Genomic DNA, 72,089 nt, shown 5'->3' with positions numbered 1-72,089 from the left:
TTTATGTCTTAGTCTTTTGATGCTAAGTTTGATTCCACTCAGCTTGATACTTTAGGCTTCTATGCTGACCTTCATTCCACTTAGCTTGTTTTGTTCATCTCATGCTGACTTCGTCCTGTCTTACTTTTTATATTTATCTTTATTTATATTTATACTCAACATTGAACAAACGGATTAGTACAATTAAATTAAAGGACTTAAATTTAATTGTCTCTTAATCATGGATGATTTTGTCAAATCAAAATCTTGTGGAAAGGTGTTTCAACAAACTCCCCCATTTTGATGTTGGCAAAATACATGATTATGGAACTCAGTTTTGAAATTCCCCATGATTGATTTATTTTTCATATTTCTGAAATTGCTCCCCCGTAAGGGTTGCATCTATTAACTTAACTCTAAATTATCCAAGAAAGGATTAGGTCAGTTGTTTCAGAAATGATCATTTTTAGAAACATTTTATTACTTCAGTTTACTTATGTGTGAGGATGTATACTGAGTATGTTTCATTATGATTTGTTTGTTCAATTTGGACAGATCAGTATATCTACTAAGCATGGTATGTAAAACAGGTTGGATAAAGTGATGCTTGCCATAAATTTACCATAAATGTACTTGATATGAGACACAAATATTTAAGCACAAATCTTAAACTAGACTAAGCACAAGTTTTAAACTAGACTACTTCTTCTTCTTCAGACTGGCTTCAGCATACTTGCCTTTCCCTTTGTCTTTACTTCCTGATGCACCACCGGCGTGTTGAGTTCCATCTTGGCTTTTCTCCCCCATTTTGCCATCATCGGAGGGAGGAATGAACGTATCATTTCTAGCAGCTCTAGACAGAGCGTTGGAATAACGCTTTAACCTTCTTGTACTCTCACTTAGGCCATCAATAACGGGAACACAGTCATCCTGAACATTTCGAGGAATTCGTAAGGAGCTGCTCATCATACTGATGAGGCATTCATGAGATTTGCTGATCCAAGAGATGGACGCAGTGAGCTGAGCAAAGGATTGATGGTACATCTTGAGCAGAGCTGAGTCGTAGAATTGTCGTTGAGCATTTGTGTAGCGTATTGAGCGAAGTATGGTTTGTGAGAAGCTCAGAAGGGTTTCATGAGTGATGGGGTCAACATCCATCTGTGCTTTGTTTACGTTGAGTAGACTTACCGCTTCACTCAGTTGGTCAATTGTACACTGAGAAGAAGAAGAAACTAACTCACGTGTACAAGTAAGATCAGCAGTCAGCTTGGCAAAGCATTCTTGTAACTCAGCAGATGTGGCAGATTCAGGATTTCCCATAGACCATAGATGGGTCAGCTCTGCAGTCAGCTTAGCAAAGTGTTGGGCTAACTCAGTTGAAGTGACATATCCTGGATTGACCACAGAGAGAGTGTTGATTTTTCCTTCAAGCGAATCCATGTGATTGACCATGCGAAGTAGCAGCTCGGTCAGCTTCGCAATTTGGTCTTACTTGGGTTGCTGTGTTTGAACTGATGTCATAACACTTATAAGGTCCTTGAGCCCCTTGATTTCATTAAGAAGTTGAGCGATGGATGAGATGTTAGATGACTCAGGATGAGCAGACCCAGCAACATCAGAAGTGTTGAACTCCTGGAGAAGGGATTGAGCAGTTTCTACGATGCGACGGCTAGATTGAGTTGCACTAAGATAGGCAAATTGACCAGTTGGATTTGTCTCTGAAGCAGGTATGGAAGTTGAGCTGGATGGTGGTGGAGTTGGCTGCTTATCAGCTTGAGTTGAGTGATCAACAGTGGTTCTTTGAGGTAATTCAGTACCAGGAGCTGAGTGTTGAGCAGGTGGATTTATGGTTTGGTCTCCTGTTTGAGTAGCTGTGACTTCGAGTTCTTGCTCGGCAGATTTTGGATCCTCTGGAGTCTTAGCTTGTTCCTCAATATGAGTAACAGAGGCTTGATTGTTGGCCGGTTCTTTAGGAGGAGACTCAATGGTGTGTGAGAAGTATTCAAACTGAATATCAGACATATCGGTGATTGGGTCCAGAGGCGGAGAATCTATGAGTAGATCAATAACTGGTCCCTTGAAGGCCTTCTTCTTGAGCCTTTTGAATGACTTAGCTTTGGGAGGAGATGGGTCAGCTTGAATGTCATCTGGACTTTCATGTTGTGTGAGCATATCCTCTTGTTGATCATCTCCTTCTTGTTCAGCATCTTTTGCTTGATGTTGCTCAACATTATCTGACTCAGTATGAGCTTCTTCCTCAACATCAGGCTGATTGGCATCCTGTTGTTGTTCTTCCTCTTCTTCTGTTTGCTCAACTGGAGTTTTCTCCAGGTCAATTCCAAGACTTTGAGAGTAGTGTGATTTTGGCGTTACAACCCACTCAATGGGGTCAGCTTTTAAATGCTCAAGCCAGAATTTCGACCCTTCTTCTTCAGAGGTTGTTCTGGGGTTTCTTCACTTTCTTCTTCGGGCTCAACTTGCCCTTTTCTTTTCTCAGCTGACTTAGGTGTACCCTGAGGTTGGTCAGCTTCAATGTTCGTCCCCTTAGACATAGCTCGTTTCTTCTTTGGAACAGCCGAAATGTCCTTGGAGCACGTTTCAAGTGCTTTTCTCTTCTTTACTGCTTTAGGTGACTCAGCAGGGACTTCCTTTGCTTGTTGAGGCTCCTCTTCTTGGTTAGCATCATGTTCTTCCTCATCATCTTCAACCTCTTCAAATCCTTTCAACGACTGATTGTATAATAACCCAACCAACAGAGTCGCGGTAATCTCAGTTCCCATGCTTTGGGTCTCATTTATTGTTTCTATCTGCTGATCCTCGAGGATTTTAGTGATTAAAGAGCCCAATCGAAGTTTCTTACCTCCTCGCTGAAGCGCACCAACTAGAAATACCGGAAGGTTGAGAGGGGTGTAGGTCAGCATGTGCCATATGAAGCACTGCTCAAAGTTGGAGGCCGATGAGGCTGAGCTGAGTTTGGGGAAGATGAAGTTGGTCAATATGTAGTGCGCCATCTTCTGGTTTTGCCCCATACAAGTGCTGGGTATTTCTCCTTTGTGATTTTTGGGTTTGCAGAATCCCTTCATCTGGTCAAGCTGTTCCTTTGATACCTTTTCCTTTGTTGTTCTAAACTCTATCCCTTCTGCTGGTAGGGTGAGTAAAGTTGAGAGGTAGGATGGGTGATTATTATCTTGTGGCCTTTGACATGAGTTTCCAGGTAGTCAGCATCGTCTTCATCAACATTCAGATTTGAGTAAAATTCCCTTACTAACCTAGGGTAGGTTTTCCCAGAGAGAGAGAAGAATCCTGCCCACTGGTTCTTTTCAATCCATTCACATAATGGTTTCTCAGCGGTGATGAAGCTGGGAGAGAACCATCTGCATTTGAGAACTTCAAGGTTGTTGACTTTCTTGTGAACCTTTACCATGATTCTAGCCTTGGGTGGTTATTGTTTCGAGGAGCTTGCTGGGTCAGCTTGTGGGTTTTTGTTAAGAACAGGGGATTTGGGATTTTCATCGGTGTGATGTTTGCCGGAATCACCACCGGAGATGTTCTGAGGGTTCGACATTCTCAGAGATTTTAGGGATTTTGAAGTTTCGAGAGAGAGAAATTTGAATGTCAAAGGATTCACACGTGAAGAGGATTAGGTGGGAAATCTTCCACTATTTATAGAGATCTAAGTCGGCCCTATTCATTTAACTAGCCGTTTTACCTAGGGACGCTCAATCGACAGAGATTCTGTCATTTATGACATCTTCGGCGCATGGGTTTTGCCATTATTGCGTACGTTTTCAAGGTGCTAGTTATTACACGTGTGGGAATTTAATGGTGCAAGTAGGCTTTAACTCAGTTCATTCTATAATGTGAAGCGTTTGTTATACTGAGTACCTAATTTTATGTAGAGGAATTTCCTATCTCTTAGTAACTCAGCATAGGGTAGTCACTCAACATGTATATCTACTCAGCACAGCATATGCATCTATTTGGGATAATCACTCAGTATGTATATTAAGTCAGCATAGAGTGATTGTCTGCATTTTAAGCTTAGTATGTAGTAGTTACTAATTTTGAATTCACTCCGCATGGCAATCACACAACATTCAATTTTTCATAGAGAATTATTGAAGGGGATTAGACATACCGATAGCTTCTCTTAGTATGTTGAATTGTTCACGTGCCAATGGCTTGGTGAAGATATCTGCAAGCTGTTCATTTGTTGGCACATAGGTCAGCTTGATCTCATCTTTTAGTACGTGATCTTTGATGAAGTGATGCCTTATGCTGACATGCTTCATCCTGCTATGTTGGATTGGATTTTTGGACAGATCAATGGCACTTTTGTTGTCACATTTGATCTCTATTGTTTCAGTCTTCACTCCATAATCCTCAAGCTGTTGCTTTATCCATAGAACTTGAGCAACACATCTTCCAGCAACCACGTACTCAGCTTCAGTTGTAGACAGGGCTACAGATGATTGCTTCTTGCTGAACCAAGATACTAGACAGCTTCCAAGGAAATGACATCCTCTCGAAGTGCTCTTACGTTCTAGCTTATCTCGTCCATAGTCAGCATCAGTATATCCAATTAGTGTGAAGTCATTTAAAGTTGGATACCATAGACCTGCATCAATTGAGCTCTGCAAATATCTAAAAATTCTTTTTACAGCCGTTAGATGAGATTCTCTGGGGTCAGCTTTGTTGAAACACCTTTCCACAAGATTTTGATTTGACAAAATCATCCATGATTAAGAGGCAATTAAATTTAAATGCTTTGATTTAATTGTACTAATGTGTTTGTTCAATATTGAGTGCAAAAATATATATAAAGTTAAACAGGACAAAAGTCAGCATAAGCCAAGCTGAGTGGAATGGAACTCAGCATGAAAGAATAGAAGCTGAGTGGAGTAGAACTCAGTCTCAGAAGTCTTCTTCAGAGTTGCCAGAACGAAGCTGACTAAATTAGAAGACTCCTTCAGGATTGAATAAACAGAACGGAGCTGACTAAGAAGGAACTCAGCATGGAAGTTGAACATTCGAAGAATAACGAATGAAGCTGAGTGACAGTCAGGACAACATGAAGGATCCGTTCACTAATGGACAAAGTCTGCCAATCTTCTGCACCAATAATTGAAGCCTAGAAAATACACAGAAGACTAATTCCAAGAAACATGGGTCAATGGATTATTGGTAAAAGACAACTGGCACAAAAAGACAAGTCTGATGCAAGAAGACAAAACCTGACGCCTGAAGAAAACAGAGGAAGGGAATGGCAGAACAGTCTGAAGCTGACCAGAAGATGTTCCCTAAAAGAGCCGTTTTAGTGTTAACGGCTAAAACAATTCAAATGATCCATCTACAGATTTCCATCTATAAAAGGACAATCAAGAACCTTGGATCATTGCCGAAGTATCAAAAGAAAAATACAAGAGAGAAAATCTTCAAAGCACTCAAATACAAAAAGATCTTACACCGAATTTTCTATTCCTTGTGTAAATGCTGGATTGATTGTTTTGTAATCATCTAAGGTGTTCTTTAGTTGAAAAAGAACAAGTTTGTGATCAATAGAAATATTGAGAGTGTTGAGCTGAGTACTTGGTTGTAAGTATTAAGTGGTAGAAAAATCTAAGTGCTGGGTTGTAGTACTTAGTAGGAGCTGAGTAGACGAATAGAGGACGTACTCTTGCATACTCACTGCCTTGTAAAGGGTTTGTGCTCTACCTTGAAAGAACTCAGTATTGGATTGAAAATCCCAGGAGGAACTGGGGACTGGACGTAGGCAGAGAGGCCGAACCAGGATAAGTCGTGCTGAGTAACTTCTAAACTCTCTCTCTCAATATATATATATATATATATATATATATATATATATATATGTGCATGTGTTGCTTGTTATATTTACTCAGCTTATAAATTGTTAAAACTGAAACTGAGTAAATCTGAGTGTTGAGTTGGAAGCTGACCTCTCAAGTGTCAATTCCCAACTCTCAAGTCAAGCAGTCTTAGTCAGCATAGAACTAAAATTGTCTGACTAATCAATCGGTCGTGCTGACCAACACGCTGAGTTAATAAACTCTTAAAATAACATTAAGTCAGCATAATTAAAAGCGAAAAAGTTACATTAGTTCCTATCCCCCCCTTTGGAACTAATTACTAGGGACCAACAAGTTTGATATCTTGCACAATAACATACTGAGTACTGTATATCAGGTCTACTAGCTGTGAGATAAAGTAATGAACCCATCATACCTCGATAGAGTTTAGTGTCTATTGACTTACTTTTCTCATCTTTGCATAAGACAGTATCAGTACTCATAGGGGTTGATATGGGTTTGCAGTCCATCATATCGAATTTCTTTAACATTTCTTTGGTGTACTTGGACTGACTTATAAAGATGCCATTCTTACCTTGCTTGATTTGGAGTCCAAGGAAGAAGTTGAGTTCCCCCATCATGGACATCTCGAACTCAGTTTGCATCTGTTTGCTAAATTCTTTGCACAAAGATTCGTCAGTAGCACCAAATATTATATCATCTACATATATTTGTGCAAGTAGGGTATGTTTCCCCTTTTTCTTAATGAACAAGGTTGTGTCAGCTTTTCCCCTGACATAGTTCCTGGTTAGCAACAAGTTGGTCAACCTCTCATACCAAGCTCTTGGAGCTTGTTTCAGGCCGTACATTTATAAACGTGGTTTGGAAATTTTGGATCTTCAAACCCAGGAGGTTGATTAACATATACCTCTTCGTTTATGAAACCATTAAGTAATGCACTTTTAACATCCATTTGGTATAACTTAAAGTTCATGAAACTGGCATATGCACACAATATACGTATTACTTCTAACCTAGCAACAGGTGCAAATGTTTCCCCATAGTCAATACCCTCTTGCTGACTATAGCCTTGGGCTACAAGTCGAGCTTTGTTTCTTATTACATTTCCATGCTCATCTAGTTTGTTTCTAAAGACCCACTTAGTTCCTATGGGCTTTTGATTTCTAGGCCTAGGTACTAAATCCCATACCTCATTTCTGGTGAATTGGTCAAGTTCTTCTTGCATGGCATTTATCCAGTATTCATCGTGCTCAGCATCGGTAAAGTTCTTTGGTTCATGTATTGACACAAAAGCAACGTTGCTGAGGAACTTCCTAAGCTGATCTCTTGTCATTAGTTTGTTATCAGCAGCATCAAGAATTGACTTTTCTGAGTGTCCTCTTGGAATCTTTATTTCCTTGGGCAATGTTGTGTCGTTTGGAAGAGGTGTTTCTACAATCTCTACAGAAGTAGATTGGTCAGCAAATGATATTTCAGTTTCTTGCTTACCTTTGGTCAGCCTTTGTATACATGACACAGAGGCTCCTGGTTGGTCAGCGGAAGCTGAGCTTGGTTCATCTTCTTCGAGCTGAGCTGACTTTCCTGTAGGGTCAGTTTCATCGAACTCAACATGTACAGACTCTTCTACAACCTGAGTTCTTTTATTATATACTCTATATGCTTTACTGTTTGTTGAGTACCCTAAAAAGATCGCTTCATCAGCTTTAGCATCAAATTTAGCAAGGTTATCTTTTGTATTGAGTATAAAGCATTTACATCCAAAGGCGCAAAAGTAGCCAATGTTGGGCTTTCGTCCTTTCCAAAGTTCATATGGGGTTTTCTTAAGTATAGGTCTAGCTAGAGCCCTATTCAGTATGTAACATGCTGTGTGAACAGCTTCACCCCAGAAGTACTTTGGAAGCCTATTTTCACTCAACATTGTCCTAGCTATTTCGACAATATTTCTATTCTTCCTTTCAACAACCCCATTTTGTTGAGGAGTTCTAGGAGCAGAGAAATTATGGTCAATACCACTGGTTTCACAAAATTCATCAAATTGTTGGTTTTTTAATTCTCCACCATTGTCGCTTCTAATATGAGCTACTCTTAGGTCTTTGTCATTTTCAAGTTTCTTAATCAATGTGGTAAACATCTCAAAAGTTTCATCCTTGCTACTCAGCAAGATGATCAAAGTGTACCGAGAGAAATCGTCTACAATGACTAAGGAAAATTTCTTACCTCCCAAGCTGAGTGGCTGGATAGGTCCGAAAAGATCCAAGTGTAGTAATTCCAATGGTCTCTTGGTTGAGACAATATTTTTACTATGAAATGACTTTTTGGTTTGTTTGCCTTGCTGACAAGCTTTACACAGTTGATCTTTTTCAAATTTTAATTTGGGTAATCCCTCAACTAATTGCTTTCTAGCTAATTTGGCGAGAAGGTCCATGCTGACATGCCCAAGTCTTCTATGCCATAGCCAGGAGTTATCCTCTTTAGACACTAAGCATATGTTTTTAGAAAACTGTTTTTCTAAATTTAGCATGTATACATTATCTACACGAGGGGCAGTTAAAATCAATTCATTTGTGTTTCCCTCGAGTATTTGACACTTAGTATCATCGAATACAACCTTTCTGCCGCTCTTGCAAAGCTGAGCTACACTTAGCAGATTGTATTTGAGACCTTTAACTAGGGAGACTGACTCAATAGTTGGGTTACTACCGATAGTACCTCAGCCGACTATCTTACCCTTCTTATTGTCTCCAAAGCTTACACTTCCACCTCGTTTAAGCTCTAGTGTGATGAACTGTGTTTCATCACATGTCATGTGCCTTGAGCATGCGCTGTCTATGTACCAAAGTTTTGACTTCTCTACACATGTCAAGCTAACCTGCATTTTAAACTATTCATCTTTAGGTACCCAATTCTTTTTGGGTCCTTTCTTGTTAGTGTAAACAGGTGCAAAATCATATTTTAGTTTGTGACGACATACTTTTATAGTGTGGCCATTTTTACCACAGAAGTCACAATAAACTACCCTTTGAGGGTGATGCTGAGTGTGGTCAGCATTGTTATGTTGAGCATGCCAACATACCTTAGTGGTATGTCCTTTTCTTCCGCAGAAGTCACATTGGACAATCCGCTTGTTGAACCAACACACATCTTTTGTGTGTCCCCTTTTCCCGCAACAGTCACACTGGGTGAACTGTTTATGCTGACTGGTACTTGAGTACTCAGCATGGGATTTATGTTTATTTGAGCCTTTTACTTGACTCTGTAGGGTTGTAACGTCCTTTCTAAGTTTCTTTGACTCAGATTGAACCTCTGTGACAAACTTATGCATTATTTGAATGTTGCTATGTAAATCTGCATTGTCTTGGAGGAGATATATGAGGTCACTCAGCTTGACCTCTTCAATCTCGTCACACCGCCTGCTGAGTGATTTGATTTTCTTGTTACACCTTTTAGTTAGTGTATATAAATCACTCAAGGCATTTACCATTTCGTTTCTGAGCAAAAGTAGGGATGTTACCTCATTGTTGTGTTCCTCCTGGTCAGTTTCATCGGAGCGGTCAGCTTGCTCAGATTGAGAGTGATCAGCATCATCGGCCATGAAGCATATGTTTGTCTTTTCATTTGCATCAGCTTCGGATGATGTTGACTCATCACTGTCACTCCATGTTGCTACCATTGCCTTCTTGTTTTCCTTCTTATCTCTTTTTAGGTTTGGGCAGCTTGACTTGATGTGCCCAGTCTGATGGCACTCAAAACATGTGACGGACTTGGAGCTGTCCTTCTTATATTTGTCACTGGACTCAGCTTTGTACCTATCACCTCTCTTGTATGGCCGTTTGCTGTTTCTCTCATTTCTTCTGAACAGCTTCTTCATCTTTCTAGTAAACATAGCCATTTCCTCATCATCAGTTGACTCAGCTTCTGTGGAGTCAGCTTTCATCACTAGTGATTTCTGTTTCTTATCTTCGGACTTTTCTTTAGCTTCAAAGTTTTTCATAAAGATCTCATGGGTCAGCAAGGATCCGATCAGCTCATCATATTTGTAGGTAGTCAAGTCCTGAGCTTCTTCTACAGCCGTTTTCTTTGCTTGCCAACTCTTAGGCAAACTTCTCAAGATCTTCTTCACTTGTTCTTCTTCAGTGAAGTTCTTTCCAAGCCTTTTAATCTCATTTATAATATTTGTGAATCTTGAGTTCATTTCAGAGATGTCTTCGTTCTCATTCATCTCGAACAGCTCGTAGAGTCTCATATGTTGATTGACTTTGGACTCCTTAACTTTACTAGTGCCTTCATAGGTCACTTCAAGCTTTTTCCAAATCTCCTGTGCTGACTCACAACCTGAAATCTTATTGTATTCTGCAGCATCTAAAGCACAGTGAAGCATATTTATAGCCGAAGCGTTATTTTGTAATTTTTTAAGATCATCCTCTGTCCACTCAGCTTCACTCTTAACAACTTTCTCATTGTTAACAGTTTTGTATGGCACATGTGGACCTTGAACAATTGCAAGCCATGCACTCATGTTTGTGGCTTGAATAAAATTCTTCATTTTATTCTTCCAGAATGTATAATTAAACCCAAAGAATAGAGGAGGTCTAGTGATTGATAATCCCTCAGGGAGTATCTATGTTGTTTGGTTTCCTGGAAGGAACCGAGTGCTATTCTCACCCATTTTTCGGGATCAGCTCAAGATTGTTAGATCTTTGAGTAGTGAGCTTAAGCTCTGATACCACTTGTTGGTCCCTTGTGATTAGTTCCAAGGGGGGGTTAGGAACTGATTTAACTTTTTCGTTAATTATTTATGCCGACTTATCAGTTTTGGATGAGTTGGTCAACTCAGCTTTTGGTCAGCTTGGGCGAGCTTGGTGCGAAACAGCTTTAATCAGATGTTGACTAAGGCTGTTAATCTTGTGAGTTAATAATTGATACTTTAAGGAGTCAACTTCTAACTCAGCACCTTAGTTTACTCAGAGTCAGCTTAGGCAATTTATGTGCTGAGTAATTATGTCAAACAACACATGCAATATATATATATATTTTTTGAGAGAAAGTTTAGAGATTACTCAGTATCACTTATCCTGGTTCGGCCTCTCTACCTACGTCCAGTCCCCAGAGTCCTCTGGGCTTTTTGAATCCAATACTGAGCTCTTTAACGGTAGAGCACAAACCGATTACAAGGCAGTTGAATATGCAAGAGTACCTTCCTCTATTCGTCTACTCAACTCCTACTAAGTGCTACAAGCCAGCACCTAGATTTCTCTACCACTGAGTACTCAACACCAAGTACTCAGCATACACTCTCAATGTTACAATTGATAAAACTTGTTCCCTTTCAAGCAAAGAACACTTTAGATGATTACAAACAATCAATCTAGCTTTTACACAAAAAGAATGGAAGTTTGGTGTAAGATCTTTTTCTTGTTTTTGAGTGCTTTGAATTTGTATCTTTCTTTCTTATGATTTTCTCTCTTGTAAAATCGGCAATGATCCAAGGATTTTGATTATCCTTATATAGGGAAAAATCTGTGTTGGATCATTTCGAAATGGTTTTGCCGTTGACGTTAAAACGGCTCTTTTAGGGGACAGCTTCTGGTCAGCTTCAGACTGTTCCGGCCATTCCCTTCCTCTGTTTACCTTCAGACGTCAGGCTTGTCTTCTTGCGTCAGACTTGTCTTTTTGTGCCAGTTGTGTTTTACCAATAATCCATTAACCCATACATCTCGGAATGTGTCTTTTGTGTAATTCCAAGGTTTCAATTATTGGTGTAGAGGGTTGGCAATCTTTGTCTTGTAGCAAACGACTCTTTCATGCTATCTTGAGGAATCACTCAGCTTCTACTGCGTAAGTCATTGTCTTCGGCAATTTCCAAGCTGAGTATATCTTTAGTCAGCTTAGCTTCGTAAGACCATTATTATTGCGGCTTCTTATGCTGAGCTTTATTTCGCTTCTCTTTGTTGGGCTTTTATGTCTTAGTCTTTTGATGCTAAGTTTGATTCCACTCAGCTTGATACTTTAGGCTTCTATGCTGACCTTCATTCCACTTAGCTTGTTTTGTTCATCTCATGCTGACTTCGTCCTGTCTTACTTTTTATATTTATCTTTATTTATATTTATACTCAACATTGAACAAACAGATTAGTACAATTAAATTAAAGCACTTAAATTTAATTGTCTCTTAATCATGGATGATTTTGTCAAATCAAAATCTTATGGAAAGGTGTTTCAACAGTAGGAGAAGGAGGTAAAGTGTTATGGTGGAGAAGGGGAGAAAAAGTTGTCATGGGGAGTTGAATTTCACAACTCCCCAAGGGTATGTGGGGCGTAGTATAGGGACACGCCCCGCGTGACCTATTATTTTCGTATTTATGTAGGGGGAACCTATAGGTCTAAGAGTACGCGGGGCATAGAAGGAGGGTACGCCCCGTGTAGCATGCTTGGTGGCACCAAAAAGGGCCAGAAACTCACCTACGCGGGGCTTACCTGGGGACACGCCCGCGTAGCTGTTTTAGATTTAGAGTGGGATTTGTTTTTGCTTTTTTCTGTTTTAATGGAAAGGAGGAAAAATAAGGTAAAACGGAAATGGAAATAACGCAAAAACTTGAAAATAATTTCAAAAACGTATATGATACATATAGACAAAGGTTTGGAGAGTGCAAACCGTTGCTACGTTTATAGTCGAAGTAGCTCGACTTTCTCGGAAGGTGTGTCTATTGTAAGATATCCGAACCAGAGCCTGATGGATCCGAACTGTTACCATTAAGAAGAGTTATTGCTTGCCCGGATTCTCTATTCTTAGCTCGCAGGTTTTGCTCAGTATTGGTTGGGAGAGTTCCTAGTTGTCTCTCCTATTGATGTCGGTTTAAATGGGCCACTTAGTGACTCAAATCCCTGCAAAACACTTCATTATCGGCAAGGCGGGTTAGAATGTCCTTTAACAAGGAAGTTACCAATTGGCCTTGTACGTTGTTGGGAGGTTGGGCATTTCGCCCGCCAGAGGCGTTTTGTGATTGCCCTAGCCCGTGCTCCCTATATTCTTGGTGGAAATCGGGTGGGGGCCTTAATACGTTATTGTTATTGCCGTACGATAAATTAGGGTGTTGGTATCGAGGTCTCCAGCCGTTATCATTATTATTGTGGTGGTGTGAATAGGAGTTTGAGTTAGAGTTATACCTTTAGTTACCTCCTATGTAACTTACATTCTCTGTGTCGCCGATAAAAGGGGTGTCGGTGTGGCAATTTTGCCCGTCGTGATCACCACCACAATGGTTGCACATCAGGACCTATGCATCTTTGAGGCTCAATTGTGCTATTAAAGCGTCAAGTTTCTTGTTCATTTCAACCATAGAACTTTTCGGAGCCTCATTTTCCATGGCGAACGCTTGATGTCTCGGGGGTCCGACAAGTCGATCTTCTTGCCATTGAACGCTTTTTCTTGCGAGCTTATTGATGAGCTCATATACTTCACTTGACGATTTCCTAAACAGGTCCCCACCTGCTGCGGAATCCATGGTAGCACGATTAGTAGGCGTTAAACCATGATAAAAAGTACTTACAAGATCGTGCTTGGGGATGTCGTGGTGTTGGCAACTTTGAAGCAATTTTCGGAACCTCACCCAAGCCACGTGAAGGGCTTCGTACTCGAGTTGCCGAAAGGAAGTGATATCATTGCGCAACTTCACCGTCTTGGAAGGTGGGAAGTAATAAGATAGGAACTCCTTTTCGAGCTCGTCCCATGACGTGATAGTTTCGGCTTCCAACAAGTGCAACTACTCCAACGCTTGGCCTGTCAAAGAAAAAGGAAAAAGTTTTAGACGGACAGCCTCAACCGGGACACCATTTTGCCGAGAAGTATCGGCACACATAAGAAATTTATCAAGATGCTCGTTAGGGTTCTCATGAAGTTCTCCTCCGAATTGACCAAGTTGTTGGATCAATTGGATCATGCTAGTCTTTATTTCATATGTGTTGGCCGGAATGGTGGGGGCGATGATTCTGTTGCGATTTTATGGTCGATGCGGAGCTAGGATCTCCATCATTGTTCGGGTATCGTTGCCTCCTCCGTTCTGGATGTTGTTCACCGGTGGGTTGGCGGGGTTGGCTTTATTGTTGATGTTGGTCATCTTTTCTCTCCGAATCCTACAAAGAGTACGTTCAATTTCGAGATCAATAGGAACGAGAGTATCACTCCGAGATCGGGTGAGCATAAACAGTCAAAAGGGAATAAAAGAAAATATGAACAAGAAAAAGAATGGTTGTTAGTATATAAACAGAGTATAAACAATTTATGCAAAAAGAATGCCTAGACTAACAATAAAACATTTTTTTCTAATATTGCAAGAAAGTATAAATCCCCGGCAACGGTGACAAAAACTTGGTGATAGAATCTAGTAGAGCGGTGAAATATATTATGTTGTTATGATGAGTGTGCTATGGTTATGGATATGATCTTTCTAAGTGCTCTAACTCTACTAGACGCTACTACTTAGGAGCAAGTGTACCCCGTCGTATCAAGTAATAATCCGGTTAAGACCGGGTATCTAATCCACGGGATTTATATCTACAAGTATTAAACTACTCGGGTTTACACGTTATCTAAGCAGTGAATACTTTAGTTTAGTTTGGGTGACAACTACAAACTACTCCTAGATTATAGTAAAACAGATTTATATAACTCAAACTCTAAAGAAGTGATACGGGTGACGATAAGTTATAATATATAAGAAACAATAATTCCGAACATATACGAATGATAATTTACTCTTGCAAAGACAACTATGTGTAGACTGACCGACCCATGAAGTACTTAGACTACGTGGTTCCTCCTAAAGGCGTGTCTAATACGAGGGATCAAAAACTAGGGCCAGTAAGTTCCGTGGCTTGTCAATTCCTACGGTTTCCGAGTTGTCAATTCCGGTAAGGCAACTCCTATATGGCTCCCAAAAGGTATCGGGAATCGCATCCCCCTACACAATAATCAATTACGAATATCAAAACAAGTAATAAATATCACCACTATAGAGAAACGGAAATTGCAAATCATATATTATAAATGTGGAACGTGTAAATGCGAAATACAACTAAGCCTAGTACATAGGAAGAGTGCAAGCTAATTAGCAAGTAGAAAGGGAAGAATAATCGGCCCTTGAAACTAGCTAACCGAACTCAAGGCCGTCTCGTAGGACTTGGAGGTGGAACTCTCGAGCTTGGTGGAAGAGGATGGAACGGAACTTCGACGGAGTGACGGAATAAACGTACAAGCTCTCAAGGTGGTAGAGTTTTTATTACATAAATTCTGAATGATGAAATGAGTGCTAATCACTCTTATTTATACACATCAAGCTCGTGGGTAGAATCGTAGTTACACAAGTTACAAATAAGATTTCACACTATTTTTGTAGGTTTCACAAGGTATGCCCCGCGTAGAAGGTAGTACGCCTCGCGTATCTGCAAGATTAGCCCATCCCGTTAATAATTTCTTCCGCGTGGACCAGATTTAGACTAGTTGACTCAACCACGCCCCGCGTAAACTGGGGTACACCCCGCATGGTTGAGTTTTTGGAACTCAATTGCTTGAATTATGCCTTGGATGCCCCGCGTAGACTGGTTTACGCCCCGCGTAGTTGGGTTCCTGGAACTTTTGTCTTCAATTCACACTGGAGACGCCCCGCGTACTATGGCTTACACCCCGCGTGGTAGGTATTGACCAGGTGGGAATGCGCAATTGACTGCCATGTGTTGAAGGGCATTGTGATACGCCCCGCGTGCTATGTTCTGCGCCCCGCGTGACCGTGAATTAGTGCTTGATTGTTTTCTTCTTTGTACCTGAAAAATACGATCTTTGAGAACTGAGTTAGCTTGACGTTTATTTTTCTGAATTTAATCAAAAACTAAGGAAATCAACTGAAAACATAAAATTTATTTTTATTTTGTAATTTATTCGAAAACATATTATTTTTGTGATTAAACTTACTTATTAAGCTCGAAATTATACCGTAAATCACGCTAAAAGATAAGGACAAAATGCCCCTATCAGTATAACTACTAAACTTTAAAATGTAACATAAAAGCTAGTGAATTTTACACTAAATTAAACCATGGCAACTATTGTCATTGACCCATTTTTTAGGGCAAATAACAAATCTAGCCCAACTAAAGGGATCCATTTGCATATCTAACCCACTTTGCTTCCATCTCACCAAATTAGATATTTTTATCCATTTTGGACAAAATTATCCTTAGTTCTATTCGATCGATCCATCTGCTCATGCTCTCGCTTCTTCTTCTTCCGCTTGTCCGCTTCTTCTTCTTCTTCTTCTGTTCATCTTCATCAATTTCTAATACCAATCGTTAGTGATTTTTGAGATTATTGAAGTATTATGTTCTATTTCCCGTAGAAATTGTATGTTTTTAGCTTATACGCATGCTTTTCTCTCTGGTCTTGCCTCTTTCTTCATCTGTAACGGTATCATTTTAATTTCCTCTACTTTCCTCCATTGTTGTTGCATTTGTGATGAAATTTACCGCATTTCATCACAAATGCGACAACAGTTGTCGCATCACAAATGCGACAACTTTTGTCGCATTTGTGACGAATTCGTCACAAATGCGACATTGCAATAGTTCAATTGTTAGATTTTTTTCTTTCTCATTTTGTGAGCTTTCCATCCTAATTCTCTTCTGCCGACACTAATTCTTCAAAGGTTGAATGAAACATAATCTCTTCTCTCTATAAACCGCCGTCTTTTCCTCAGTTTGGGATGGCGAAGAAGATGTTGAGAGTTTGAGGAAAAAGGTGAATTGAAATAAGGGTATTCTTGTCCAAAGTGGATGAAAGTGTCTAATTTGGTGAGATGGAAGCAAAGTAGGTCAAATATGTTAATGGACCCCTTCAAATGGGCTAGATTAGTAATTAGCCTTTTTTTTTATCTTTACTCCCTCTTTAACATGTTGACTTCTCTCTTTCTATATTGTATCCCTCCCTTTATTTCTCTCTTCATTTCTTTCAATATTGTATCCCTCCCTTTAAATCATTATCCATTTTCATACACCATAGTGTTACTACGAACTGCTATTAAACCATTTGTATCAAGTTATTGACCAAACAACACACCAAGATTCGCACAACAAAATGAAAATGAAGAGAAAATTGTATCATTTAAAATCTCAATTCTTTTTGCAAGAACACATAAGTAGGAGAGCAATCCAATCTTTTTGAAAGAGAGAAACAGATAAAAGTGACCAATCAAATCAAAAAGTGTCTAAGGCCTTATACCCTGGATTAGAAGAATAAGGCGTGTCTTTCGTATGATTCCAGATACAGAAGAATGTATTAAAATTGAGGCATATACAACACATTTGTTAGTTGAATAAATGTAGACAAATAAACTGAACATGTAAGTGTAACTATTTATGTAGATCCATGTATAATTTTACGTAACTTTTGTAAGTTTGTAAAACTATGAAGAGCGCTACACATACGAGCAAATGCTCATGTGACAATGATCCAATTACATTTTGAAATAACAAGTGGAGAAACAAAGGACTTACCAACTAATGTTCAGTTAAAAAAGTTGTGAAATATACTGATAAAGACTCCTATTTTTTGCTATTGTTACAAGCAAACGTTGGCTTATACACTAGATAATTATCAATAATGTATATCTTCATGGGCATATTATGAGGAGTTTGGGTAAATTTTTTACATGGTGTACAAGGTTTGTCCAATTTCATACTTTTTTAGTGTACAATCTTCATTTTGTCTCACTAATATGTACGAACTTATAGGTGACCTCCCACTTTGGTGTACAATAGGTAAAAATGACCGGCTAACGCTTGATCAACGCGTCGTCTCATTATTTTTCATTCTACTACCCATTTAAACAAGGGGGGCCTACTCCTTATGTAATTATTAAAATACCATTATATGCAATTACTAAAATACCCTTATCTCATTCCTTCTAATGCCTCTCTTTATCTTTCTCTTTCTCTCTCTAACTCATCTCTCTTTAAAAAGCTTGCAATCTCTTCCTTCCAAAAACAATAATGAATTTCTAATTTCTTAAAGGGATGAGGAAACAATAAAGGATTTCCCCACATTTCCCCAACAACCAAACGATATCATTATCTAAACACCGATGATGAATAGGAAAATCCACAAACTGAACATACCACCTCTGACATTCAAATTCCTTCAAAACAAAATGAGCCCAAAGAACCACTTCTGAGCTAAACACGGAAAATCAAGCCTCTAATCTTACTCTTGAAGATCATGTCTCTTACCAAATTGGACAGGCCTATGCTACACCTCAGCAAGCCTAAAAGATAATCTTCATCCAATATTCATCTATAAATTAGTGTAACCACATGTTTCTCTTTAAAATTTAACACATAAATTTATAGGCATTGATTGTTCTCTAATATATGTGTGCTCAAGTATACTGCATTTTCATTTTGCTTAGTTTATTTCTTTCAAAATAACCAACAAAATCATAATTGGGTTTCCTTTTTGGGATTGAGAGAATGTTCTCTAATAATACTTGAAATTGTAACTCATTCAGGAGCCTATAAGAGTTGAAGCAGACTTCGAACGGCTAGACGTTAAGACAGTTATAAAAAACATCTACATCCTCTTCTATAGGATCAAGCCCCCAACAATAAGAGATGATGATCAAGAAATAATGGAATTGGTTGATCCTTCTACTCCCTTGCCACCATGATTCTCCGAGGAAGATCTTGCAGTTTATGTGTCTCTATATGAGAAATCAGGATTCTGCTTCACCTTGCAACTCCCATACAGGTAAACAAGACTTGTTTTCCACACATAGGGATAACATACAATCAGACTCCTTTCATTTTCTTTAAAGAGTAGTGGCTGTAAAATGGTGTCCATTGCTACAATATATTTCGACACACCCTAGGGGCCACAGAGGGTTCACTAACCTCAATCTAAGGAGAAAATAACAAAAATTAATATGCTGACGAAAATTTCCGTTCCTAAATATAAACATTCGTCGTTGTTTCCATAATTTACGATAAAATTTGTAGTCTCTTAATAATATTTTAAAGGCCTGAAATGAGATGATAAACTTGGACCCTTTCATATATACCTTCTATTTTTTTTTATATAAGTTTGAGGCTATATGATTTTATTATTATTATTACAAGGGATAAGGTACAAATTTAACCATATGATTATTAGGGGAGAGAGATTAGCATCCACGCACAAAATAGTGCAATCTCAAACCTAACATTTATTAGTTGGTATGGTTTCAAGCTTAATTGACGAAAATGAGAGGTTTTTTATGTATAATTTCATGTTTTGTACTTGCTCCAACCTTCGTCATTCTGGTTACTCAATATGGTTTTAAATTGCACATTTTATGTCAATGAAAAAAAACTCATTTTTCATCAACTAGGCTTGAAATTGTACCAACTCGTAAACGTTATGTTTAAGAATGGAATGTTTTTTTTTTACATAGAAGCTAAAATCATTCTCCTCCAAAAATCATAATGTTAAAATATTCTTGATATTTTTACATGACTATATTAAAAATATAAAATATTTATAAATATATACCATTAAAAATGAAAAATCCAGTCTAAAATTTGAATGTTTCTATAATTATAAAATTTACTAATTGATTTTAACACTATCAAAGTAAAGCAGAAAAACAAGAAAACATAAAATAAAAAAGCATACGAAAAAATCTGAAAAAAGAAAAAAAATAGTGTATCCATATATATATATATATATATATATATATATATATATATATATATATATATATATATATATATATGAGAAAAGTGTAAAAATAATGCTTGTGGTTTGTCCTATTTGCAAACATAGGCATACAGTTTAAAAGTTTGCAAATAGAGGTTTGTGGTATGATTTAATTTACAAAATAAGGTATTTCATATTACACTGTTATGTTCTGATTACAATCAATGTCATTTATATTTTGAAAAAAAATTATTCTTACATATTGACAAACACACGACCCTTCCTCCAAAACGCAGCTCCCAAAATCGAAACCATAAATCATATGGTGGAAATTTTACGTTTTTTACTAATTTCACGGTTTATGAACTAAAATTGATATTGAAGTTCATTTTACACAACTTTAGTTTAATTTTTGGGTATTTATTTTGTCAACATGTAAATGTAATTTAAAAAATAAAATAAAAATCACTACACCATAGATGGTCTATTGCAACACTAAGTACACGTGTTGCTTCAAACGTGTTGCAATTTTTATGATTTAATTTGATCAATTGCAACACTATATATAAAATGTTGCAATTGATATATTAGACTAACTTAACTCTTATATTTTGCAACACTATGTATGACATGTTGCAATCGATGCGCAAAAATGGAAGCATTTTTATGTAATACATTTATTTTAGATGCAAAATGACGTTGTCTTGCATCTCTAAGAATTAAGAAAAAATAATAGAAAATGATAAATATTTGGATAAATTATTCATTAGTCCATACATTATTACTTTTTTATGTTCAATAATATACTACAAAGTTCTTAACTTTAGTTATATTCAACAATTTAGCCCTTAAATCAATTTAAATGCTTGATTTTCCCTTTACCTATTAAAAGTAAATTATATTTTGGATATCTAAATTTTAGCATGTTTATATTTTTATACCTAAAATTTAATTTTACACTTAAAAACTATTATTTTAAATATTAAAAATAGAATTTTATATTTGAATTTTTTATAAATTATAAAATTATTGACATGTATTTGTCTCTTCTCTCCTTCTCCTATCTAATTTTAATAAAAGAAAATAACTTTAATATTTTAATATATAAAAATAAAAATATTAAGAGACTATTATTTTAAAAATATTATTTTTGATATTACTTTGTGTCTAAATTTTATTTTACAATTAATAATTGATATTATTTTAAATGTTAATATATACTTTTATATATTTAATATTTTGTTAAAACAAATATTTTTATTTTTATATTTACTGAAAAAATATATTTTTTATATGCTAAGATATTTAAATTATATTTTTTATTAAAATTAAATAGGAAATAGAAAAAAATTCTAACACCTAGTCAAAAATTTGAGTTTCCCACTTTTTTTTTTTTTGAAAATTTCCCATTATTCTTAAGTGCCAAATTTTGGAGGGAACAATTTTTTTCCCCCTTTTAATGCTTATCCCAAATTTTTGAGTAATGGGAGATTTCGATCTCACTCGTTACTTTTTCTAATTTCTCTTCCCTATCTGTTTTTGTTGAGACCCTATTTCCCTCAATTTACTTCTCTCTCAATTTTATTTGAGCAGAGGTATTTGAGGTCTCTAAATATTTTTCCCTTCTCTTTGTTATTTAGGTCTTGAACTCGCCCAAATTCTTTGAGCCATGGAGTGGAAGTGGCTGACGAGCTTTTTCCGCAGACTGCTAGTGGTGGTATCGTCTAAGTGGGTTCTCTTCCCCAATCTGTTATTTTCTATAGACTCTGTTTGTTGAACACAGTTGCTAATGTTTTCTTGATTTGCTTAAATCGTCTTTTCTCTCTATGATATAGAAGCTGCGCAACCAACACCATTTGATCTCCTATCAAAAAAAAAACACCATTTGATCAGGTTGTGGAATAATTTCAAATATCTTTCATTCACTTGAGGAATGCTTTTGAAGATAGGATTTATATTAATAATTATAAATGACACCTTAGGATTTGATTGTGTTTTTAACATTTTCTTGTGGCTTGTGTTAGGTAAATTGTCTATATTTTAAGGCATCTAATCCCACTTTAATGATGAAGAATTCTTGACAGATGCTTGTTGGGTCCAATTTGACAATGAAGAATAATGGAAAATATTGTACATGTGATGATTCTCAGACTCAGGTATATCTAATAACTCCATATGCACATTGGATAAGCTTTTAGACAATGATTCACTCACTTAATTACATTTCCCATAGACATCAACAAGAGCACTGCCCAATATCACATTCCTATTAAAGCCATAATTTACAATTTTAATTAATTCAGGTTTTCTAATTTGGTGTGGTTTTCGATTTTCCATATTTAGTTTTGTTTAGTTTTTTTAATCTTTACTTAGAGATATAGTTTAAGTGATTATAAATGGCACTTATTACACCATGAGAATATTAAACTCCGATCGTAGTCAGCTGGAGATGTGTGGTAATAGGGTGCGGTGCTTTGGTAGATTCATTGCTGAACTGGAAACTTTACATGATAAGCATAGTTTTACAATTCATTCCGGTGTCAGTTTAGTTGTTCCTGAAATCCAAGAGGATGGAAATGTGAAGGTTGATATGGGTGAGTCAATATGAAAGCATGTGATGTACCTAAAATTATCTGTAAACAAATATCATGTTGTTATTAAATCAGAACTAAATGTAGATGGAGTAACCTGGAACGTGACATGTTAGTATGGCAAATCCCCATTGTGTAACATTTGGGAGCAAAGAAAACAAGGTATAAACTGTAGCCAATTGATTGATCAACTTGTGATTCAATGCTAATGCTCATGTTCTCCATCTGATATATCTCGTTTAGAGCATTTATTCTTCCTTCCTTTCTTTATTTACCTTTTTTTGGCTTATGTGGCATCTTGCAAACTTAATGCAATATGTAATTAAACTAGTGTATTTTTTTTCTTAACTATTTATTGAGAGTAAGCATCCAATGTATCTACCTGTTAGACAATTCTCTACGGCATGTATATTTTATCTCTTGTTTTGCCAAAAGAAAAGGAAATAACAAGTGATGAAAAAGCACCAAAATAACTGGTGGCTATGCTCCACTACATAGAGGTTCTCTCTTCCTCTGCACAATGCAAGAAATACATTTAATGGTTTTTTAAAACTCTCTTTTAAGCCATTGATCTCATATTTATAAGCAGGGAGATCTATGTTCCCTATTAAGCCAACATGTGTCCATTTCTGTCAACCCTGATGCAATCTTTAGCCTGGTTATTACAATGAATTGAGTTTCAGTCAATTTCTTGACACATTATGAGAAATCAGTTAATTATTTCTCTCAGAGAGAGAGAGAGAGGTGATGATGATAGCTGTTGAGTTGGATATGTAGTGTTTAGCATGTCAAATAGTGAAAGCCTTAAGCATAGACACATCACCTTGGACATTTTGGGTTCTTTCGTGCTGTGTTTTGAACAAGACTCTGCATTATTCTATTTGTCAAACATTTTTGTTCTCATAATTTTTCTCTCTTTTTTGTAACTGGTATACAGAATTTGTGTAAGTTCATTCACATTTTCACATCTAAAATTGCATGGTTGGGAGCGAGGTGCATGTAAGTTCTCATGCTACAAAATCATGGCTCATTCACATAGGTTTTGCAACTATTGATCCTCTTGGATTCTTTGAATGAAATGCACCCTCTTGTGATTATAGGGGCAACACTAGCCTGTGGAACTGGAGCCTGTGCAACAGTTGTTGCTGCTTTTCTTGAAGGTCGAGCTAGGAGGGTAAGTATCAGATGCTGCTATTAAGAGTCCATTAAAAAAAATGTGGAACTGAGACGTGTTGGGCAATATCTAGTTTGACAGGTGATTGAATATAGGTTGTGGCATTTACAGAAAAGGATACAAAAATGGAAATAGAGAAAACAACAAATGAAATGGTAACATTCTTAAGCATATTGCAGGTGCATGCTGAACATTAATTGTTAAGTTGAACCTAGATTTAGCCCAATTAGATATTCAATGGCCTGAGTTACACATGTTTAATGCTCCTTCCAATCAACTATGGCTCATTTCGCTTATATATAGGTCTAGTTTTATTAAACAAAATTTCTCCCTCTGTTTCTAGGTTCAAAAAATTAATTTAGAGTTAAATTTACAGTTTCACAAACACTTTGCCGTTGTTATTATATGAAATTTGATAGCAAGTCCCGTTCATTGAATATGCAAAAATCTGAAGGACGTCAATTAATCAAAATGTGCATTGAAAATTCCTATTAATTTTATATAGTGTGAACCATTACTGACTGCCTAACTATGATGTGATTTGCTGTCTCTCAACTTTAATTATGACTTTTCTACTATCCAAATTGGCCTATTAATATAGACGACTTGTTATATTAAAACTAGGAAATTTCTATAACAATCTTAAAACTACATCCTCAGGATCACTTCAAGCTTATCTGTGGCTTATTTACAATTTCTGATTACAGTTTTATGTCATAATGATCTAAGCAAGGCTACTAGAAGCTTGCAGGCAGGCGCTTCTGCAGTATGTGGCTTCCCAGTTCATCTTCTGCCCTGCCCTGCCTCTGATTTCCTCATCTGAGAAAAAAATTAGCACCAAAGGCACCAAGGTGCGCCTTTGATTTGTGTATTAAAGTTCTAACAAGAAATTTGATGAATCTTTAACATTATCTTGTTCATAGGCTACTTATATGATGCACTTAAAATTCATATATGTTATTATATTCATCCATTATGTTCAGTGTTCAATGCATTAAGTTCTGCTTATTGATTGTTTGGGTAAGCTATCATTCTCTCTAAAGCATTGAGTTCTAATATGTTTGTGGTCAAATACAAATTCAATACCAATGTATGGCTTGATGTTTTCTTATAAACTCCACGTGCTTGTTGCTTACTCTAACCGCATTACTTTCTTACCTAATGGTCTCTTGGCTATAATTTTTCCATATAGGAAAATTCGTTTAGTATGTAATCATTGATATTAGCTAGTTTGACATAGAGTTGTGTTTGTTTTTTATAAACCAATGACAATAACATAATTTTAAGCCAATGTGGTATATACAGAGGTTACATATCCTAGACAGCAGCCACATTGTCATAAGTTTTAAAGTCAATATCTAATCTAAATTAAGGACGCATATTAGATAAGTTTCAGTTTGAGATTTTATTTTGAAGTCTAGCTTTGATATTCTTAGTTCAAGATTAACTTATTTTAGAGAATCCCAGATAAGAGTTTATTTTTGAGTTTGGGGTTGTATTGACTGCCTATTTAAGCTCATGTAGCTTGAATTGAAATTTTGTTTTTACATTATAGTCTTTGACACCGTGTGGTTCTCTCTAATAAGCTCCAAACTTGTAGCCAAACAAAATAGGTCATAAAAGTAACGAAATGCAATGAGGTAGAGATCCATATGTATGGAGAATCGATACGGAAACATAATATCCATTTAGATACACTCGAGGAAATTTTCCGAAATAACCCTGTTCCAACAACCAGATTTTGCACTTCAAGGTCCCCTAATAGAAGTTAACTTTATATTGTTAATCCGATATAAGTAAGCTTGACCTTTTTTGGACTTTTATTAGAAGCCAACTTTATATTATTAATCTAACATAATGTTTGATTCCTATTTTGTTTTGCATATGGTGGACTACAACCTAATGCATAAGATGCCTACAAAAAAAATGTTGTGGATGATGAATAGATTGGGAGAAGCTATTTCCAATCTCAAAGTTGATATGAAAGAAATTTGTGGCGGCAATCAAGTGAAAATAACAATGTTGTAGTCTCTTCTAAAGATGGTGCTCTATATAAAGAGATGAAAGTACAAGCTATATTATGTTTCTATGACATTATAGTACTTTTAGTTTGTTTCTTTTTTTTGGATCGTATGACAATGTTAAATTCTATTGTTCACATATTGACATTGTGGTTGTACTTGCAATTAAGAATATTATTATGCTATTATTTAAATTAAAAATAACTTTCAATTTTTTTTTTGTGGTATAAGTTAAAGAATATGTTGCATATATTAAGGTATTATATTAAAAAGTTACGTGCACGAATTTCATATGCTACATAAAAGTGTTGCAATTTGATATAAAAGAGTTGCTACTAACAAAAAAATGTTAAATAAAAAGTGTTGCAATTGTAAATAAAGGTGTTGCATTGAAAAACTATATTACAAATATAAAGTGTTGCAATAGTGTATGAAAGAGTTGCTTCAAAAAAATGTATTCGCATAAAACAGTGTTGCATTTATATATGAAAGTGTTGCTTATTTTTTTCGACAAAAGTGTTGCATTCTCTATGGTAATAGCAACACCTATAATAGAATGCCTTCGGGTATGAAAGGTGTTGCTATAGATAGAAATGGTAACACTTATGTTGGTGTTGCTATTTAGACGGCAAAGTGTTGCTATAGATGCCAATAGCAACATGCAAAATTGCAACACTTTATTTTGGTCTAAAATGTTGCCTATTGTCAAAGGCAACACTTTTACAGCCTAAGCCAGCACTTCATGCATGTTGCAATTGACCATCTATGGTGTAGTGAATGTTGTTGATTGCATTAGAACATAACAATGTAATCTGAAATGCCTTATTTTGTAAATTAAATCATACCACAAACCTCTATTTATAAACTTTTAAACCACGTACCTCTGTTTGCAAATAAGGTAAACCACACGCATTATTTTTATACTTTGCCCTATAATATATATATATATATATATATAATAATAATAATAATTTTTTTTTATCTCCTTATTAACATGTGCCCTAAGCAGACTCTCCTCAAAACATGGCTCAAAGTTGGCCCTTGACCTTATCATTTTATTTCATTTGATTACTTATGTATAGTAAAAAATATTGTTATTTTTAGGGTATAGATTTATTATTCATTGAATGGAAACTATTGTTGATTATTCTTCAAATAAGAGTCAAAATATAATTTTTACAAGCGGTTAAGAAAACATATTTCAACTAGTGGAATGTTCACGCGTTGCGCGGGTATATTTAGGATTTATATTTATTTTAAATTTAAATAAAAATGAACTTACAATAACCTAAAAACAAGTTGGTTTTGTTAATGTTTTTAATTATCTGAATATAAATTAATTTAAATAAAGATTAAATTTAACAAAGATGATTAATTTGTACACCTTTAAAAATAAAAAAATTGATTAAAAAAATTCATATAGAATGAAAAATATGCATACATGTTTTGTCATCTTTTTCTATATAAATAATTAATATTCCTATAAATAATATTTTAATATATGTATATAATTCTATCTAAAAGAGCAACTCTTTTCCTCCATTGGTGCCAAGCCTTGTTATGGTATTATAATTATTAAAAATAAATCACTTGCAGAAACTAAAAAAAAAAGAAATATTATCAAATGAATTGTTGCCAAATGAATTTTTATGACACAACACAATTATTATAATTAATGAAAAGATTATTGGATCCCTAAAATAGAATTAGAACATAAAAATAGAAATTTAATTGAATTAGAAAAGCATAATATAAATTTGATTTGTAAAAAATAATCAAGTGGATGAGAGAATGTCAAGTATGTAGAGCAGAAATGCAAAGTATCATAGTATTTCACTAATTCCACTAGGAGTTATTATTAAAATGAAATATATATAGAGAGGACAGGAGAGGACAATTATTGTTGGCGGGAAGATAAAAAGAAAAAGAAACTGTTTGACATTTAAGTAAAATTAATATCTCATTTATTCTGTAATTCACTCATGTGACGGAGAAGATAGTTTTTTTTTTTGGCATTTCACACATCTATACAATATATACTAGCGGAAGTAGAGAGAAATTACAAAAAAGTGTTTTAGAGGCTTTTCGACTTAGTTAACATCGCATGAACAAAAAGAATAAATGAGTTAATGAGTTTTAATTATCTCTTTATCATTAATACTATATTAACACGTTATTTATTGTCAAGGAATTACAAAAAGTGTTTTAGAGGCTTTTCGACTTAGTTAGCATCGTATCTATACTATATATACTAGCGAAAGCAGAGAGAAATCACAAAAAGTGTTTTAGAGGCTTTTCGACTTAGTTAGCATTGTATGAACAAAAAGAATAAATGAGTTAATGAGTTTTAATTATCTCTATATCATTAATACTATATTAACACATTATTTATTGTCAAGAAATTACAAAAAGTGTTTTAGAGGCTTTTCAACTTAGTTAGCATCGTATGAACAAAAAGAATAAATGAGTTAATCAGTTTTAATTATCTCTAAATCATTAACAATATATTAACACATTATTTATTGTCAATTACTAGCTTATTGATTAAAGTAATAAAAGAAAGTAAGAATTACAAGAAGATGAAAAAACACAAAGTGAATGAAATCCAAAAGTCACAAATAAACCTATATATAAAGCATGATATATAGTATTCTATCATTATATTCATTGGCCATCGAAAATTTAAGGCCTCCTCGGACTTTAATTTTGATTATGTATTAGTTTTGTTCTTAATATTATAATTTTATTCTTACTTCAAATAATATAGTCTTATAATTTTGTATTTAATTAAGAAAATCATATTTATTTAGGAGCGGTTTGCATTGATAAACTGTATTACCAACATTTTTTTCAAGAATTGACAGAATTTAGACTTTGATATTTCCAATTGAAGAAATCTAATGGAAATAGAAGAGGCATAGCCAACTGAAATCAGGAAAATCAAATGTGTCAAAAATTACAAGAAATCGTTATGTTTCAGAAGGTAATTATTCGTTTTTTTTTCAAATGTAGTAGTTATTTTATTCTCAATTTTGTTGTTCCCCATCTCTCGCTGTCTTATCTATGTTTTCTTTTTTAGTTGTCTTTTATTCAAAATGACCAAATAAAGATTTTGTATATTTTCATTCTTTTTTAGTATAAGTTATTAGGTGTAATCGTTTCGATTGTTAACTCTAACTAAAATTTAGATTTTCTGCTTTATATGAACTCAATTGTTAGGTTAAATTGGAGTTAGATTAATTTTCTAAATTTAGAACCTGATGAAGTCCATTGATTTTTTTTTTAATTTGGGTTTATCTAACTCATATGGATTGAATTGTTTATTTTTATGTATTTTTTGTACGAATAGATTAAAAATTTCACACAATAGTTCTTATTGAAGTAAGAGACATATTGGAGAAAATAATTAAATATGTATTGAAACATTATACTTGCAATGGATTTATTTCAATTATAAATTATGGTTTGTCATGATTACCATTCTAAATTTCTTTTTCATTTTTAGTGATGGATTCTATGTCTATATTTATACTATCTATATAAATGAGGAGAGTTTTAGATGTTTTTTTTTATGAGTGTTATGATATAATAAAGGAAAATTAAAAATATTATATTATATCTAATCTAATTTATATTTAATAGATAGAATAAAATATCTTACAAAATATCAAAAAAAAAAAAAAAGTAAGGACTCATTCAAATTTCATTTATTTATTTTTTTGAACCCAAAGAAAGCATTTCATAAATGAATGAGATTTACATCCTCAAAAATAGCGTTTGATAGCCAATCCGGCACAACAGAAGACAAAAAATCGTTAGCATTGGAATAGACATGCCTAACTACCAAGTGTGCAGTCCTATTCGCTAAACGACTAACATATGATACTCAAAAAGTAGGATTAGACCCAAAGATAACTCGACAATCATTAATGAGCATTTCGAATTCCGAGATATCCTTTTTGTTGGAGAGAATTGCATCAATAACAAGCTTGGCATCTGATTCAAATTCAACATGTGTATAGCGCATAGAAGCAAGCCAAATCATACTCGTACGTAAAGCTAATGCCTCGACCACCTTAGTTTCTCTGATACTAGCAATGCAACTGCTACTATAGAACATAAATGTACCTGTATCATCTCTGATTACTGCTCCCATCCTGCAGCTTCCAACTTCCTTAAAAATGGCACCGTCGACATTACACTTCACTGACCTCCTTTCTGGTGGCTTCCACATCTTCAATTCCCGAGCCTCACTGAGGCGATTTTGCGGGTCTTGGTTGAGATCAGATGCCCGTTATACAGATGTCACGGCTGACGATGAGGCTGTAACGGCTACAACGGATGGACCATGCGACGCGGCTGACGACACAGTTAGTGACGCGACAATAGCAGACGGGCCCTGCGACATGGCTATAGCAGACGAAGTAGGTGGCTCACGAACTCCCTGATGTGGACGTTGTTTGCTGCCCGGTAGAGTTAAGGAATTCACAAATGGCCTAGCCTTCGAGCTTTGCTGGTATGCCTTCCAATCACGCAATTCATCAATTCTGTGGCGCCAACTAGTATCTGCCGGCTACCATTGCAAATGCCATAGGACTCTGTTCTGGTGGTCCCAAATCGTCTTTAAAACACAACAAAGCCTATCAATGAACTCCAGATTCGGACCCCCGATTGCCTACAAAAGCTAATATGCAAAATTCATCCCGTTAGTTTGTGGTATTGGGAGTCCAGCTATTCACCAAAGGCCACCTGCAAAGCAACATTCAACAAATAAATGGTTATCCGTTTCGTCTTGATCTACGCACACGGGCCATTCAATTGTGATCGGAACTCGTCGTTGGACTAGTCTTGCCCGAGTGGGTAGGCTGGACGAGCAAATACGCCATATAAATAGCTTCACTTTAGGGGGCATATTCAACTTCCAGATCCTCCTCTTACCCTCATTCACCAACCTTTCCTCCTTCACCTCCATCCCAACCATATAGCCCGAGTGCACATTATAAAAGCCATCTTTTGACCAGTTCCAGACTTTCTATCCTCACTGCCATGAAAGATAAAATAATGTCACAAATGACATTCACTTCAGCTTCACTAAAGCACCCATTCACCTTATCCACATCACAACCCCTACCATTAAAACTTTAATAAATAGCATTAAAACCAATATTACTGAAAAAAATTATATTTATATTTAATAGATATAATAAAATAACTTATAAAATATCCCACGAAAAAATTTATACAACGGCAAAAATATCTAAGGATCCATTTAAATTCCATTTATTTAATTTTAATAAATAATATTAAAACTAATATAACTGGAAAAAAAATATAATACATTAACAAAAAAAATATGTAAGGATTAATCCAAATTCCATTCATTTAACTTTAAAATATCATTAAAACCAATATAACTGAATTTTTTTTATATTTATATTGAATAGATATAATAAAATAACTTGCAAAATATCCCAACGAACAAAAATTATAAAACGCTAAAATATATGTAAGGATCCATTCAAATTCTATTCATTTAACTTTAATAAATAGCATTAAAACCACACATTTAATTTTTTTATTATAATAATTAACACAATATTTAAACCTCCAAATTACTATATAAACCAAATAAAATTTAAAAAGAAAGACATGTTTATTTCAAATTCATACGAAAAAATAGATTTATCAAAGCTTTTAGAAAGCAAGAGAAAAAGAATTTTGAGGAGAGCTAAAATTCGATTGAAAAAACATCGCCACAAAATATAGTAAATATTTTAAAATTACAAGATTATATAGAAAAAATATTATACAAAAACGGAAAGAAAGGACCTTTGCAAACATGTCAACATTGACAATAGATTATGACTTCAACAACTTCCGAATATTATTATCAAACAATTATAAAAGTATGTTTGTTAATTTATTTACAATTTGTAAATTTAAATTATTTTAAAACAAAATAGTAATATCACTTTATGTAAATGATATAAAATTTTAAAACCCTTTCAAGTTCAATCTTCTTCAAAAAAAAAAAAAAGATATAAAATTTTAAAAATGTTAAACTTTTAAATTTTTGTACAAAATTTTTTTATCTATCCGCGCAACGCGCTGGCACAATACTAGTTATTATTTGGGAGATTTACAGAGAAATTCAAATTTTAAAACTTATATACAGGTTTGTCAACCACCAATTTCAAGTATATCATGTTAAAGAATACTGACAATTAAAGGAAGTATAACTTCCGCTACCTATTCACCAGTTAACTTTTTTAAAATATTAATCTGACATTTAGAGAATAAAAATGAACAATATTGATATATTAATAATTAAATTATTTACTTCAAAAAAAAAAAAATTAAATTATCAAAATTAATAAAATAATAATATTACTTTTATTTATGATTTTCATGTAAATGACCCTTATTATTTAGGCTGATGAGATTTCTTTGCTTCCACATCATCAAAAATCCCTCTCTAACCTATTGTAGCTTGTTTCATGTTCTTTTACTTATTTTTAAAGGATATGTAAATCTTAATTTTAAAAACGCTTAAAGCATTATTTGGCCCATGACCTATCCAAAATTGTGTCATTTGGCCGCTGATCTATTATTTGGTCACATTTAGCCATTGACCTATCCAATTTGGTGAAATTTCACCAAATTTGTATTAATACTTAAAGGAATCGTTATTTCATTGATAAATAACGATATTTTGACACTTAAACTTGAAACGCGATATTTCTTAAAGTTTTTTCCCACATTATGTGGAAATAATTAATTAGATTAAAAAAACAAAAAATAAATCCTAAACTAAAATCTATTAAGTTCAATTATCAAAATATCGTTATTTATCAATGAGATAATGATTTAGTTAAGTTTGTATCCAAATTTGATGAAAGTTCCCCAATTTGAGATGCCAAATGATAAAATTTTGGATAGATAATACTTTAAGTCTTTTAAAAATTAATGTGAAAAAGAAAAACAGCCCATTTTATTCAATATCATAAAATTTAGGGTTTACCCAAACCCCAAAAACCTCTCTTCCATTTCTAACTCTCTTCCTTTTATCGCCGCCGCTCTAACTCTTTCCCTCCCACCCCCTGTCTTTCGTCTTCAATCCCAACCGCATCGCTCATTCTGCTCAACTCTCCGCGCCTCTTCTTCCACGGCCGATTCTTCTCTTTCTCTTGAGAAACAGTTCAAGGAGTTCCGCACGCATCTAGAAGAGTCCGGGGCCTTGCGGCAGAGGATTCAAGCTGTCGTTGCAGAGATCGAATCCTCCACCAGGATAATGCATGCCAGTCTTCTTCTTGTTCACCAGTCTCGCCCCCTTTCAGGTATTCAAATTTGTATTAGCGATTTGATATGCCTTTTTTTTTTCTCACTAAACGTTTCTGATTTGGGCGTAGAGGATTTAGAGGAACCCTTATAAGAGTCAATTGAAGTGCTAAACGTTTCTGATTTGGGCGTAGAGGTTTTAGAGGAACTCTTATAAGAGTCAATTGAAGTGCTAAAGGGACACTATAGCCGACTTGCAGAAATTATGCGCGATTGCTCGGGCCAATATTATAGGTAAGGGTTTCTTAGACATCTTCACTTTGAAATTTGATTTGCGTTTTTGGATTTAGTAAATTTTTTGTTCTGTTTGGATTTATCAAGGTATCATGGAGATTGGAAGAGTGAAATTCGGTCTGTGGTTTCTTTGCTTGTATTTAGCACTGGTTAGAAACGGGAAATCTGCTTATGCATTCTGAAGCTGAAGAAAAACTTGGATCTCTACTGTCTCCTGCGCCCTTCCTGCGGTCCACCTGCTAACTGTCTGTTTAGTGCCATTTCAACAGTCAGCTGAACCACCTTTGCCCGACCGAGACCATTCTGCTGTATCCCGGACCTGTCGGCCTGCTTCTGCTTATTACTGCTCCCCAGCTGCCGTCCTCTCGGTGCTTCCGTCTCCATCTGCCGCTGACCAGCCATGCTTACAGCTCCCTGATTCATGCATCTGCTATCAGACCCATCAATATTTCTTCACACCCTAACTGAATTGCGGAAGACTAAATGAGGTTCTTGCCTCACACGAAAGGTTTTCGCGGATAGGAGGATGAGATTTCGTTGTACCAATATGGAAAAGGCAACCTCTTCCATATTGGAACAACGAAATCTCATCTTCCCATCCCCGAACACCTTTCGTATGGGGCAAATGACTTTCTGTTGAAGTGTTTGCAGAAGGATGCTATGCATGCAGCAGCTCTCAAGAGCTCATTCTGCAAACACTTCAACAGAAAGTCTTTGCCTCATACGAAAGGTGTTCGGGATAGGAGAATGTGATTTCGTTGTACCAATATGGAAAAGCCAACCTCTTCCATATTGGAACAACGAAATCTCATCCTCCCATCCCGAACACCTTTTGTATGAGGCAAATGACTTTATGTTGAAGTGTTTGCAGAAGGAGGCAGACTTGAGGGCTGCTACATTGACTCGCTCCAGCATGCATGGAGAGCACGACTCTCATTTAGTCTTCCGCAATTCAGTTAGGGAATCTGTTAATCTATTGGCCAATTCTGGGTGAATATTAAGAATTCGATGAACATTGAGATTAGAAATTCAACCTGTTGTGAAATGGGCAGTTTGAGATGCTCAACTGTATATCCTGAAAATATATTTCGACCACCACCGTCCTATGGGAATGGCGCTGATGATGGTTCTGAGGAAAATTTTCATGGAACCGATTGAACTAAAAGCCCAAGCTTATAGGTAAGGCTAATCATAGATCTTATATTAATATCTTGACACACCCCCACACGCAAATGCCCCTTATGTGTTTTTAATCCCACCGATTAATGAGGTTGCCAAACCCTCAACCATTTGGTCCAAGATGCTTTCATACCATGTCATGGAACCAATTGAACTATAAGCGCAAGCTTATAGTTAAGGCCCAATCATGCTTATGATATCTCTGTGCAATTTAATTGATTGAAAGCATAATGCCTGTTTAGTCCGTTAATTCTCTTCTTGTTTGGAAACAGACACCGAAAAAACATATTTGTAAAACTTGTAGGAAATGGAAGCATGGGTAAAGGTGTAAATGATAAAAATACAGTGGTAAATCTGTAACTTTTTAAAATTATAAGGATGCATGTGTAAGGTTTTCTTTTTTTTTTTTCAAATATATATACGCATTAAAAAAAGAATTACATACAACTTGCATAACAAAGCGAGAAAATAGGTTTTTTCATTTTGTAAGGGTGTAGAAAATGATCTAGAAAATGTTGGGGATTCCATGTTTGTTGACATTGATCTGCTTCTTAAAACACATTAGGATAATGAGTTCCAAATGTTAAGAAATGAACTTTCAGTTTTCTTAAATTATGGAAACATGTTTCATGCTTATACATATCTTTGCTTTACCTCCATTTTATATGGTCATATATTTACCTAGTTACTAATTATTGTTGTAATTTAATAAGCAGGAGATATAACACGTCGACTATGTACAGCTGCTGAAATCATATTCTATTTCACCAGTGTCTTTTGGAAGGAGCCAACAGATGTCAATTTCTTGAAACCCAATAGGAACTGCAATTTGAGCTATTCGCCTTCTGGATGTGAACCACGGTGGGGTTGTAGTACTCCCCCAAATGAGGAAGTTGTTTTTGGTGATTCTAAACATATGCCTACTAGAACAGTAGACTGTCAACCTTGTTGTGAGGGCTTCTTCTGTCCACAGGGTCTCACTTGCATGATACGTGAGTACTTATTTATAAACATAATGACTCAAAATGTTTAAGAGTTTATTATATTTTTCTTTATTTTACCTGCAACTCTTACATGGTTGCTTACCTTTTTCTTCAGCCTCTCACTGAATTGCTTGCCATTTTGATATTCTATTCATTTGAATGATCATAGGTGTATCCTTTTTATGCTATATGTTAAATACATGAGAGAAAGACCTGCTCCATTTTTCTCATATGATGATATATATTGTCTGAATTGGTCACAACACACAGCTGCGTGATCATTTATGATTGCAATTTAAGCGTGTTAATGAAATTGATTTTAGTGAGTAGTGAAATACCAATATAAAAATATGCATAGTTTAGATAACTGCACCTTGATAGACTCTAGCAATGACTTAATGAAAAGTTAAAGACTAAATCGTCTGAGTCGAGCACTAGATTTAGGTTGAGGTAGAGAATGAAAATCGGCTAACATGTAAAAGAGGGCAACGGACTGATGTGAAAAGCGCATAGGTGGTTAGGTTGCTTCATTTTTATTTACATCTCGAGATGTCTGCGAAGTTGAATAGGATATGTTTGTGGATTCATATCACTTATTTTTCAGCATTGAGATGGCTTGATTCCTCTCCCAACATATAGTTTTTATGGCTATAATGGGTTTGATTTTAGATTCATATTCACCAAAGATCAACAACAATGCAAATGTATCACTTTTTTGTTTTATTCTGTGAAATATGTATTTTCTGCATTTTTCTGGAGATTGAGGATACTGTGCTGGATGCTATTTTTTTTTATCCTTAGAATATCCATAGTTTTGGGCCATTTCAAGTTTTTTGTGTGATGTCTTTCTTGAAACTTTTGAGTAAAAAATTTTTAGGTTCCAACAGTTTTAGTGAAATTCTGTCTTTGCAAGTGGATGAAGCCTCAGACATGTATTTGCTTTCGCGTATGTGCGAAAGCACAATTTATTTTTGTATTATCCCTTCATAATTTCATATTCTTTTCCTTTAATGCACCTTCTGTCATTCAGGCGCAAGGACACAAGGCTCCAGGACCCCTTGCGCCTTTAGCCTTTAGTAACTATGTTGAAATCATGACAATTATTTTGCTCAATGTCATGAACTTGTTTCCCAATAATTTGTTACAAATACCAATAGCTTATCTGTGAAAATCATCGTAAAATATGAAATACAGAAATAATCAGGGTGTAACAATTAGCTCTTTCTTCCCCCTGATCCAGCTATGAGCTATTCAAGATGTTTGATGTGTTAACACAACTATGTGATTTTATTAATAGCTGGAGCCTGCTTAGGAACTCTTTCGAATGTGGATGATGAAACATTTGGGTCCAAAGGCTATACTTTTACTGTCATAGCAATTTGTAAGTTAAACGAAAGTCATTTGATATTTATTTGACTTCAATTTCTCATGAAAAATTAGGTTTATTGACACATTTCTGGTAAATTCCCAAACAATTTATTTATAGTTGATTTCAAACTATTTTTTAGTGTAGATTTTGGCTTGTCCCGCCAATCGGGAAGGCGGACTAATGAAAAAGTTTTCAAATTTTGAAATCAATGGAGACACATTTGTAGTTCCACAATACATATAACCTCAAAAAATCAATCGTGTTTTACCAGTTAGTTGGTATCCAATCAAACACATCCCAAGAATTATACATGCCTTAACGCAGACTTTATAGAACAAAAAAAGAAATCCTCTGCTTTTGAAGAAAACTAACCCCTTTTATATTTGTGTCCAATTCTAATTTTATATTGGTCCACCTGTCACACAAGCGGGTTGATATTGGTCCGCCTTGACAGGAAAATCCTACACCCCCCTTCTCTGCCTTCTTGACTAGCGAGGCTAGTCAAAATCACAACAAACACCGAAATAGTTTGAAATCCACCATAAATAGAGAAATTGTTTGGGAATTGACCAACTTGAAAAGTTAGGCATGGTATCAGAGCATTTTAGTTCAATTGGTTCCATGACATGGTATCAGAGCCTTTTAATTCAATTGTTCACGCTTCATGCCCAATTGGCATTCGCGTGCGGGGTGTGTCAGATATTAATATGAATTGGGTCTTGAACTATTAGCTTTAGCTTTTGAACTTCAATTAGTTCCCTGACATAAGTCAACCTGCTTATAGTTGATTTTTCTTATATTGGCTAAATAAACTTGAGCCATAAAAATCAGTTGGCTTCTTGAACTTCGAAAATATCTCATTAGCCCCCTGAATTGACTGAAAGTAAGCTATTGACCCCTGAACTTGCTTAAATTGCTTAAAATGCTTAAAATGACCTATTGCCCCCCTACTTGCTTAAAGTGACCCATTGTCCCCCAAACTTGGTTAAAACTGTATGTGCTTCAACTTGCCCAAGTCTCCTCAAAGCTGCCGTGTAGCAATAAGGGGTTAATCATGTCAGATTAAGCAAGTTTCAGAGACTAATGGGTCATCCTTAAATTCAGGAGGTCAATTGGTTTTTTGGACCAAGTTCAGGGGGCCCTGATGTGTTCAGCCTTTTATATTCAAACAACTATAATGCACTGCTGGATGTACAATGCACATGATCTTTACTTAAAACTTATTTTCGTAGTGTGCTCTTTTTCATATATACAATCTGTTGTTCCTATTTGCAGCATTACTATGCAAGATTGCTGCTTTAAGATCATTTTCTCTGGACAAATTACACTACTGGAGAGAGAGTGCATCTGGAATGAGCAGCTTAGCTTATTTTCTGTCAAAAGATACAGTCGACCATTTCAATACATTTATCAAACCTCTATTTTACTTATCCATGTTCTATTTCTTCAACAGTCCTAGATCGAGTTTTATGCACAACTATGTCGTTTTACTTTGCCTCGTCTACTGTATGATTGGAATTGCTTACACATTTTCCATTTACCTCTATCCTAGTCCTGCTCAACTGACAAGGTTTTACTGATAAAATCATTGCTCTATACACTGTTTGTTTCTAGGGTAAAATACATTTATGAGAACTATAATGTGTTAAATATCTCACATTGTTTAATTATGGAGTTGTATGGCTTCAGGCAATACTCCCCTTTGAGCAGTGGCGAATGCAGGATTAGTCGGTTGGGGGCCGAGTTTACACGTGCGTTCGGGAATTTTTTTTTTTTTTGCTAAATCGAACTTGCTTAATTTTTTTTTGTATATATGGGTGTTATAATTTGAATGGTCAAGAACCAATTTTAAGGAGATCTAAGAGGCCAAAAAAAAAAAATAGAAATTTGGACTTAGGGAGGCCTAACAGGCAAAAAAAAAAAAAAAAAAAAAAAAAGAAATTTGGATTTAGAAAGGCCTAACAAGCCAAAAAAATAGAAATTTAGATTTATAGAGATCTTATAGAGATCTAACAAGTCAAAAAAATTAGAAATTTGGATTTATGTAGTACCTAATAGATTCAAAATATTGAAATTTTGAATTTTGGACAAACCTAACACGTAATGGGATATATTTAAATTTTTTTATTAGTTTAATACTAGTTTCTAAAAAAATTATAACATTCTTACATTCTTTTTATTTTTTTTAAAATTTAATTTAGAAATTAAGTTGTCTGAGTCTCAAAAATAAGAAATTAATTTTTTTAATGGAAAGACATAATAAAAATGAGTTCAAGAGTGTTATGAAAATAAATAAATAAATAAATAATGGTAACATAGTTTTATAATTATTGAAAAATAAAATTTAAATAAAAAAACACTTTCGAAAATAAATTGAAGTTAGGGGGAATTGAACCTAGGACCTTTTAAAAAGAAGCAAGTGTTTTAACCATCTCATCTACTTTTAAACAATGAAATATTACTACATAAAGTCTATATACACTAATATTTGGGAGGGGCCGAAACTACTCGTAACCATGGTGGTTCCGGCGTCCGGAGGGGCCCGGACCCCCCAGGCCCCCCTGTATACGCCCTTGCCTTTGAGGTACCTTTTGGAGTGACTTAGGTCTTTATTTATATGATATCGGAGTTTTATATTCAATGTTCATTCACCCATATATATTCTGTTAACTCGCTCGATGGTTGTGGTCATAAAAGGTGTATGTTAAATATCTCACATTGCTTAATTAGAGAGCAACCTTTTGGGGTATGATAGACCTTTGTTTATATAATAGCCTGTCTTCAATATTGAGTCATGTATAGATATTTTCTTCATGCTCTAGATGGTTCTAGAGGATGTGTTAGATATATAAGCTCTTTCTCTCTCTTCATTTCTTTCTCTCCCTGTTTCTCTTCTTAAATCATTATCCATTTTCATACACCATTCTGCTACTACTGGATTGCTATTGAACCGTTTGTATCAAGTTATTGACCAAACAACGCATCAAGATCCGCACAACAAAATGAACAGAAATTTGTATCATTTAAAATCTCAATTTGAAGAGAAATTTGTATCATTTCAATCTCAATTCTTTTTGCCAGCACGCATAAGTGGGGAAGCAATCCAATCTTTTTGAAGAGAGAAAAACAGATAAAAGTGACCATTCAGATTAGAAAGCGTCTAAAGCCTTGTACTCTGAATTAAAAGAATAAGACTGGCTTCCGTATGATTCCAGATTAAAGCATGTTTCTAGGCATTACATCTATTTTGGTTCTCAATTAAAGTTCAAATCAATTAAGATCCTAAACTATCAAAATTATTAATTAGATCCATAAACTAAGTAAAAATCATTAATTGAGTCTCCATTCTATTCTAAAATTAGAAACTTCATTCTATTCTAAAATTAGAAACTTATAGACTGTAATAATCTCTGTCTTGGTTCAAAATAGTTTTGGAGGAAATGGTATAGAATTGTTCAACCGAATGATATTTGATAAGGTCTCAATTGATGATTTTTGCTTAAAATGAGGACTCGATTGATGATTTTTTATTAGTTCAGAAACTTGATTGATGATTTTAATAGTTTAAGGTTTTAATTGACTTTAAAACCTTAGTTTAGGAAGCTAAATGAATATTATGCTATGTTTTTATAGGAATAAAATATTGCAAATGGTATTAGCCTTATTAGGAGTAAGTAGATATAATCTTGCCACGATCCCAAACTTTTTATATCTTCATGGCCAAAAGGACAGATGAAATAGCAAAATTTACATTATTAGGAATTTAAGGATCCTTTGAAATTCAAATAAAATTTCCATTATCAACCTGCCACATCAACCCGAGTCCGAGGAATGAAATTGAAGTTCACATTATTTAAAATCAAACTAAGACTATTGTTCAAATTTGAAGAAATGAAAGTATTAAAGGAAAATATTTTGCTTTGAAAAGCCAATCCCAAGAGAGAGAAACAGATAGCGAAAGGGATGAAATGAAGAGAGATAGAGTGAAAGAGAGGGATAAAATAGGGAAAGTAACAGAAGTTGAGATTTTGAAAAGAGTGGAAGGTTAAAAATGGATGTAATTTAATATAAAGTTTAGTGGTTATATTGTAAAAATGAACAAAATTCAGTATATAGGTCTAATTTGTCTTACTAAAAATTAGAACTCATATGCTTGCATGGGCCAGACTAAAAATATTTAATTCTCAAGCTCAGCCCGACCCAACCCGCCCAATTAATATTTACTTCGATTTCTAAACGAACAAATCAAACAAATACATTCCAAACGAGTTCGAAACCAAACATAACTCATTAACCCTAACCAAATATAACTCATTAAATTCATGCTCAATCACAACAAAATTAAAACCTAAATCCTATCCGAAATACATAATGCAAAAAACTCAAAGAGATGGAGAAAACTTATATTTGATTTAGTGTTATCAAACTTTTGTATCTTCTTTTCAGATTTTGCCGTGATTTAGCAAATAAAACACTGAAAGATGGCTAGACAATAAAATTATACATGAAAAATACTCATTTTTCATTAATTAGTCTTAAAATTTGCATTGCACCCTAACTTTAAAATTATACTGTTTTTATAAGTAAGTGCTAAAATTATTTCCTGAATAAGAATAAAGCTAAATGGATATTTTAATATTTATACGATAAGAAATGGAAAGAATACAAGAAAGAGGAAAGGCAAAGAAAAGGACAGACTATATAATAAGATAAGAAAGAAAAAGTTGGGTGCTTGAGCCTTTTTGCATGATGACCAGATACGTTTTTCTAAAATTAAAAAAAGAATTGGGGAAAAAAAAGAAAGGAGTTTAGGAGAAATCTGATTGGATGAAAGAGTATCTAAAGTATTTGACTATGACCACTTTTTTTTTAAGAAAACAAAATTCTGACGCAGACCCACTTTCCTTACAAAAAGCTGGATCTTCTCTTTTTCCCCCACGCGCACCTTCTCCGCGCGTGCCTCTACTTTTTCTTACAAAACAAATCTACTTATGTAGTTCCCACTCAAACTGAAATCACTTTTAACTTATTCTAAACGTGTCATCTCATCTACTTGATTTTTGTTTATTAAAATATAATTAGGCAATACTACTGCTAATAATTCAGCTACTTAATTTAATTACACTAAATTTAAATGTTTGAAAAGAAGAAAAGGAAAACTTGTGTTTAGATATATGTCTACAAACAGACAATCAAATGTAACAGACAGCTTTATTATCGCTATCAAACACCAAACACGACAATGCTCCAAACAACCCTTATTTTTAGGAACATGGCCCCAACCTCCCATTACTTGTCTTAGTTTTAATAATTTCATCTTATATATTTTCACTCATCAAACTTCCTCATTACAAGGAGCGGAACTCTAAACGTCAAGAAAATCTAACATTTTTCATCCAAGTTTGGGGAGTTCGGTTTTTAACCGAAAACTAAACTCTTTCTATACTTTGTTTTGATTTTTCTTTATTGAATAAATTGTTTGATTGATTTATAAATTTGGTAGTTTCTTGTATTTCTCCTTATATAGATAGTTGTAATCTATCATGCTTTACTACGATCGATGATGCAAATTCAAACTTGTCTGATGTACTTCTAAATGGTAATTTTTTAATTACTTATTTCGAGATATATTGTATTTTCTATGAATGAAACAATTATCTCTTTTCTGAAGAAAGAAAACATTCCTTCAATTACCGCATACGGTAAAACCCTATTTTTTTTTTATTTTCCTTCAATTTCAGTCATTTTCGATTGTTTTCATGGCAATAGCTCAGCTTTCTAGCCAGTACCTAAAAACCAACATACATTCATTCTTAGCATCTACAACTAAAATAACTACAAAATGTTACCTTCCCCAGTGTTCCGGAGGCAAAAGCTGACCCGTCGAACTACACAGTTTATCAGACTCAGACCAGTACCGGGATTATGGACATGCCGCTGTCAATACACAAGCAAGCAACTATTAATCTATTATATTTATCTAAGAAACCATACCATACCATGCAATGCAACATTATTTTTATGAATAATAATACAAAGTTGGTAACCCACCCCAAACCACAGTATTCAAGGGGACCCAGAATTATGGGCTAAAAATATACAAAGAATCCCCACAAATAACCTCAATTCCCACAGTCATGGAACTCAATCTCTCCCCTTCCCTCTATCTGGTTCTCGATTCGATAACCAAAGTGTCTCTCGAATTAATACTAGGTTAGAGGGAGAGCAGGAGGATTCCCTGGAGGGCATCTTTGCCGGCGGGGACGTCTAGTTGTCTTCCCCCACCCTGTTAGATTCCTATCCTCTAATCCCACTTCAACATTATTAAGTTGCTCTACTAAAGGAGGAGGAGGTGGGCTTGCTGTTGCAGCAGGAGACGCGTTTATCAATGAACGCCTCCTTCCCCTCCCACACCCGTTTCTCGTAGAGTTTCTTCGTGTTAATCCTGCATGCCATAAGTGCCCTGTTGCTCTCATCATCCCTCCAAATGTCTGGAGATCTTCTGTTACTTCATGTCGTGAAAGAGAAGTTAGGCCTGGAAGAATGTCCCTTTGAAAGTCCCTCCGTTGCCTTCCTCTTCTTCCGTGACCTCTTCGGGTTCGAGTTGTTAATAAAGTTGTACCTACTTCTTCAAGTATAAGATTTTCTGGAACCAAAGGCTTTGGCATGTAATCTTCTTCCTTGGTTTCCTTCAACCTCAGAGTCATCGACTCGAAGTAATCTTCTGAGTAGGACCGATCATTGGTTTGACAATTCTCAGCGCCCAAAGCAGCGTATTTGTTCTCTAGATCCTCTCCAAAAGAGGAAATTAAGTCCACAAACCAATGAAGCGGGTCTGTCATAGAAGCTTCGGGTGGATGGTAAGTGGCATCCGTGTGATGATTGTCCTTATCACTTGAGATGGCAACTATTGCCTCTGCTGCTATTCTGATACATTCATCTGGCGTGCTGTCAATGTTTTGCTGCGGTGGCTGTACAGATGCTGCTGCATCAGCCTTTTGCAGACATTCTTGTACTTGAACAATATCCTCTTCATCTTCAGGAACTGGAGGAGCTTCCAAATCTATTCCTGAAATAATCTTCACATTAGAGCCTGTTACTGAAGGCGTTAAACAAGCTTCATCCTCAGTTACACAAGAGTTCAAATCAATCTGATGTCTGACACAGGCAACTTGTGTGTCCGTTTCCTTTTCTAGAAGCGGTACCTCTGCTGCAGTCTGCGAACCAGTGTCTGCAATTGCCTGATCAAAAGGTAAGTTAATGTCAAGAACCCTATTTTTCCTGTTATTTTCTACTACTTCCAGAGGCCGAGGATGAAACACAGAAGGCGAGGTAAGAGAAGAAGATTCTATCTTTGAAATATGCGACTTTTCAAAAATGGGAAAGCCAAGAAATTTCTTGCAACTTGAGGAGTCACTTGTCCCAATCCTGCTGCCATCAACACCATCGGCACAAGAAGCCGATTTTGTATTCTTTTGAACTAGTTTATCAGGCACTTTTCTGGCTTCACTTATATCAGGTAATATATTCATGCCACTGTATCCCCCAGCATTCAGATCCACCCCTGCGTAAGTAGACTCATTTTTACAATTGGGTTTGGCTCGTAGCCAAGGCAAAGCAACAACATCGTCATCATGATTCCTTTCTAAATCAATGACCTCCAGGCATCGTTGTGAAGTCATCTTGGTTGAAGAGCTGCTTTTATGCACTATATTCAAGTTCATCTCCTTCCCATGGTTCAAATCCATGCAATTTGGACTCTTGTAGAGCTTTGCTGAATTCTGATTCATGAAATGCTCAGAGGCAGCATTACTAGCACTACTGCAGTTCAAATAATCGTAGTTGCTTGCAGGAAACCTAATCAGTAATTCCTTGGAACCTGATGAGGAGCCATGGTAAAATCCATTTTTATCCGGCACATCACTTTGAGTTCTCAGGTTCGGCGTAGAATTAGTGTTATAATTCCACCTATCTCCGAAAATACCATGACTCTGAGTTGATGACTGAGAACTTCTACTCAAGGTCGCAGATGAGTTCAGAGAAGGCTGCACTTGAACTGACATTGACTTCTGGTTGAAACTACCATTAAACTTTTCCCAAGATGAAATAGAGTGCGACCAGGACTTGCTCAAATCAGAAGAAGGATCAACTGCATACTGGCTCGGAAGATTGGAAGTAAGAACTGACATTGGATGACTATTAGCAGAACTCTCCTTTTTTCTTTCAGCAAGTTGTGAGCCATGAAATGTTCTTTCTCTCAATTGATCTTCCTTGCTTTGATTAGTGAGAAAAAGAGTTGGAGATTCATTGTTTTTGTTTGAGAAAACCTGCATTGACTGAGAAGATGAAGGCATCTTTTCAGGCTGAAGTTCTTGAGTAACAGATGTCAAGTTATTTTTACTATGCCCTGCAACAACATATGAGAACATCACGACTGATTGAAAGAATATTGTAAGTCATTATCAAAATGCTTAATCCTACAAGGGAAACAGAATGCTGTAACCTGACAGTTTTCCAAATCGAGTATAAATATCATATATTAGTACTACTATGTCCATAAGCTGTCATACAAGAATAGTAATCATACAAGGACTAACAAATGGTATGTTTTATAAATATTAAAATACTACTTCCGACCATTTGTGAATTCTGAAATCTAAGTTCTATAATCTTTTCAACACTATCAGCTCTACACAGGGGCTGCAAGAAATCAAGCCGTTCATGAACTCAGTGACTTGTCTTGGTAAGGGCTCATCCAAAAGCTCATTTCTTTATGTAAATAAACAATTCACAGTAATTTTGACAATCAAGGCAATTCGAGCTTCAGATTTTTCCAGACAGTTATTTACTATTTAGACTTGATTGTTAAATTCATTTATATGCCTTCTCTTAAATATAATCACTACTTATATTGTAATAAATAATAAGAACAACTTGGATGAATATATTAAAAAGATTTATGTATTTTTACATAAATTTATGAACTATTTGTAATCAGAATTTAATTTATTGAAGAAAATTTAACACGGCTCATCATTCGGCTATGCTCATTGAATAAGAAAGTAAAATCTCAAGTCGAAACTAACCAAATTAAATGCCAGATTGGTTTATTTGCAACCCTAGTCCACACAGTTCATATGAGAACAGAAAACACTTAGCACTTGCTAAAGAAAGATATCTGTAAATGAGATTTGCTGACTTGATGAACATGGGATAGCGAAGAACTTAAATTAAATCCAGACTATAGATGACAACTTAAAAAAAAAAAAAAAATAGAAGAGAAAATACCTGAGTCAAGCGTATGGGGAAACCACGGTTTTCTGTTATCTTTATTCGACCAATATGGATCATCGAGAGCCCCATTACATGTGTCATTATGAGAGTTCACTAAAACTTGTTGAGGGAAACCAAGAAAGTCTGACTTAGGTTTAGCAGCTAATTCAAGTTCTTCAATCTCATAATGTGAGGAGGTGCAGCCCAGATGATCATTTGAAGATGTATTTGTATCTTCAACATCAATGGGTTCATTCAAGTCAGCCAAATTATTTTTGCTTTTCAAACATGATTCAGTTCGTAATGCATCCCCTTTGCAATTATTCTTTCCGCCACTGCCTATAAGCAGATCTATTCCACTTTCATGTGCAACCATATGGTTTCTATTTCTATCAGGCAGATAACTAGAAATACCGCACACATTTTCATCCAATTGTTGTTCTCCTACTTCAGTATCAATGTACTCGTCAGCAGGAAGATGAAGATCAAACATCTTTCTCCGCACCTTCGTAGGTCTAGACTCCAATACCTCCACATCCTTTGAAGTACCCACACTTTGGGGTAGCAAAGGACTAGCTTGTATGCTGCTTCCTTTCATAGAACTCAATGGAGAATGCATGTCTTCAATGCCTGAGGTGGAAGGTCCCGCACAAACAGAGTTACCCAAAGGGAATCCCGGGATATGCCATTTCCGAGCATCTTCAGATGTAATTTGGGATGCTAAGGGGCTTGAAGACAAAGATGTCTCAACAGGCATTCTATTTTTATTTAATTCTTTCCTCTTAGCTTCATCCATTAGGTCCCTCTGTATTCTGTAGAGGCGGTGAAGCTCGCACAGCTAGATAAATAAAAAAGAACAAGATAAAATTAATATTTAGTTGTCCAGCAATCACACATTAGCTCAAGTTGATCATGAGTTATCGACCAAATTCAGATCACATGAAAAGGATATTAAGGGAACAGTACATCAAGTTTCACAGATTAGAAAAGGAATTTGGTGTCGAAAATACCTGATTCTTGAAAATAGCCTCATGCTCCAGCATGGTCCGCTTTACTACATCCTTGTCATAACCTGAATAGACATCCGGAATGGTCCTTGGCAAAAATCCATTGTAGTATTGTCCATTTGTAAAGGTTCTATCTCCATAGTAAAGGGGCCAGCTACAACTGTTAGAATCCTCATTAAGATCCCTCATTGAAAAATATCCCGGGAAGCAGCTTTCAAACTGTACCTTTGTTCCCATTCCTGATAAACCACGTAAAAATATGAAAAACAACAGAAAAGCTTTCAAATAGAACAATTATTGATGAGCATGAAAAGAAATTGATGAGCATGAGTTATCGACCAAGTGGTGCCTTTGACAATCATGACAAATGTAAGATTATAAAGCATCATAACCAGAAATTCCAGGATCCCAGTCCCCTAAATAATCACAGTGTGATAAACAGAATCCATTAATCAAAAGCTGTTTCATCAGTTGTAACAATTAACAAACACTTTATATCCAGATTATTAAACTATTACAGAAGATTTAAGAAAAAAATAAAGCTGAGAAGGTACTCTCAAGCAGAAAAAAGAACTTTGCACAATAAAAGGGGCAGGAGTTTGAAAAACTCAATGATCCACCAAACTCATTTTAAATGAAAAATTAATATTTACCTCAAAAACCATACTGAAATGTTAAATTTTTGGAAGTACCAAAAAAAGCTAGCAATGACATGTTCAGATAAACAGAACGAGGCGGTATCAGCTTAGAATTATATGGTAAACATTGAAGAAATTTATATCATGTTTCTCAAGATTTGCTAAAAAAATTTATATCATGTTTCTCTTGTACAAGCCCTTTTTTTTTTTGCCTTCTCTATATTCTTTTTCACCAGGCAAAAGTCATAAGGAATCTACTTTCATAAGCACAAAATATTGCAATTTACATATTTCATGATCATATACTTTCTTTCAAGGTTACAAAAACCTTTACTGCCAAGTACATAATCTTTCTGAGAGTTAAAGACATGTAGGAGAAAGAATACCACGACTTATTAATAAAAACGATCTACGAAGAGGAAGTCTGCCAGCATACTTTTATATTCTTTCACTTTGTTATAAAGATCATATGTTTCATATGATACCAATATTTCGATTAGAATTCCTAGATTTACATATATAGACAGTACTTCATAATATATATGAGACCTCGCAAGCAGGAGATAGATTCATGATGATAAATACCTGATGATATTGTAAGAATATAAGTAGGCGTGGAGTTCAAACAGATTTCGAAACAAGAACTCCAGCTGGTAAGGGTTCAGCATGATCTGTGAAATTAAGCACCACCAATCAATAAAAAGTTCCTAGATCCAAAGCTTAATTGGCATACGATATTAAAGAGACGAAGCTTAAATTAGTAGAAACTTCATGACATTACTCATGAAATGCTATGCAGAGATCAAAGGTAAAATTCCAAAGAGGGTTGCACATCCCACTTTAAGACTCTAAGATCCAAAAGAGTGCATACAAAACTACCCTCAGTCCCCACCCTTCTGTATATACAAAGGAAATTGAAACTTAAAAAGCACGCAGTTATAGAAAGTGAAAAAGGACCGCGGAAACTCACAGAAACAAGGATAAAGATATTTAACAAGAACAAATTTTAGCAGACCACCAATTACTAACCATTAATGCGTGTGTGCTTGAAGATTGCAAAGAGAGCACATGGTTTCTCAGCAACATTTATGATATCTTTGAGTTTCCTAAGTGAAGAGGTTCAAATGGACGAACTGGGTGTGCAATGAAGATGAACATCTAGATACATTTCCCACACATGCCCTAATTGTCGAGACGGAAACTTAAGAACCTCCATAAGCTCTTAACTGTTTCATGGTTCAAGCTTTAGAACAAAGACAAAAGTCGTTGATTATTAATAAACACTTTTTCTGTTACTAATGTATCACCCATTAAGTCTTAAACTCAGCTGATCATAGAGTAGTAACTCGAGTTCTCTTTAACTCAGCTATTTAAGAAACTATTTATCGATTGCATGTGAACAAAGAATTTAAATCCAAGTGCGAATATCGGCTTCCTTCTAACCTGTAATTCAACTGTGAAGAAAAAAAAAAATCTCTCAGCTTTTTATCTTATCTCTCCAATTTCCGCTGGTATGGAATGAACCCAACAAATACCCGTCTGCCTACCAGATAGAACGAGGCAGATTGACTAGTAAAATTATAAAAGGAACCAGAACAACCTCCCCACATAGGTAATCCTATTGAATTCTATTAGAATAATATATTGGAAATACTTACAACTACTTCTTAACATTAATGACTCCCCTATATATATACATCAAGTGTTTGACTATCTCAAGGAGACAAATCCTTATCTAACTCTTATAACCTAATCTTAGATTAACTAGAAAACCAAGGTCCAAACGGACTGCTAGTCCAAGACTTAGTCCTAGTCCAATGTGGATGCTGAGCCCAAACTGATCTGATGACAATTTCTAGTCCAATCCGGACTGTATTCTCCACTAAATTCAACCCCACAACCAGCCTCTGCACATCCATCCAACTCAAAAATGCAAGTACAAGAACTAGATTGCTTAAGTAAGGCAGTTTTTCATAACAAATATAGAATTGAGACGTAGTAAGAAAACATAAATCATGATATTACTGAATGATTTAATTCCGAGGAAGTTCTAAACATAGATAGAATTTCAAGGGGAAGGCATAAAGATTGCATTTAGTAACCAAGCCTCACATATCAAAAATGAACTCTACAATCAATAAGGAAAATTCAAGTGAATTCCCTTCTAGTGATCGACTTATTATAATGGGTAAACAAGAAGATAAACTTAATTGAGACAAAAATTCAATACAACAGATCCCTTTCAGCCACAATCTGAACTGACATATATGTAAAAAATAAGTAATTGAACCCACAGCTCACCCCATGAATTCAGATTGAGCATCAAATCAAAACAAATCCATGAACAAAACTGTATAAGCAAAGGGGAAAAAATGTAAGAGAACTAGACAAGCTATCAACCATACAATTTGGGGACCTCAAACAGGAGTTGAGTAATAAACAAATCACCCAATAAGTTAAAACCCAATTAACCAAATTGTTTAAGAAAAATCAAATCAAATTACCTACCTACATAGTAAATAAATAAATAATATTACCTTAGACCCACATCCTCTTATCTCTTCTTCTTCTCCTGAAGAATCCCCAAATGGATTCAATCATTCAACAGTTGGCCTCCACATCAGAGACCAAAATTTGAAGAAAGGGAATCGCGAAGACTGGCACTGTCAACAACTTACATATACAGAAGCAGAAAGAAAGCGAGAGATAAAGCCTATTATAAAAAGAAAGGGGGAAAAACAGCAGTAAAAAAAAAAAAAAAGGTGAGTTCTTTCTATTGTAACTCCATTAAAGGAGCTTAGATCGTCTCCAGAATTGAACAAAAGAAGGAGATTTCGATCTGCTGGGCCACTCTCCTTTCTCTCTCTAAAAAAAATGATATGGATTTTTTTAAGTATAGAGAGAGAAAGATAGCATTTTTATTTATCCTAGAGAGAGAGAGAGAAAGAGAGAGATCCCAGATAAGAAAATCTTTACACAAACAAACGACCTTCTAAGAACAGTGACATGAAATTTGTCAACATCCGGTCTCTTTTTATTCTCTGCTTTTTCTCTTCTTCCCCCTTCTCTCTCTTTTTTTTTATTTTCATTTCCTTTTTATTTCCATTTATATATTTTTATTTTTATTCTAAATAATAATTTGTTAATATATGAAAATAAAAAGGATTAGTAAAATAAATAAGTATAATTTTCTAATTAAAGAAGTGATTAAAGTTTGGGTTAAGAAGAGTAATACAGGAGACAAAAAGTGGGTCCCATGAAGGATGAGGTTTGGGTCAGATAATAAATGGCCATCTAGGTTTTTTACAATTACAAGATTTGCTTCTGTTTTTCTTTTTATTTTAATTGGCTGATCCTTCTGCTTCATTGATTGGAAATCCCTAAATTACCCTTACTTTATAACATTATTGTTTATTGAACAAATAAAAAAGAACATATTCAAAGCTTGCCACGTGCTTATTCACCACCAAGGATCTCAATTGGAATGTTTAGTGGATTTTATTAGTAATAAATAAAGTCCTAATTTGTTAAAAAGTGGAGTAGATTTTAAGAAAAATTAAATTGGAGGTCCTGAAATGTAAGAAGATAAAGTTATCTATTTACCAAGGGAGGGTAAATGCGAGTAAGCTGAAAATAGGTAAAAGTAGAAAAGGGAAAGAGATGAATGTTATGTTTGTGTTTAAAACAGAAGATAACTTTTCAGAGCTTCAAGTCAAGAATCATAATTCATTCCCCCTATTAAATGCCTAAATAAAGATGCCTACTAATCACGGTTGTAAATGGACCGAGTCGGTAATATTCGGCTTGATAAATGTTTAACTGTATTCGATTCGATCTATAAATAAGTCGAACTCTGATTTTTCAGGTTCGATTCGTAAATAAACTGAGTTTGAGTATGGCGAAACTTGACTCTAAAACTCGATAACGGAATCGATGATAGATTTATGAATAAATTTAATTATAATGTTCACGAACAGCCTCGTGATAGTGAACAGCTAGAAACCTTCCTAAAGCGGGTAGGTGTGGGATAGAGGATATGTTTTGGATAAGCAATTATGGGAACTCGAATCCATTTAATGGATTCTTGGATATTATGATTGACAGGTTATTTACCATGCGATGAGCCTCGATTATTTTTTAATAATAATATTTCTATAAAAGAAAAAAATTGTAAAACTGTATAATTTTATGTGAAACTTTAATTTTGTAGGTTTCAAAATTACGTAACTTATTAACATAATTAATGAGTTGTTCTCGAGTAAAGTTTATGAACGGAATTAAAGAAATGCTCAAGAACAATTCATGACTAATTAAACGAGCTGCTCGTGATAAAACAATTTTCTTAATGAATCGATTTTGGCATTTTTCATTGAGTCGAGCATGAGAAGGTTAAACCCAGCTCGACTAGATTACATCCCTACTAATAGGTCCATTTGATTTAGCTGTTACTGATAGATAGTAGATATTAGTAAAATAGTTATTTTAATTCTTACCAAACACTTGTCATTTACGGTTTAGAATTGAAAGACAAATAGCAGTTTCAAAAATGAAATTAGACAGTCAATTAATTTTAAAAAACTACCAACTATTCAAATTTTATTTTGGGTATATTTGATTAAATCATCCATAGTTATTGTTTGTTATTGTTATCAGTTATTTACTATTTATTGTCGTTATAAGTTCGTAAAAATTAGTTGATTTTCCTTTTAAAACCGCTATCATTTTCTATTATAAATAAAAAAAATTATTATTTTCAAAGTGATAAAATAAAGATGTTATAAAAAGTAGAACCGAACATAACAGTTCTTCATGGCCCGTTTAATTTATATGTTCTTATTTACGGTAATAAATGTTAGTTGATTTTTTTTTTTTTTTTTTTGCTAAAAACATCTTTTTCTAAATTTTACCAAATATTTTTATTACAGGTTTAGAATTAAAAAACAAAAAGAATTATAAATAATCAAAACAAACTGACACTCAATCTTTTAATATTTTATTAAGTTCTTTTTAGGCAATTCAATCCATCTTATTTAAGAGATAAATTATTTAGAGTAACTGATTAATTGAAGCCATTTATAGAAGTAATAAAATCTTATGACAAAATAATAAAATAATTCATCCAGATATACTTTATTTTAGTAAAAGATAAAAGTATGTATAGGCACCAAAATAATAAATTATTTGATTTTTTTGAAAATGAGTATGAAATTAGATATATCAGAAGCGAAAGAGACTGATTTAGGTTTGAGGGGTAGAAGTAAATAAATAAATAATGGAGGGAGAGAGAGATGAATTGATTGGCAGCAATTTTCAGAATTTGGCAGATTGTAAAAATTCTTTGTTTTCAGTCATACCTACTCAATTGCCCACCCTCATGAATTACCTGTTATTTATTATTACGGTTTACTGTTTACTAATTAAAAATGATAAAACTGCTTTTCAATTATAAAAGATAAACCAAATATATTTAATCAAACATCTAAAATTCTATTTTTAAAATAAAAAAACAAACACAAAGTAAAAAGTGAACAACCAAACACCCTTTTATCTTCTTCTCTTTTTTTATGGTTAAGATGCAAAAATACCCCTAACGTTTTGTGATTTGTTACTAATAAATTGACACACATGTGAAGTATAGATGACAAGGTTTATGACCGAGAAGACAGTTTGATAAATTATTTCTCAAATGGATTCAACTTATCAATTTTAGGGAAAAAAAATTACTTTACAATTACGAAAAATAAACACATTGTGTCTAACTAAATATTTAAAACTTTCTTTTTAAAATAAAATGACAACTAGAAAGCGAAAAATAAGCAACCAAACAAAAAAACACCCATTCCTTTTCTTTTTTATGGTCTAAACTATACATAGTCCTTTGAATTTGTTAATTTTGATCATTTTGCCCCCTAAACTTACGTAACGATCTATTTGCCCTCTCATTTATTTAAAAGTGGTATTTAGCAACTCTCTATTTTTATTATAACAGAAACAAAATGAAGTTTTAATATTAGTACAAGTGTTCATAGAAGTATTGGAATCAGTCTGCATATATAAAACATTATTTGTAGCTTTTTTTAGTAATGCAAAACCCTATATGCAATTTTTACGAGAGAATTTGTATAATATTTATACTAACCTCATTTGGAGTTTGTTTTAGTAGTGCACAATCCTTTTTATTATGGCCTTGGTGTTTGCAATAAGAACAAGTCGTAATTGTTTCTTTTATAATGAAAACAATGGGTTGTTAATATCACTTTTAAATAATTGAAGTGGCAAATAGATCGTCTCGGAAGTTTAAGGGACAAATGATATTTAGGTTTTTTTTATTATTATTATACTTTAAAAAAAACTCTTGGTCATAAATATTCATTACTTTTTTTTTATTAAAACGTATTTTTATTTTCATCGACTATTAAATTTTTTGTCTATATTTTTTTTAGTACAGAATACATTTATTCTCTCATGGAGGTAGTCTTATTGGGATTTAGTACTTTTTACCACTTTTATGATTTTATTTATTTCTTTTTACAACTCAATATTTATTGTCAAACTGAACTACAACTTATATGTAATATTTTCAACACCTTAAAAGTAATTTTTCCAACAAACCAAAAAAACAGCATTTAATTATATAAAAAAAGCATTAAATAAAATCATTTCAACTTATAAATATGCTTTAACAGTTATCAGAAAAATTGATATTAATTTTTATATGGACAAAAATAATCATAATTTTTAATTCAATTTTAAAAGCATCTCCAATGTAGGAATAAATGGAGTAAACGGATCCTGACCCATTTACGGATCCATTTATGGCCCGTCCATAACCTGATCTGTTAGGGTTCATGTTTAGACGATCAATTCCAATGCTGTTCAACGGCTCTGCGCTACAAGAGGTAACCCTAACCTGTTGATTAATTTAATGGGTAAATTACACCCATGGTCACTGAATTTTGCCCATTTTAACATTGTGGCCACTAAACTTCAATTCTTAACGGTATGGACATTAAAATTTATATTTTTTAACACCGGTGGCCACTCAACTTTAACCAAATCCTTAAAATGACCGTTAACAACCTCAAAATGAAAATATTCAAGAATTAAAGTTGTTTAGAACGATATTTACCATGAAATCACACTTTTTATTTTCCAAAACCACCTTTTTTGGAGTTTTCTTTCTCTAAAAATTTACTTTCTCTCTCCTAACCAAACAACATCTAAATGACATCAAAACAAAAAAAAAATCAGAATTAAAGTTCCTTAGAATACCATTAACTCTTCAAATTTTTTATTTTCAGACTGTCAGTGGTCGTTTTGAGGCGTTGAGTGGCCACCGGTATTAAAAAGTGTAAAGTTAAGTGACCATACTGTTAAGAATTGAAGTTTAGTGGCCATAATGTTAAATGAGTAGAGATCAGTGGCCATGAGTGTAATTTACCCTTAATTTAATTGTTAAATCCGGGCTCATTACCTGTCCCATAGAGGTTAGAGAAATCTTATATAGATATCAGTTATATCCAACATTGGTATCAAAACTGTCACACCCGACCCTAGACGACCTTAATCGGTATCGGGCGTGAAATAGAAAGATCATAATCAATACTTAGAAGTCTCCAATTTATCCAAATATCATTATATTACAATTGCAATACCAAAGTTCTACCCATAAGTCTAACAATAAGCAACAACTTCCGATCCTTGCCTAATCGATCGGTAACCTTCTCTATATCCTGTACTTTCTCACCTAAAAACATTAAAACATTTAAAAACGTGAGACAAAAATCTCAGTAAGAAACTATCAGCTATCAAAACCAACTTTACTTAACATAGCTACATATATACATTTATAAAAGGATTTAATCAAAACCTTATAAAATATACTCAAAACTTAAGTTCATATATAGTCAAAGTAGTAAACCAAAACCATAAAAATATATAATCTTGTATCAATTCTTGAGTTCAAAACCTTATAAAATATTGTAATCAAATAAGTGTTTTATCAAACCAACTCGTATTTAATCAAACGTAAAACCTTATATCAAAATCAATCATAACCGAAAACATAATCCAAATGAACTTAAAACATTGTATCCATCCTCGAGTTTCTCCCCTTAAGTATCAATCCATAACCACATATATAGTCGAGACGTCTCTTAACATTGCCTATCCCATATGGTCTTACCCGACACTTGTTTGCCATACCCAATAGGTCTTTCACACTGTGTACACAGGCCATGTCCCTCACTGAACATGGTCTTCAAATATAAAACCACCGATCCGGATAACTCTCGATGGATATAAAATCATAAAATCATAACGTGCTCAAATTTCCTCTCACAATCAAATTCCAAACTATTACATAACCATAAATCATTTGGCTTCAATTAGCCCTTTTGTATCATAAAAATCATATTTGGACTTCAAAAATAATAACAACAATAACCTCAACAGATTTCTCAATCCAAAAACAATTCGTAATAAATCTTCAAATTCAATTTGGTCAATATAAATATATATCGAAACCAAAAACATATATGTATATATGTAAACCAACCAAATCAAGCCTTAAATCAACATAATCAAGTAAAATCTGATATTCACATAAAAGCATAATCAATAGCTTCATTTGAACCGTAATTTCACAATAAAAAGCAAAATCATGAAAAACCCTAATTTTACAAAATTCCTGCATAACCCTAAAATATCAATTTCTGAAAAATCTTTGATATATATTTATCTATATACATAAAACTCAAAATATAGTTTATAGTTACTTACCTTGGCTACTAATTGAACCGTTCAATTCTCCTCTAAATTCTGTCTAAGACATTTCCCTCCACACACTGCCGAAACTCAAAAACTCTTCGGTTAGGACTTAGATCTATACATAAAGATGCTATGGTTTCAATTTCGAGTGATTCGGACGGTCGAATCTCCGTAAATCAAAGAAACGGTAGAGAAACGGTCGAATAACGATTTGAGAAAGATCAGAGGCAGAGAACCAAAAAGAAAAACAAAAAAAAGAAACAAAGATGATGATCCGTGATTCATTTGGACTTTAATGGACTGGTATGCCCCCCTTTCGTGGTGGCGAAAGGAACTCCAGAAAATAATTGAAAGACTCAAGCTCTGGGATAGTGCAACGTCCCATTTATCAACCAGTGCAGTCTTTATCATCCACAGGCCATACTTCCAAGACATGCAAGGGAAATTTTGGACTCAAAATGAAGCTTATGAGTGGAATACTTTTTTAACTCCAATACAGGAAACCAAAGGCAATGAAAAAATGGCACTCAAAAATTATCTTTGTTGCCTTAATGGTTATGATCTTAATACTAACCAAATTCTTAGTACAACACTGTACCCTGCCAAGCCAGTCAACATTCACTTAGTGTCAAATCGGACTCCATTTATGGCTTCACAACAACAACCAGAACCAGGACAAGCATCTTCTTCCAGATCAAGACCACCTCAAGCAACTCAAGTGCCACCTCAAGTGCCACCTCAAGCAACTCAAGTGCCACCTCAAGTGCCACCTCAAGCAACTCAAGCGCCAACTCAAGAAGATTCTCCGAAGCCAAAACATCACAGGCCCTCAAAAGACAAACAACCTATGTTTTCCAATATGGCTCCCATGATTAACCATCTCATCACTGTCCCGGAGTATTCTACAGACTCCTCAGAAGGAACATCTGAAGATCTTCCTTCAGAACCTGATGCTGATGTTACTGATATTACTCAGATACTCATGGCTGATGAACAACATTCTTCTGCACCAACCCCTGGTGTGACAGAACCCACAGTTGAAGAACCAGCTGATGAAGATTTTATGTTCTATGAAGAACCTAAAACTACCAAGCCAACATCTGGTCCTTGGTTCACATTTGATCATCTCCCTCCTCATCGATGGAGAGACCATCTCCATGAAATGGCAGCATGGATAGATTTGCAAATGACTAAACAAGATGTCACCATGAAGGAGGTGCTAACTGAATTTGTCTCCCGGTTTACAGGCACGCTTCGAGAATGGTACCAAAGTCTTGGACCATACAAGATGGCCGCCTTTCTCAATCTTCCAACTGCTAGTCATGCTCTGGGAGAGATCCATCAACAGTTCATCGGCGATCCTAAAAAATATCACAACCAGATGAAACAAGAATTCTTTGATATGAAATGCTGCTCTTTGAAGAAAAAAGATCTAGACTTTCATTATCAAAGAATGGTGAAGAGGTACTACATGCTAAATGGGTATAATGATCCGAATCTTCGGTACACTTACATTGCCTCTCTACCAACCGAACTCCAACCAGAGTTACAACGTCTCATCACAGCTACAGGCAGAAATTTCGCCGACATCAGCATTGGGGAAATTCACCAATTCACTCTTCTTGCTCTAGAGAAATTGTGTGAGCAACAACGCCTCTTCAGCAATATCATGTCCCAAAGAAATCTTGCTCAGAAATTTTGCAACAAATCTTACCTACATATCAAGTGCAAGGATAGCAAATGTGACTGTCGTCCCTCAAAGAAGAAACACCACAGGAAGCTCTCTAGATTCTCTAAATTCCCTAATTCATATCAAGGGTCCAAACGGCAGAAACGATTCAAGTTTTTCAAGAAAAAGACCAACAGGAATAAGCGGACTGATCGGTGTTACATTTGTGGTCAAAAGGGGCATTACGCTCGTAAATTTCCACAAAAGGCTCAAAAATTGGTCCAACAACTTTCCTACAGTCTTGAAGATGCAGATGTTGCTTCATCTTGCTCTGAGTACAAGGATTCAACATCTGCATCTTCAAGACTGTAGGAAAGTTGTTGGACCAATTTTTGAGCCTTTTTGGACATTTAGGAGCGTAATGCCCCTTTTGACCACAAATGTAACACCGATCAGTCCGCTTATTCCTGTTGGTCTTTTTCTTGAAAAACTTGAATCGTTTCTGCCATCTGGACCCTTGATATGAATTAGGGAATTTAGAGAATCTAGAGAGCTTCTTGTGGTGTTTCTTCTTTGAGGGACGACAGTCACATTTGCTATCCTTGCACTTGATATGTAGGTAAGATTTGTTGCAAAATTTCTGAGCAAGATTTCTTTGGGACATGATATTGCTGAAGAGGCGTTGTTGCTCACACAATTTCTCTAGAGCAAGAAGAGTGAATTGGTGAATTTCCCCAATGCTGATGTCGGTGAAATTTCTGCCTGTAGCTGTGATGAGACGTTGTAACTCTGGTTGGAGTTCGGTTGGTAGAGAGGCAATGTAAGTGTACCGAAGATTCGGATCATTATACCCATTTAGCATGTAGTACCTCTTCACCATTCTTTGATAATGAAAGTCTAGATCTTTTTTCTTCAAAGAGCAGCATTTCATATCAAAGAATTCTTGTTTCATCTGGTTGTGATATTTTTTAGGATCGCCGATGAACTGTTGATGGATCTCTCCCAGAGCATGACTAGCAGTTGGAAGATTGAGAAAGGCGGCCATCTTGTATGGTCCAAGACTTTGGTACCATTCTCGAAGCGTGCCTGTAAACCGGGAGACAAATTCAGTTAGCACCTCCTTCATGGTGACATCTTGTTTAGTCATTTGCAAATCTATCCATGCTGCCATTTCATGGAGATGGTCTCTCCATCGATGAGGAGGGAGATGATCAAATGTGAACCAAGGACCAGATGTTGGCTTGGTAGTTTTAGGTTCTTCATAGAACATAAAATCTTCATCAGCTGGTTCTTCAACTGTGGGTTCTGTCACACCAGGGGTTGGTGCAGAAGAATGTTGTTCATCAGCCATGAGTATCTGAGTAATATCAGTAACATCAGCATCAGGTTCTGAAGGAAGATCTTCAGATGTTCCTTCTGAGGAGTCTGTAGAATACTCCGGGACAGTGATGAGATGGTTAATCATGGAAGCCATATTGGAAAACATAGGTTGTTTGTCTTTTGAGGGCCTGTGATGTTTTGGCTTCGGAGAATCTTCTTCAAATGAGCCGGAAGAAGATAAAACTTTTGTGGGTGGAGCTTGAAGTTGTTCATGGATCATCTGAAAAGGAGTATATGTTTGTGCTGGAGGTGGAAAAGGTGAAAAATGATGAGGGGATCTGGAAAAGGGATCCACAAATTCTGGAGGAGAAGTTGAAGGTTGAGATTGAACCTTTGCCAAGTCTGCTTCTACTTGAGCTAACTGATCTTTTAACCTCCTAATCTCAGCTTCTTTCTGGTTGAATTCTTGACCAAATCTTCGCTGAGAGATCAAAGTTCGAAGATTGTTGTCAACCTTTTGGATCTGCTGTGTCAGATCTTTCTGCGTTTTGAGTGCAAACTCTGTCAAAGAATCAACCTTTTGGGACATGTGTTTCTGGGAGGAAACCATATGCTCAAGCTTGTGATCAATCTTTTGAAGATAATTATTCTGGGCTATGGCATTGTCAGTCTGCCAGTTTAGCACAGACTCAAAGGGTTTAGGTTCTTCAAGATGGCCAGTGTGGGTAACAGTATGTGAAGGTATGTAAGGAAAGGATACTGTTTTAGACTGGGTGTCGGTTTGTTTTGTCAAAGGTGGGAAATCTTCTGGGGTAAAACTGGTGTTCATCATGCATGGTTGTACAAGAGGTGGTAGTTCTGGAGAATTAACAGGTGGAGAAGGATGACACCGTCTTTTTAATTTTGCAAGAAATTCAAGCTCCCTTTTGTAGATTGCAAGAGGCTTTAGATAAGCTGGGGTGACCTTAAATTGAGGGTCTGGAGTGATATCTTTTCTGGGATGGATACCGATCCAGGGCGCATCATCATCATCAGGCTTTGTCGGAGCTCTGGTTGAGGACGAGCGACATGCTCCTTTTTTGGATGGCTTTGTTGTTTTCTTGTGCGAGTAATTATCGCAAGAATCATCATCAGAATCAGGATCTCCTACACATGTGCACGATGGATCACACATCCCACTACCGGGAACATCCCAGATGAAATGACCATCTATGTGTGAAACATAGGTGTGTCGACCATCAGGCCCAAAACTATGGATGGGAATTTTCTTTTCTCTCGGAAAAGAGGCCGGAGAGATCATCATGGCTTGGTGAAAGGAGTGCCTTGGGGGCTGAAAAACTGTTTTTACCAGTCCATCTTCCCTGTTTTGAAAGGATGAAGAAGTGGTTTGGACGGGCTGAGAAATCTGGTGCAATTTCTCATATGCAGTGAGCCATTCAAGAGGCATCAACTGAGTAAGCTCTTCCCTGGAGATCTGGCGAGGGATCTGTACAATTGTTGGATTATCATCTTCCTCCGCAATTAAAAACAAGGCTTCAGATGAAGTACTCTGGGTTGGCATGTCAAGTGCATGATTCTGGAGCCGATAAATGAGTTGGTGGTGAATTGTTGCTGCAACAGCTGTTGAGATTTGTTCAGCACCAATTAGCTGTACTTGAATCTTAAAGGTGGAAGGAAGGTTTGGGTCGTGTAATGAAAGGTTGAAGTTTGGAAAAAATGTTAGAACAATACTACCGGCATTGAGTGTTTTTAAAACTGTGCCGATGACAGCATGTTCAAACTTAAGAAATCTAGTATCCAACAGGCTTACTCGTGCTGTGACTGGAAGACCCTTCCTACCATGAAGAGTCAAAATAATACGTACTGCCCCAAGGTGGAAATGGGAGTATCCTTCTTGCCTCCATTTGGATATGAAAGAAGTAGGAATCTCCAAGGTTACATATTGTTCTGCACTGGTAGCCTTCAGAGAACATTGGTCCATTTTGGAAGTTTGGACATATTCTTTAGCAGACGGTCGTCTGGTGGAGATCAAAGACCGGATACTGCGTGTGATAGAAGAATCACGCCTATAAATGTTGTAGGGATTGATCAAGGGTAAGTTGGTTGAGTGGATTTGAGCATCTTCTGGAACATAAGAGTATTCCACAAGATTTTCAATTTTTGAGGTTTTGGTTTGTCGAAAGGATGATGGGATAGAAAGAGAAGAAGAAAGTTGGATGGGATTAGAATTAGAAGTTGAAGGTAATTCCATGATTGAATGATCTTTCCTCTGTACTCCTTAATTTAATCAATCATACCTCTACCTTATGGCTCTGATACCAATAATTATAATATATTTTAATACCAAAGTATAAATTCTAGAAATTTAGACACGGACGTAACAATTCTCCCCACCTTAAGAAATTTCGTCCTCGAAATTCACGTTCTCTAATCTAAATTTTCTTCTTGTGATTTAAATTTATTAAAGTGAGATTTGGTGTATGTTAGGAAAATACGAATATAAAGTGTATCATATCATATAAAATTGAATATATGATATTTGAAGTTTTATTGTGGATTATGGTGATGGAATTAACTAGGTTGAAATTGAGAGTTACTAAGAGTTATATTTAAATGATAGTTACAGTGATGTGGATATGGATAAATCATGGAGTTAATGGAAGGAAACATTAGAATTTGTGGTCTTATGATGATTATGAGGAATCTTGATATATAATCTTACTTCATCATAATAATAATACTTATATCTATAATTTTTCACTCCAATCATGATGAATATGAACTCCAAGTCATCATCATCAATCAAATATAAACCTTATATCGATAACATATTTCCTCTATGAATATCACATTGACTTATTTATTTTCGTAAAACCTTTATAATCAAATCCTTACAATAAGAAAAATCAATATAGATCATTCTTATACCCATCATCCAAATCCTATTGATAACTCCAAATAAATTTAAGTTTCTCATCAACCTATATGGATAACAAATACGATTTACTTAAATCGCAATGTGAAAGTTTTTGAAATCTCCAAGCAATATCCTCAAACACAATAAAAACCTAAAATTTTTTATAATGTCATTCAATTTCTTTATTTGATCTATATATACTCAATTTGATCTTTATGTAAATTTAGACTATAATCCTCGAAACTTCAATCTCTTCTCCAAACCATAAAACCGTATACCCAAGGAAGATAGAATACCTAAATTACGATAATCAATGTTTTTTTTCCCTCGAAACTCCAAATGATATCTTTACACCCATAAAAGTCAGTAAATCTATTCAAATCCATTAAATGAAACCTCAATATTTTATCTTTCTCAATCTCAATCTCAATCTCAATCTCAATCTCAATCTCATATCTATTATCTTCAATTTAGCACTTTATCATTTCCTCAATCTCCTATAGTCCTAAGAAGACCAACTTATCATGTAAACCAGTAGCAATGTCTCTCAAATAAGGAGAAAAATCAAAGCAAAAACCAAATTCTGGTTTAACGCTAAAATGACCAACATATGTCGTTTTCAGCATAACTTTTTCATACGGAGTCCGATTAAGGCGATTCAAAAACCCTTGGAAACGTAAGATAATAATAAAGAACTTTCATTTAGGACTCCATGACAGATTCGGCCTCTATCTGGTCTAAAAATGCATCACAAGATACAGGTACGAATCTGATTATCCAGCAGCACCTATATAAATAATTCTCTATATCTCTAGCTCAAAGTTATGACTTACTCATAATCCATATCACCAAATATCAAATAATTTGCTCATTTTCATACACCCAATATTTTACTAATCATCAAATCTCATTTATACTCGTCATTAGCTAGTTACTCAATCCTCAAAAAATTCTAAATTATTTCTTAACTAGCACCAAATATCCATATTTCGCAATTACGATCGATTATTTCTTAGATATCACCAAATATCGATATTCCTCAATTACTATCAACCTTAGGTCCGAAGAATTTAACCTAGAGCTCTGATACCAAACTGTCACACCCGACCCTAGACGACCTTAATCGGCATCGGGTGTGAAATAGAAAGATCATAAGCAATACTTAGAAGTCTCCAATTTATCCAAATATCATTATATTACAATTGCAATACCAAAGTTCTACCCATAAGTCTAACAATAAGCAACAACTTCCGATCCTTGCCTAATCGGTCGGTAACCTTCTCTATATCCTGTACTTTCTCACCTAAAAACATTAAAACATTTAAAAACGTGAGACAAAAATCTCAGTAAGAAACTATTAGCTATCAAAACCAACTTTACTTAACATAGCTACATATATACATTTATAAAAGGATTTAATCAAAACCTTATAAAATACACTCAAAACTTAAGTTCATATATAGTCAAAGTAGTAAACCAAAACCATAAAAATATATAATCTTGTATCAATTCTTGAGTTCAAAACCTTATAAAATATTGTAATCAAATAAGTGTTTTATCAAACCAACTCGTATTTAATCAAACGTAAAACCTTATATCAAAATCAATCATAACCGAAAACATAATCCAAATGAACTTAAAACATTGTATCCATCCTCGAGTTTCTCCCCTTAAGTATCAATCCATAACCACATATAGAGTCGAGACGTCTCTTAACATTGCCTATCCCATATGGTCTTACCCGACACTTCTTTGCCATACCCAATAGGTCTTTCACACTGTGTACACAGGCCATGTCCCTCACTGAACATGGTCTTCAAATATAAAACCACCGATCCGGATAACTCTCGATGGATATAAAATCATAAAATCATAACGTGCTCAAATTTCCTTTCACAATCAAATTCCAAATTATTACATAACCATAAATCATTTGGCTTCAATTAGCCCTTTTGTATCATAAAAATCATATTTGGACTTCAAAAATAATAACAACAATAACCTCAACAGATTTCTCAATCCAAAAACAATTCGTAATAAATCTTCAAATTCATTTTGTTCAATATAAATATATATCGAAACCAAAAACATATATGTATATATGTAAACCAACCAAATCAAGCCTTAAATCAACATAATCAAGTAAAATCTGATATTCACATAAAAGCATAATCAATAGCTTCATTTGAACCGTAATTTCACAATAAAAAGCAAAATCATGAAAAACCCTAATTTTACAAAATTCCTGCATAACCCTAAAATATCAATTTCTGAAAAATCTTTGATATATATTTATCTATATACATAAAACTCAAAATATAGTTGATAGTTACTTACCTTGGCTACTAATTGAACCGTTCAATTCTCCTCTAAATTCTGTCTAAGACATTTCCCTCCACACACTGTCGAAACTCAAAAACTCTTCGGTTAGGACTTAGATCTATACATAAAGATGCTATGGTTTCAATTTCAAGTGATTCGGACGGTCGAATCTCCGTAAATCAAAGAAACGGTGGAGAAACGGTCGAATAACGATTTGAGAAAGATGCAGAGGCAGAGAACCAAAAAGAAAAACAAAAAAAAAGAAACAAAGATGATGATCCGTGATTCATTTGGAATGTATATCCAAATATGAAAAAGATCCATTTTGATCTTCCATCTTTTAGCCCCGATTAATATACTTTTTGTCGAAATATATAATCTTTTAAAATCATTCTAAACTTTTAATTTACACCTAAAACCATCGAATTAACTTCAAACTTTTTCCATGGCACCAAATTAATATCACACGCCTAATAATTATAATATATTTTAATACCAAAGTATAAATTCTAAAAATTTAGACACGGACGTAACAAAAACCTTTTGGCTCTGTGTTCCATCTGATAGGGTCCCTTTTGACGTTGATTGACAATTAATTGATTTGTTTCATTGTGAAATGTATGTGTTAGTTGAGTCTGTCTTAGATCTGTGCATTTAGTGCGTCTAGGGATGATTTCGGTCTGTCAAAATTCGCCCCAAGGCTGCTGCAATTTTTTAGGCGTGTTTTGGCGATTTAACGCGCACAATAAAGGGTCTGTTATACCGTTTCGCTATTTTCCAATCCCCAAAACCCAAAATCGACCACACCATCGAACTTAGAGACTCCGAAAACCCCACTGCCGAACTTTCATCACTGTTGGATGCCGAGAAGGCGGAGCATGGCCCCCACGCGCCGCTGGCCATCGCGCACACGCACGACGCGTGTGGTGTGTGCGGTGGCTTTCCGATGTCATCTTAGCGTCGATTTTTTCCAGGATGTTCATATATTTATTAGGGATTTTTCTGTAATTTTTATTTTACTTTTGGGTGTACGGAATAATTAATAATGAATTAATTAACATTCTGTAATTTTTTTTAATATGTAAAAATAATTTACAAATGCCCAGAAAACTATGAAAATTAAAATTAAATTATAAAAAAAAATAATATTTTTTTTAGATTCTAAAAATTAATTTTTCAGAGACTCCTTTCTAATTAAAAAGTATTTTTAATAAAAGATTAATATACTTTTTTTATTTATTTTTAGACATTCAAAATATATTTTTAATATGTTTTGAATATACGTGTAATTAAAAATAATTATTATAAATGTTTTTTATTGAACTGAATCTTTTTGAATTAAAATACCCAAAATTGCGGATGACAATGGTTGTCGATTCAATATTTGGATCAAAGGAGAAAGGCGAAGAATAGAGTTTCCGCATCGATTAAATGCTACTGAAGTGCAAAGGCTGATTATAAAGGAAGATGAGGACGTGCAATAGGCAGAGTTTTGGGAGATGACAAACGTTAGGGATTTGAGGCAGAGAGGAATGTGCACGATATCATAAACATATCTAAGATAATTAAAAATAAAAATTTAGGCAAAAAAAAAATATAAGTATTTTTTTAAGTAAAAATAGAATAGAAGTGTTTTCAAAGTAACAACTGTTCGAAACGAAGACCGTTTGGACCGCTCAGGCCCTGTCTAGGCGTTCGAAATCGAGAATCCATCCTGATTTTCTACGATTAGTCTCTTTAGGTGTTTTATTGACTCCTAAGCGATTTTCAACCGCTTGGGGTCCACCTAGGCCGTCTCGACACCGCCTAGGTACCGCCTAAACAACAATGAACAAAAGCATTTTTAATTGCGAATTTATTTTTTTGCTTTATTATAATTTAGTATTAAGTTGTTTTAATGATATTGTTGTAGAAATGTTAGTTTGCACAATCTTAAAGATATATGTTACAAATATACGTGGTTTTCTATTAAATAATTTTCTATTATTATTTTTAAATAGTATAATACATATTTTAATTGAATTTAATAATAATTTATTGATTAATAAACAAAAAATATAAAAATACAAATCCAATTAATTTCCGATTAGTCTCTGACTAATCTCCGATTAATCCTTGAGGGCCCTGTCCACTCGACTAGCGCTTAGCATTTTTTACAACCTAAATTACTGAAATATGCTTAAAAAAATAAATTACTTGCTTCAAAAAAAAATTACTGAGATATTTTTTTACCAACTGTTTCAAACTTAAAAAAAATATATAAATTTTTTCTAAAGTTAAATTTTTAGTAAATTCCAATAAAAAAATTAAAAGCTTTATGAAGAAATAAAATTGTTTTTGCTTCAAAAAAAAAAGTAATAATAAGAAGCAATATAAAAAAAAAGTGTGGTTGAATTTCTAGATATGAGGACATAAGTAAAAAGTGTATTCAAATTAAAAAATATCAGGACATTATTTATCGATATAAAATTTAAATCGTCTTTAATTTGACAAAAATACAGACGATTTTTTTCTAAATGTACAGTTAACTTTTTAAAAGTACCAACAAAAAAATTAAGAGTGTCGTTATATGATTGTAAATGGCGATACAAATTAAAAAGTGTGGTTGCATTTTTAAATACGGGGATAACCAATAAAAATAAATCCAAATGAAAAAATATTGGGATACTTTTTCACGATGCAAATTATAAACTGTCTTTGAATTTAAAAAATTATCGATGCTTATCTTAAAAGCGTAGTTAACATTTTAAAATACCATCAAATAAATTAAAGTGTCATTAAGTAACAACATAAGAGGATAGAAATGCAAAATGGTGGTTAAATTTAAAAATATGGAAATACATGCTAAAATGTCTCTAAAAATGTGTCGTAATAGACCAATTTTTTTTTTTTGTAGTGGTACCTGTTTGTAAATTTTTAGACCACATAGTTTATTATTGAAAATGAGTGGAACCAAAAGATTTATTTTTGTATTTTTTCCTATATAAAATGAGATACGTTAAAGACACAATTTTTTTTTTTTTTGACAAGAATGAATTATGAAAGGAATTGACAAGTGGGTGCTCCATGATGCATTTCGCCAAGCAAATAGCTTGGCAAAGAGCATCCCAAGATGAAATCATACATGATATAAGACCGTAATGAAGGCACTTATATATGTGCCTTCATCATGCATAAATCCACCGTGGGATCCTTGGCTGTTTGCTTAGCCAAATGCATCACGAAGCACCCACTTATCCATGCCCTTCAAAATTCATTCTCGTCAAAGAATTTTAATTTGTGTATTTAATGTACTTTTCCTTTTATGTATTTATCAAATAATAATCGATCTCAATTTCATATTTTATATATGTCTCTCATTTTTGTCATGTTAGATTCATGTGTTTGGTGAGATTTTATATTAAGGACCTTCCACTTAAATTTTGACAACTGGCTTTTTTTTTTTTTTCTAATAATCAATTAAAAATATCATAGTAATATTTTACAAAAGAGAATTTGTTAATTCTTGCCTTGAAAAAACTATCTCTATTATAGAGACCAAAAACACAATCTCTATCTTCCGAATCACCGTCGTTCTCTATCAATATCTATAGACGTCGTTCCTTTCTTACTATTGTTGTGCACTTACACCACCGATATCTATCGATGTTGATCTCCAACTAGTCCACATATTCATCATTGCCAACAAAAAAGGGATTTATTGGTTGATTTTCTCCCTTTTTCCACTCGTCACCATTCTCCATTCAGACGTGTCGAACCCAGATTCTTTGACGCAATATGAATATATAGACTTTGTTCCGAAGTGTTGAATCGTGCAAGATTTTCTATTGTAATATTCAAATTCAATAAGAACTTTGAAAATGTGAAAACTCAATTTCATTAACCAAACTAAGCTCCTATCTTACATGGATAACATGCCTTTAAATAGGTAAAAAATTAAAACCAAAAAAAAAAAACTGTGAATTACAATTAATACTAAATTTGTAATATCTGTATCTTAAATTTTCTGTTTTTATTCCTTAATATTAAATTAAGTTATATTTTATGGTGGGTGAATATATGAGTTTAAATCATCTATATTAATAGTAATTAAGAAATTTAAATATCCGATAAAAAAAATTAAAAAAAATTAAAAATCATAACTACTATATTAATATCATAAATACTATTTCAGTTTTATCGCTAAAACAAATTCATTAATTACAGAACCTCTATAATATATTAAGAAATTTTTTGTCATTGTAGGAGAGAATATATAAATTTAAATCATCTATATTAATAGTAATTAAGAAATTTAAATATCCGATAAAAAAAAATTAAAAAAAATTAAAAATCATAACTACTATATTAATATCATAAATACTATTTCAGTTTTATCGCTAAAACAAATTCATTAATTACAGAACCTTTATAATATATTAAGAAATTTTTTGTCATTGTAGGAGAGAATATATAAATTTAAATCTATATTAATAGTAATTAAGAAATTTAAATATCCAATAAAAAAATTAAGAATTTTAAATATATCACAACTACTATATTAATATCATAAATACTATTTCAGTTTTATCGCTAAAACAAATTCAATAATTACACAACCTATACAAATTCCATCAATTCAAAACCTTCAATTATAAATAGCATCTCATTGTTTCATATGCAAATTGAAATATTATTTTTATATTTTTTATTTGTTAATCAACAAATATTATATAAATTCAATTAAAATATGTATTATACTATCTAAAAATAATAATATAAAATTACCTAATATAAAAAATACGTATATTTGTAACTATATCTTTAAAAATGTGTAAATATCAATAATAATATAATTGAAACAACTTTAAAATGAATTATAATAAAACAAAAAATAAATTCACAATAAAAAATACTTTTGTTTCATCGTCGTTTAAGCAGCGCCTAGGCAATGTAGGCGGTATCGAGGTGGTCTAGACGGAGCCCATGAGGCTAAAAAGCGCCTAAGGATTAGAAAAATGCCTGGAGAGGCTAATTGGAGAAAATCGGAACAGATTCTCAATTTTGAGTGCCTCAGTGGCTTTGGTTTTGAACAATGACATCTTGGGACTAGGACATACTCCAACAAAAGTGTACATGGCCTTACCTCATCAGATTAAGTTTTAGGTTGCGTAAACCACATTATGGCGTGCAATGGCCAAGCAAACAATGGAACCTGAAGCTCACCAATACTATCAAAGCAATAAGAGGTTTCATTCAATCTTTGTTTGACCCTTCTCTATTCACACAACAAAATTGCCCTAATTTCACAACCTTACTAATCTATGTAAATGACGTTATAGTTACAGGAAATCATATTGACTCCATTCTCTCTATCAAGCACCATCTTGATCTTCTATTCAGTATTAAAGATTTGGCCCCGTCCATTTTTTTCAGTAAAATGGGGTGATGGTTTAGGAAAAGGCCCGACATCCCGACTAGGTCGGCACCCCCAGCCAAATAACCCAAACCCGTACCCGAATATTATTAAAAAGCAAAGGAAGAGTATACAAAGGAATAAAGAAAAAGAAAGAGGAGAACAAAGCAAAATTAAATTCTAAATTGCTCAACCGAACTATAATCCTCATAAATGAAAGAATTACAAAACGATGGAGATGTATTCCACCAAACCAAATCAGGAATAGTCGCTCCGTGCTTCGCTAAGGCATTGGCAACTCGATTCCCTTCGCGATAAATGTGAGAGATGACCACACACATATGTTAAAGATGGAACAAGCAATCAAACCATGTAGCACACACTTCCCAAGGCACCTTGTGAGTTTTAGATTTTAAAATATGAACCACAAAGCTCGAATCACATTCAATCCACAATGAGTGTCAGCCCTTATCCCAAGCAATTTTGATTGCAAAAATGGCAGCCTGAAGCTCGGCAATGTAAGCGAGCAAAGTCTGAACAGGAAACGAAAACGAACCTCGCGGGAAACCACGGGCTATACGAAAAACACCACCAGCTCCAGCATCAACTGGATTGCCAAAAACAGATCCATCCGAATTACCTTTAATCCAACAAGGGGGAGGAGCTCGCCAAATGACGGAAATCATCCTAGGAATTCCCGGACATCTAGCGTCAAGGGAGAGATGCTTTAGAACCGCATAGTCCTTCAAACAATTAGAAACTGTTCCTCAGAAACAGACATTTGCTTCCAGAATGAGAGCCCAAAGCCGGTGAAGACAGAGAAAAATGCTAGCAGTCTCGCCTTCAAAAAAAGATAAATTTCTCGTGTGCCAGATTAGCTAAACAGTGTTCACAATCGTCGAATTCTATAAAGCACGAATCTGCAAACTGAACTTAGCCTCGATAGCATCTGTAATTAACTCTTTGAGATTGGCCCCATCCATTATATCTTTGGAATTGAATTTTTCCGGAATACGAAAGGCCTCCACAAGTCTCAATGAAAGTATGTTTTAGATCTCCTCAATGATACTCAATTATTGTAAGCATGTATCCACTCCAACTCTTCCTAATTTCAAGCACACACCCACAACCATACCCTTCTCAAACATCAATGCTTATCGCTAATTAATTGACAAGATGTTATACATCACTCACACTCGCCCTGAGCTTTCTTACATTGTTAATTAGCTCTCCCAACACCTTAACAACCCTATAATCGATGACCTTTCTCATGCTCATTGCGTTTTAAGATACCTTAAAGGCTTTATTGGCCTTGGTCATTTCTTCCTACTACAAATTCCCTACAACTTCAAATCTTCTCTGATTTGAATTGGCCTTCTTGCCCAGAGTCTCGTCGCTGTCTCACTGGCTATGTTGTTTTCTTGGGTTGTTCCATCATTTCCTAGAGATCGAAGAAGCAAAACATTGTTTCTCTATCCTCCTCTGAGGAAGAATATAGAGTTATGGCCAACATTAGATTTGGAAAAGTACACACAACCTGATTACATGACACGAAATCTACACATAATTTTAGTATTTATGCTTAGCTTAGTAGGTAACATGTCATTTTTAGGTTGACACAGACATGACAAGCAAATTTTTGGATTAGGTTAGGGTTGACATACTAACCTGAAAATGATACGAAATGACACAAATATTTAAAATTATTGTTATATTTTGTCATGTTTTTACATGTTACCTTTATTTTTTTTGGTAGACAAAAGTTTAGGTAAGGGTAGGTCTACCCACTTCCAAGGTCAGGGCAAACCACAGACCACATGTTACCTTTATTAATATAGGTAATAAAATTACAATTATTACTTGCAAACATGACTTTATTATAAATACATTACACTACCCCCAACATGATACTATAAGAATTTTGGATGATTAGTATTAACATATTAATCCAAAATGACATAAAATATTTAAATATGGTACCATATCTTCCTATATTTTTAAAAGTCATCATTAATATACGTACGTAATAAAATTACATGTCACTCCAAAACACGACATGGAATCGACACTGACCCGATTAGGTTAACCTGATTATGATATGGAAGTTTTCAGCCTGGGTTATGATTGACTTATTTTGATACTAATCCGAAATTGACACAACTCGAAGTCGATAATTGACACCTCTACTCAACATCTTCTGAGCTTCATTGAATTTGAAATTTGCTATGTGATCTCACCATTTCACCAACTTCCCATGTTATTCTCTTTTGCGACAACGCCTCAACCCTCCATATCACCTAGAATTTGGTCTTCCATAAACGGACGAAGTATATAGACTTCGATTGTCATGTTATCAGGCAACATGT

At 34.5% G+C, this 72,089-nt stretch overlaps 2 protein-coding genes and 1 pseudogene across 3 annotated transcripts; 2 read left to right on the top strand and 1 right to left on the bottom strand.

Annotated features, from left to right (window-relative positions):
• Positions 1 to 29,491: 29,491 nt before the first annotated feature.
• LOC136216859 (uncharacterized) lies at positions 29,492 to 35,232 on the top strand (annotated as a pseudogene).
• LOC136216858 (ABC transporter G family member 28-like) lies at positions 33,547 to 38,072 on the top strand. The gene is made up of 5 exons (XM_066003409.1): positions 33,547 to 33,872; positions 33,935 to 34,008; positions 34,778 to 35,053; positions 36,342 to 36,425; positions 37,689 to 38,072. Exons 1-5 carry the CDS (start codon positions 33,547 to 33,549, stop codon positions 37,991 to 37,993), a joined length of 1,065 nt encoding a protein of 354 aa, XP_065859481.1. The 3' UTR covers positions 37,994 to 38,072.
• Positions 38,073 to 42,357: 4,285 nt separating this feature from the next.
• LOC136217799 (uncharacterized) lies at positions 42,358 to 50,314 on the bottom strand. Of its 2 annotated transcripts, none has more exons than XM_066004456.1 (5): positions 49,869 to 50,314; positions 47,917 to 48,002; positions 46,697 to 46,932; positions 45,702 to 46,524; positions 42,358 to 44,820 (listed from the first exon to the last, which is right to left on the bottom strand). In XM_066004456.1, the coding sequence occupies exons 3-5, from the start codon at positions 46,928 to 46,930 to the stop codon at positions 42,623 to 42,625; spliced, it is 3,255 nt and encodes a 1,084-aa protein (XP_065860528.1). In that variant the 5' UTR covers positions 46,931 to 46,932; positions 47,917 to 48,002; positions 49,869 to 50,314; the 3' UTR covers positions 42,358 to 42,622. The 2 variants fall into 2 exon arrangements, with proteins under 2 accessions (XP_065860528.1, XP_065860529.1); XM_066004457.1 differs by lacking the exon at positions 49,869 to 50,314 and adding an exon at positions 48,361 to 48,720.
• Between the last annotated feature and the right edge of the window lie 21,775 nt (positions 50,315 to 72,089).

This window comes from Euphorbia lathyris, chromosome 2 (genome assembly GCF_963576675.1).
Source record: "Euphorbia lathyris chromosome 2, ddEupLath1.1, whole genome shotgun sequence".
Classification (NCBI taxonomy): domain Eukaryota; kingdom Viridiplantae; phylum Streptophyta; class Magnoliopsida; order Malpighiales; family Euphorbiaceae; genus Euphorbia; species Euphorbia lathyris.
This window is presented reverse-complemented; position numbering and strand designations above follow the sequence as displayed.

Bases quoted from the DNA above. Each gene is read 5' to 3' on its own strand.
- LOC136217799 (XM_066004456.1), bottom strand. From the start codon at position 46,930: ATGGGAACAAAGGTACAGTTTGAAAGCTGCTTCCCGGGATATTTTTCA. The intron at 46,525-46,696 runs GTATTTTCGACA...TTATTTATCTAG, and splicing joins AGGCTATTTTCAAGAATCAG to CTGTGCGAGCTTCACCGCCT. The intron at 44,821-45,701 runs GTATTTTCTCTT...ATGTTGTTGCAG, and splicing joins TCCCCATACGCTTGACTCAG to GGCATAGTAAAAATAACTTG.
- LOC136216858 (XM_066003409.1), top strand. From the start codon at position 33,547: ATGCAGCAGCTCTCAAGAGCTCATTCTGCAAACACTTCAACAGAAAGT. The intron at 34,009-34,777 runs GTTCTGAGGAAA...TTTAATAAGCAG, and splicing joins TGGGAATGGCGCTGATGATG to GAGATATAACACGTCGACTA. The intron at 36,426-37,688 runs GTAAGTTAAACG...TCCTATTTGCAG, and splicing joins TTTTACTGTCATAGCAATTT to CATTACTATGCAAGATTGCT.